A 68,598-nucleotide genomic window follows, 5' to 3' on the forward strand; every position below is an offset into this window, starting at 1 on the left:
TTAGTTTAAATAGAAAACCTATATTCAACTTTTTCTTTTTGTTCCAGCATAATAAACTAGATTAATTTGGTAAATCGTTGCACTAAGTCCCTGAGATCGACACCCGACTTACTCATTGTTCTATTGAACTTGGGAATAGTTAGGTTTATAAATTTTATCTTTGGTAGTTAAGGAACCAAGCCTTGGCGAGCCTACCACACACTCATTTTGGACCTTGTATGCATGACTTGGATGCCTAAGTGCTTTAATCCACAAAGTTTTCTAGGTTAGCTTCTAAGCACATAATTCTCAATCAAGCATGCGTTTTTGGCTACTGTCAACTTCAACACGTCTAGCTAAATGTCACGGATGTGTTGAGACTAACCCTACTCAGTTTGGACCTTGTACACCCGACTCGGACACCTGAGTGCTTAAATCCACTAAGTTTTCTAAGTTTGGTTTTATTCTAACTTCGCTTCTAAGTGTGCAAAAAGCTCTCAAGGGGGAGTTTTTGGGCATCGTCAACTCCGACACGTCCACCTCAATGTCACGGATGTTTCAGGCTTGACCCCATTCAGTTTGTACCTTGTATTCCCTACTTGGATACCCGAGTTCTTAAATCTAGTAAGTTTGCTAAGTTTATTTGTATTCAAACTTTGCTTCTAAGTGCGTAAAAAAGCTCCTGAGGAGGTGTTTTTGGGTATCATCTACTCCAACACATCTTGCTCAATGTCTTGAATGTGTCTTAATAGATCCCACTTGGTTTGAATCTTGTATGCCTGACTTGGACACCTAAGTGCTTAAATCCACTAAGTTTTCTAAGTTTGTTTGTATCCTAACTTTGCTTCTAAGTGCACAAAAAGCTCCCAACAAAGCATTTTTTGGCACCGTCAAATTCGACGTGTCTAGCTCAATGTGATGGACGTGTTGGGACTAACCCTACTTGGCTTGAACCTCATATGTTCGAATTGGACACCTGAGTGCTTAAATCTACTAAGTTTACCAAGTTTGTTTGTATTCTAACATTGCTTCTAAGTGTGCAAAAAGCTCCCAATGAGGAGTTTTTGGGCACCATCATCTCCAACATATCTAGCTCAATGTCATGGATGTGTCAAGACTAACCCCACTTAAGTTGGACCTCGTATGCCCGACTTGGACACTTGAGTGGATTATGCCCGACTTGGACACTTGAGTGCTTAAATCCACTAAATTTGTTAAGTTTGTTTGTATTCTAACTTTACTTCTAAGTGCTTAAAAAGCACCTGTGGAGAAGTTTTTGGGCACCATCAGCTCCGGCACATCTAGCTCAATGTGACAGATGTGTGGGAACTAAGCCCACTCGGTTTGGACCTCATATGCCCGACTTGTACACCTAAGTGCTTAAATCTGCAAAGTTTTCTAGGTTAACTTCTAAGCAAATAATTTTCAATCAGGGAGACATTTTTGGGTACTGTCAGCTTTGACACGTCAAACTTAACGTCACAGATATGTCTGGACTAACCCCACTCCGTTTGGACCTCGAACGCCCGACTTGGACACTTTAGTGCCTAAATCCACTAAGTTTGCTAAGTTTGATTGTATTCTAACTTTACTTCTAAGTGCGCAAAAAGCTCCTAGGGAAGCATTTTTGGGGACTATCAAATCTGACACGTCCAGATCAATGTTTCGGACGTGTGGGGACTAGATTTGGACCTCGTATGTTTGACTTGGACATTTGAGTGCTTAAAGCCACTAAGTTTACCAAGTTTGCACTGCAAAAAACCTTATTTTTAGTGATAAAATTATTAGTGACGGTTTCAATTTCGTCACTAAAAGTGGTTTATTAGTGACAATTTTTGGAAATCGTCGCTACTAGTGTAAGTATTAGTGATGGTTTATAGAACTCTCACTAATAAGGAAGTATTAGTGACAAAATAGCAACCATCACTAATACTTTCATCACTAAAACCCAAATTTTCCCGTCGAACCATCGCGAGAAACCATTTTCGCGCGGAAACTAACTCGAAAAATATTAGCAACTTTTTTTGGACTATTAGTGATAAGATTAAAGCATCACTAAAAGCAACTTACTAGTGACAGTTATCTAACCGTCACTTTTAACCATTATTAGTGATGGTTTATAAAAACCGTCACTAATAGTCTATTATTAACGATAAATTTTTAAAAAAGACACTAATAGTCGGTTTTGCTTCCTCGCCAATATCAGCAACTATTCCTATCTTTCTGCTACTACGAAGATAGTCTCCTTTTGACCCATCTGAATTGTAAATATCATTGTCACGAGCAACCCACCCATGTATAGATATTTTAATTGAACCAATAGACTATTTCTTTCACGTGCATCCCTTTCTTTTTTAGTATTATGATAATGAACAGCTTCAAAAAGATCGTTGAAACTCTATGGAATTTAAAAAATTAGTTCATAATTGCATAACTTGACCACAACATCCTTGGTCTGTACACTGTAATCATTCCAAAGGAATCAACTTCAATATGCATGTTTAATTAAATTAATAGAATCATGGAAAAATACTTCGAAACTGATCTAGCTTATGATGGTCGGACCTCTCAAACTCGAAAGCAGAATGATCTATATTTGGCCAATTCGGAACTAGGATTGTTCTTAACATAGTGGAAAAAAAAAAAAAGATGGAAGAGTTGTCATTTATATAATAGTGAATATTGGTTGAAAATATTCTCCAAATTTAAACCTTTTGAATTAAAGTTATCATACCTTTTGGAGTGACCGTGTACAGACCAAGGAAGATTGATGTGGGGTGAAGTTCTACAATGATTGAACTAGTTTTTGAAATGCAATAGATTGAGTTTGAGAGATGGGATGCACGAAATTAAGAACAGTTTGCTGATATTGTCCAGTTTAATTAAGCAACTTGACACCACAAGCCAGAGCTATTACACATCATATTATATAGCTTTTCCTCTAGCGAAGTTCCACTTTCATCATCTGCAGAAGATTTTTCCAACTTATTTGAGATAGACTTTGTAGTATTAATATGCAAGACTTCATGAAGGCCTTACTCATTTTTAACTTCTTGAATGAATCGAGTTATGATGTTCTTTTCTCACTTTTCCTAATAGAAGCAACCTCTTTCAAATATGAATAAGGAAAGATTTATATGTCTGACCATAAACTGAGATTATTGTTCTCAACATATTGGACGAAAAATAATGGAAGAGTTGTCATTTATAGTGAATATTGGTTGAAAAGATTCTCTAAATTTAAACCTTTTTGAAGTTCATACATTTTGGAATGACCGTGTACAAACTAGGGAATTAAGGTGTGGTGAAGTGATACAATGATTGGACTGATTATTTAAATATGCAATAAAGCTAGTTTGAGAGAGATATTTTGACACTGTTCATCATGTACAATAATAAGGAATGGGATGCATGACATAGAAACAACGCACTTTCTTCAAATGTCTATATATGCCTCGGTGGGTTGCTCGTGGAATTAAGATGATTACAATTTAGAGCTTGTCCTAGGTTTATAGGACCATAGCCCTTACACATCATATTAATTATATAGCTTTTCCCCTAAGGAAGTTTCACTTTCACCATCTAAGGAAGATTTTTCCAACTTCTTTGAGACAGACTTTGTAGTATTATGCAAAGGTTTCACGTAAGCATTACTCATTTTTAGTTTTAGCTTCTTGATTAAATGAGCTAGTATGAGACTATCTTCGTAGCAGTGGACAGTTATAAATTTTTGCTAATATATATTGTCCAGGAAGAATCTCCATATGTAATATTCTTTATATTAGTGACAGTTTTCATCAACTGTCACTAATCATTCAACTTAGTTAAGCAGCTAATCTATTAATTTTAATAATAAAAAATTCATAAAATATAAATTAGCGACTAAATGGTTATCAAAACACTCGAGAGTAGCTTTAATTTATATTTAAATTTTTAATTAATTATTAATTTGGTTAACCGAATTAAAATATATATTAATCGAACCGATAGTCGATGAACCAAAAATTAGTAAAATCGTAATTAATGAATCGAACTGACCCTATTTATTGACTGAACTGAATTGATCAAAATTGGTCGCTTAATTTGGTGAGTTTGGGTTTCCCAAAACTATACATGCTCACCCCTAATTGGTACAAAATTTTTAATTTTAATTTAAAATGACAGACTATTAGTCACGGTTTAGGAAAATCGTCACTAATAACAGACTATTAGTGATGGTTTTAAAACCATCACTAATGACCTAGTTAAAATCCCCAATTTGCTGAGCTCTCCCTCTATTCTTTCCTTACCCTTCTTTCCCTCCCTTGGTTGCTCGTCGAACCTCCTTCCACCGCAACCACTGGTCAAAGCTCACCGCCGAAACTTGCCACCGAAGCTCATGGAATCTCACCACCATTGCCCGTTGAGGCTCCAAGTATGTACAGTTCTTCCTCATCTTCTTCTTCTTCTACTTCTTCTTCCTCGACTTCTTCTTTTCCTTTTTTTTCTTCTTCTTTTATGGGTTGACAGTGTGTGCATGCACGGTGCCTGCGTGTGTCCATGTGTGTGTCCATATGTGTGTGTGTGTGTGTGTGTGTGTGTGTGTGGGTGTGGGTGTGGGTGATTAAGTGTATGTGGGTGTGTCTACGTGGGTGTGTGTGTTAGATAGAGATAGAACATAGTAGGTGTTTGTGAAAATGCCTATGGGACATCAAAGCTCTCTATTCTAATAGTGTAAGTGTGTGTGTGTGTGTGGCTGTGAGTGTGTGTGGATGTGTCTACATGGGGGTGTGAGTATGTGTGTTGGTCTGATTGTGTGTGGGTCTAAGTACTCTATGTGTGTGTGTGTGTGTGTGTGTGTGTGTGTGTGTGCCTACAACAATCTGATTCCTAAACCCCCTAAACTGTTTGTTGACTCTACGAGTCCAATCCTATTTTGATAATGACAAATCACTTTGTATTTGATCTGTGCATTGAGTTTGTGAACAAGACTTACATTAAGCATGCACAGAAAGATAACGAGCCATGGAAGCCTTCAAGTAAAGCTTACAAATCTTGGAAAGCACCATGGAACTCAAAGATTACGAGAATCAAGATGCAAGCGGCAAAGTTCAAGAATATCTTGGGAATGGGTATTTAGAACTCATATACTTACATTTTCATATGATTTAATTTGAGGCTCAACATAACTTAGAATGATTTTAGGATTCATGCATTTCATGTACATCTTTAGGGAACTTCCATGGACTTAGAAATGTTTTTAAAATCATGGAAAATTTGTTTTATAAAAGAATCAAGAAAAGAAGCAAAGTAGAATTTTAAACTGGAAATGAATAATTGAGAAAAAGGGGACTTCGGTAGCCTAAACTCAACCTCAGTCGCTTGAAGAATTTCCTCGGTTGCCTAAAGATTAAGTTTGGTAGCCTAAAGAATTAAATGGGAGAACAGAACCTAGCAAAGGTACTTCAGCCGCCTGACGCTGGAACCTCAGGCGCCTGAAGTTGCCACTTTAGGAGCCTAAACCCCACTTCGGTTGTCTGAAGTCATGAGAAAGTCTAAAAATCATATTTTTATTAAAAGGACTCGCGAGCTATTTTATTGATCCAACGGCTGAAATCAATCCTAAGGGTAATATACTATATATTCTTAATATCTAAACCCTAGAACAAAAGTTAGACACAAGAAAGAGAAGAACACACATTGTTGTAAGAACGTTGAAAATCTACTCCTAGTGCTATACGATTGCCTACACTTCAATCTCTAATCTTCAAGCTTGGGCAAATCAACTCAGATTCTCAAAGGGAACTTGTTTACTCAACTGTACTTCAATCTAGTATTGAGGTTTGATCTTTCAAGTTATTATTCTTAAGAACATCTCATCTCATCTTATTACGTGCTCTTGACTATCATTAGAAAAGTTTTGATCTTGAGTGTGCATATTCCTATAAAAATTGAGTTTTGAAAAGATCATTACTTGAGAAAACTTATTTAACTTGGTTGATTGATTTTTTTGTTCAAATGGGTGTTTTCTAAATGATTATATTTTAGATATACTAAAGCTTGATTAAATATCCTTGGTACTTATAACTATACATTTAATTGAGGGATATTTTCTAAAAATTAATATACTCAGTTTGTGATTGAATAAATGAAATAAAACTTTGTGAGTTTGATTGGATTTGTATTCAAGACAAAATTTTTGTTAACTAGTTCACTTCAAACATACTTGTGCATTTTTGCAAAGTGAATCAAGAACCCTAGTTGACTCCAAAACATTTTAAATTTATCTTTACTTGGGAGTTTTGGTTAAATAGGGAGTTGCGTGTTGAAGCATATCATACATAAAACGATTGTATCATTTTTCATACATTCATGAGCTTCAAGTTATATCATATGTTAATGTATTAGGATTTTGAATTGTACTTACCAGTTTTTGTTAGAAGCATTGTTTTGAGTGTTAATTTTCAGATTCTATTGTATACACGGTTCGATGTGTAAGGAGAGAGTTGTATCTCTTGTAAGCAGCGGAGTAGGAGGAAGTTGTGCCTCTTGTAAGCAGCGAATTGTAAGGGAAGCTCTGTCCCACTTTAAGGAGCAAGGTTTTAGTGAATCCTTGAGTGATTGCTCAAGGCGAGGACGTAGGCCAAGTCGGCTGAACCTCATAAAACTGTGTTTGTCTTCTCTCTTCCCTTTACTATTTATTTTCAACATTGCATTTAAATTGTGTATATTGCATGCATAGGTTGCATAGTCTTGCACAAAAGTAATTGAGTAACAAGAATTTATTGGTAAATATATAAGAAGAGTTTAAGCAGTAAATTAGTGCCAAAGTTTTTTTTAATACCCAATTCACCCCCTCCCCTCTCTTGGGATTACACTTGATTCAACATTTGGTATCAGAGCAGGTTTACTTAGACTTGATAGTTAATTTGTAGAACAATCACATGGCAAACATTGGTGTAACTGCATTTGGTGAGGGACACTCATCCACTAGACCACCCATTTTCTGTGGTGTAAATTACACCTATTGGAAACGTAGGATGAGCATACATCTGAACGTAGATTGGAAAGTTTGGAAAATAGTGACTAAGGGAAATCACATTCCTATGAAAGTAATTGATAAGATTAATGTACCTAAAACTGAAGATGAATATACTGAAGAGGATTGGAAGTCAATTCAAATCAATGCCACTGCCATGAACTTACTTTTATGTGCATTAGATGTCAATGAATTTAACAGGGTAATGGCATATAACTCAGCTAAAGAAATTTGGGAAAAACTAGAAGTTACATATGAAGGCACTAAGGAAGTCAAGGATAGTAAGATAGACATGCTCACTAGTGAATATGAAGCGTTAAAAATGACGGTTGATGAATCCATACAATCCATGTACACTAGATTCACACACATCATTAACTCTATAAATGCTCTTGGAAAAACTTACCCTACTTATGAGTTGATCAGGAAAATACTCAGGGGATTACCTCCAATGTGAGAAGTGAAAGTTACGACAATAGCAGAAGGGAGAAATCTCAAGGAGATGTCAGTGGACGAACTCATTGGATCACTTATCACTTATGAGCTGGCAATAAAAGAGAGGAAAAATGAGCAAAGAAAAGCTAAGAAGGTCACTGCACTTAAGGCATCATCAAGCCATTCAAGTGAAGGAAGCGATTCCAGAACAGATGATGACATAGCCTTGCTAACAAAGAAGCTCGGGAAGTTCTTGAAGAAGAACAAAAAATTCAACAGAAAATTTCAGAACTCTAAATCGGAAAGAGGAGAGCAAAGCATGAAGAAAAAGAAGGAGGATCCACCAACATGCTACAACTACTGAGAAGTTGGACACATCAAGCCTGAGTGCCCCAAGCTCATAAAAGCTTCAAAGAAAAAGAAGAAGGCACTGAAATTCGACTAGGATACACAGCACTAGCAGTTCAGAATCTGAATCCAGCGATGACGAGGTTGCCAATCTATGTCTAATGGCACATGATGACCTTGAGGTAACATCATCTTCATACTATTCTAGTGAATTTGAAAATGAAAATGATATGATTTCATATGATGAATGAAACAAGAATACTTGTACACTATTAAAATGCTTGAGAAGAAAACAAAGAAAATTTCTGAGTTGAGAAGCAAAGTCAAAGAACTTTCAAATCTAGTTGAACACCAAAATGAATCCCATGCATTTTTCATAAAAGATAAAGATTTGAAAATTAAGGAGTTAGAAAAGGACTTGAAAGATAAATCTGAAATTATCTGTAAATTTAGTGAAGGACAAAACAATTTTGAAAAGCTCTCAGCATCTCAAAGAAATTCCTTAGAAAAGGAAGTGCTTGGTTTTAATGGTAAAGAAAATATAAAGAAAAGACATCTTTACATGGGGTATTTTACAAAAGAATCAAACTCATATGTTCCAACTAAGAATCATTATAGATATACTACATGCTTTAAATGTAGAAGGTTGGGTCATATACAATTCGACTGTCCTTTCAAAAATAAAGATGTAAAAATAAAGAAAGTATGGAAGGTCAAAGGTCAATCCAGCACTAACCCCCCTGGACCCAAGACAATCTGGGTACCAAAGCTAGTTATTTAATTGTGTCTTGCAAATTTGCTTAAGATCAGCATCCTCAAAAGACAAATGGTATATGGATAGCGGATGCTCACGTCACATGACCGGGGATAAAGCAAAATTCATATCTATCATACTCAAGGATGAAGGGTTTGTTACTTTTGGAGATAATGCTAAGGGAAGGATCATAGGTGTCAGTAAAGTCTGTAATGATTCCTCACTCATTATTGATGATGTTTTATTAGTTGAAGGTCTAAAGCACAATTTATTGAGCATAAGTCAACTATGTGATAAAGGCTACAAAGTATCATTTGAACATGACAAGTGCATAGTTGAACACAAAACTGATAATAAGACACAGTTCATTGCAAAGCATCATGAAAACGTATATACCACAAGCTTTGATAACTTAACTTCATAGAGTGTGACATGCTTATCTGCTATGAATGAAATAAGATGGATTTGGCATAGGAGACTAGGACACACAAACGTGGATTTAATCTCAAAACTAGTCAAGAAAGAATTAGTTAAGGGACTGCCTAAGACTAAATTTTTGAAAGATAAAATTTGTGATGCATGCCAACTAGGAAAACAAGCAAGAACAAGCTTTAAGAAGAAGAAAAAGATCTCCACTACTAGGCCACTTCAAATGCTACACTTAGACTTATTTGGACCAAACCAAATTCAAAGTTTAGGAGGAAAATCATACGCTTTTGTCATAGTTGATGACTTTTCAAGATACACATGGGTACTATTCTTAGGTCATAAAGATGAAGCATGTGAAAAATTTATAAACCTATGCAAGAAAGTACAAAATGAAAAGGGATACACAATTACCAAAATTCAAAGTGATACAGGTAGAGAATTTAAAAATCAAGGCATGGAAAACTATTGTAATTCACTAGGAATTGCCTATAATTTTTCAGCTCCTAGAACACCACAACAGAATGGCATAGTTGAGAGGAAGAATAGGTCTATACAAGAAATGGCCAGAACTATGCTTAACGAACATAAATTACCTAAATACTTCTCGGCCGAGGCAGTGAATACCGCATGCTATGTGCTAAATAAAGTTCTGATTAGACCATCACTTAATAAGACTCCTTATGAATTATGGAATGGCCATAGACCAAACATATCATATTTTCATGTCTTTGGCTGTAAGTGTTTTATGCTTAGAGACAATGAGCATCTAGGAATGTTTGATGTGAAATCAGATGAAGGTATCTTCCTAGGGTATGCTTTAGATAGTAAAGCCTATAGAGTGTATAACAAACGAACATTGACGGTCATAGAATCTATTCATGTAGTGTTTGATGAGTCAAATCCCTTCTCTAAAAGAACTGATGAAGATGAAATTGAATTAAATAAGGAATTTGAAGAACTATCAATTGAGAATGATTCAGAAAAGAAAAATGAACTTAAAGTACCATCCATTGAAATTGGTCAAACTAAAATGAAGTTAATGAACCACCTAGAGAATGGAAATACATAAAGAATCATCCCATAGATCAAATAATAGGTGAAACATTACGTGGAGTAGCCACTCGCTCCTCTTTTAGGAACATGGTTAGTCATTTTGCATTTCTATCTCAAGAAGAACCTAAGAATGTAAGTGAAGCTATAGAGGATGAATCTTGGGTGTTGTCCATGTAAGAAGAATTAAATCAATTTGAAAGAAACAAAGTATGGACTTTAGTTCCCAGACCAGAGGATAAGTCAATCATAGGGACCAAATGGATATATAAGAATAAGAAAGATGAACATGGAGTAGTTGTGAGAAATAAGGCTAAATTAGTAGCTCAGGGATATAATCAAGAAGAAGGTATAGATTTTGAAGAAACATTTGCCCCTGTAGCTAGGATGGAAGCCATATGAATGCTTTTAGCATATGCAGCTTTTAAGGATTTCAAGTTATATCAAATGGACGTGAAAAGCGCATTTTTAAATGGCTATATAAATGAAGAAGTGTATGTAGAACAACCCCCAGGTTTTAAAAACCATAAGAATCCAGATCACATGTATAGACTGACAAAAGCCTTGTACGATTTAAAGCAAGCTCCTAGAGCTTGGTATGAAAGGCTAAGCGACTTTCTATTAGAAAATGGATTTATAAGAGGAAAGATAGATACAACCCTATTCATAAAGTCTAAGAAAGATGATATTCTCCTAGTGCAACTATATGTAGATGACATCATATTTGGCGCTATAGATAAAAAATTGTGTAATGAATTTGCCAATACCATGCAAAATGAATTTGAGATAAGCATGATGGTTGAACTAAACTTCTTCCTAGGACTTCAGATCAAACAAGCAAATCATGGACTATTCATAAATCAATCAAAGTATATCAGAGACTTACTTCAAAAGTTCAATATGGAAGACAGAAAAATACTAGGTACACCTATGAGCGCTTCATTGAAATTAGATAAAGATGAACAAGGTATACCTGTAGACATCAAGCTATATTGTGGAATGATAGGTAGCTTGTTATACCTGATTGCTAGTAGACCAGATATAATGTTTAGCGTATGTTTGTGCGCAAGATTTCAATCTGCTCCCAAAGAGTCTCATTTGCTAGCTGTTAAACAGATATTTAGATATTTGATAGGAACCGTGGACATTGGGTTATGGTATCCTAAGTACACATCCTTTGAGATTCTTAGTTATTCAGATGTTGATTTTGCGGGATAGGAAGAGCACTAGTGATACTTGTCATTTCGTAGGTCACTCCTTGGTCTCTTGGTTTTCCAAGAAACAAAATTCAATTGCTCTTTCCACATCTGAGGCTGAATACATAGCAGCAGGTAGTTGTTGTGCTCAAACGCTTTACATGAAGCAACAACTGAAGGATTTTGGATTAAGTTATGAAACAATCCCTAAAAGATGCGATAATACGAGTGCAAAAAATATCTCAAAGAATCCAATATTACATTCACGAACTAAGCACATAGAAATACGACATCACTTTCTTCATGACCATGTACAAAAAGGGGATGTAACACTAGAGTTTGTATGTACAGATGAACAATGGGCAGATATATTCATGAAACCACTTTCGGGGGATAGTTTATCCAAATTAGGTGTGAATTAGGTCTCACGCATAGTTGATAGGTTGCTTAGAATCATGTTAGATGATATAATTCAAGGGAAGCAACATCACTTATGATATAATCACTTGATATTGCATTAATCAACAGTTGGACACATTTAAAACCTTGATATTTCTAAGGGGAGAAGAACATAAGGGTATGTTTACTCATGATTTATTTTTTTACACCTTTTTGTTGATGTCAAAAAGGTGAAAGTGGGAGAAAAATCAAGAGCAAAAATGATAACACACAAAAAAAAACAGAAGCAAAGAAAAATCGGGAGCAAAAAATGTTATTGAAGTTATGCAAAGGGTGAGATATACAAAGGGGGAGAAATCTAGCATATTATATTCATTATGAACATATTTCATATTTCATTTGGATTCAGCATAAACACTTTGTGTATGAACATGAGCATATTGTCATTCATTGAATATTTGATGCATTAATTGAGGAGGAACCTTGTTAGGCATAACCTATTATATATTTTTGCTCGTGTATTTGTCATCATCAAGAAGGGATAGATTGTTGACTCTACGAGTCCAATCCTATTTTGATAATGACAAATCACTTTGTATTTGATCTGTGCATTGAGTTTGTGAACAGGACTAACATTAAGCATCCACGGAAAGATAATGAGTCATGGAAGCCTTCAAGTAAAGCTTACAAATCTTGGAAAGCACCATGGAACTCAAAGAGTATGAGAATCAAGATGCAAGTGGTAAAGTTCAAGAATATCTTGGGAATTGGTATTTAGAACTCATGTACTTACATTTTCATATGATTTAATTTGAGGCTCAACATAACTTAGAATGATTTTAGGATTCATGCATTTCATGTACATCATTAGGGAACTTCCATGGACTTAGAAATGTTTTTAAAATCATGGAAATTTTGTTTTATAAAAGTCCTAAGAAAATAAGCAAAGCAGCATTTTAAACTAGAAATGAATAATTAAGAAAAAGGGGACTTCGGTAGCCTGAACTCAACCTCAGTTGCCTGAAGAATTTCTTCGATTGCCTGAAGATTAAGTTCGGTAACCTGAAGAATTAAATGGGAGAATAGAACCTGGTCGAGGTACTTCGGTCGCCTGACCCTGGAACCTCAGGCGCCTGAAGTTGCCACTTCAGGAGCCTGAACCCCACTTCGGTTGCCTGAACTCACGAGAAAATCTAAAAATCATATTTTTATTAAAAGGACTCGCGAGCTATTTTATTGATCCAACGATTGAGATCAATCCTAAGGGTAATATACTATATATTCTGAATATCTAAACCCTAGAACAGAAGTTAGACACACAAGAAAGAGAAGAACACACATTGTTGAAAGAACGTTGAAAATCTGCTCCTAGTGCTATACGATTGCCTACACTTCAATCTCTAATCTTCAAGCTTGGGCAAATCAACTCAAATTCTCAAAGGAAACTTTTTTACTCAACTGTACTTCAATCTAGTATTGAGGTTTGATCTTTCAAGTTATTATTCTTAAGAACATCTCATCTCATCTTATTACGTGCTCTTGACTATCATTAGAAAAGTTTTGATCTTGAGTGTGCATAATCATATAAAAATTGAGTTTTGAAAAGATCATTACTTGAGAAAACTTATTTAACTTGGTTGATTGATTTTTTGATTCAAGTGGGTGTTTTCTAAAGGATTTATATTTTAGATATATTAAAACTTGATTAAATATCCTTGGTACTTATAACTATACATTTGATTGAGGGATATTTCTGAAAATTAATATACTCGGTTTGTGATTGAATAAATAAAATAAAACTTTGTGAGTTTCACTGAGTTTGTATTCAAGACAAAGTTTTTGTTAACTAGTTAATTTCAAACATACTTGTGCATTTTTGCAAAGTGAACCAAGAACCCTAGTTGACTCCAAAACATTTTAAATTTATCTTTACTTGGGAGTTTTGGTTAAATAGGGAGTTGTGTGTTGAAGCATATCATACATAAAACGATTGAATCGTTTTTCACGCATTCATGAGCTTCAAGTTTTATCATATGTTAATGTATTAGGATTTTGAATTGTACTCACCAGCTTTTGTTAGAAGCATTGTTTTGAGTGTTAATTTTTAGATTCTGTTGTATACACGGTTCGATGTGTGAGGAGAGAGTTGTATCTCTTGTAAGCAGCAGAGTAGGAGGAAGTTGTGCCTCTTGTAAGCAGCGGATTGTAAGGGAAGCTCTGTCCCACTTTAAGGAGCAAGGTTTTAGTGAATCCTTGAGTGGTTGCTCAAGGCGAGGACGTAGGCCAAGTCGGTTGAACCTCGTAAAACTATGTTTGTCTTCTCTCTTCCTTTTACTATTTATTTTCAGCATTACATTTAAATTGTGTATATTGCATGCATAGGTTGGATAGTCTTGCACAAAAGTAATTGACTAACAAGAATTTATTGGTAAATATATAAGAAGAGTTTAAGCAGTAAATTAGTGCCAAAGTTTTTTTTTAATACCCAATTCACCCCCCCCCCCTCTTGGGATTACACCTGATTTAACATTGTTGCATATAATTTGTATGTTGTTTGAATGTGTTGTATAATTTTGTTAGAAGTTCAATATTGATGGATAGAATTAAATTAGTTATTTCGTAAGTAATTAAAATTTTAGTTTTATTTGATTCTTTTTATGTTGTATTTGTTTATGTAAATGTTTGATTTATTCGATTCTTGTTTTGGGTATTATTATATGTCATCATAATTGTATACTTTTATAGTTATTGTATATTCATTATTATTGTATTATTATTGTTTTTATTGTTTTTATATTTTAGATTATCGTTATTGTAAATTTCAATATTATTTAGTCCTTGTGAGTTTCGAAACAATTATAGTTGGTGAGAGGCAATTTTGTTTAAACAATGAAAATATATTTAAATATCATCTTTTTATCTCTAGTTTAGCTAATATATTAGAAAAGGTAAAATGGAACTAAATGAACCACATGTTCTTGTCCTCTTAATACATGCCTCCTTCCATATATAGGAAACAAGAACAAGGAAACCAAAACCCAACTAAAATTCAAAGGATTTCTTGAAGTGCTTTTAGAGCTAAAAATTTCAATATTTCTATGCTCTATGCATACTTGAAGTTATAAACAACTAAAGACTTAATTGCAAGTCACTTGTCACCTAGCCAATTGTTGACACCAAATCCAAATGGCCTGTTTATAACCAACAATTTTGATGACCATTTTGAGAAGAATAGTAAAGAATAGAAAATCGAATTATCGATTCTCTAACTCACTCTGTATTTTAAAAATGGAATCGCCACTATTTTATTTGTTTGAAAAGATGAAAATAATGGAAAACATTTTTAAAGAGCCCATTAATTCTTCAAATAATAAATTATTTGGAAAACATTCTATAATACCTGTTCTAAGAATGGTTATTGCGTTTACATTGTGTATGTGTCTCTCTTGAAAAAATATATATAATTTTCTAATGTTAGATTTTTGAAAAACTTATAAAAAGTGAGAAAAGGCAATGATCGGTTGATTGACTAGGATAGATGACTAGGTATTGCTTGCTGGTTGAGTTGACGGATTATTTATGTTGATGCAAAAATTGTGAAATTCATGCTACTTAGTTGACTAAGATGTTGCATGCTGGTTAATTGAACAAATTAAGAACTGCATTTCATGTGTTCATTGAAGCATAGACCCATTAAAGAATGGTTACTATATATTCATGCATCATCGTACATGTAAGACAAATCAATTAATGAAATTCAATTGATTATTAGTCATACTATGTAGACTAATAATCAATTGACCTTGTTCATTATTTGTTTCATATATGATTAGTGATGTTTGTATTTCAATCATTCTTGAACTATCTAATGTGGACAATTTAGGAAGTTGTATTTACATTGTTGTCATCGTTCACGCTTTGTTCATTGTCATTATATATTTCGATCACATCTCTACTTGTGTTATCTGGGTACATAGTGGGGTGTTGTGACAATTTGTTAATGATGGAACACTAGCAACATTTTCACTTCCCCCATCTCATGTACTTGGAGAGCTATGGAGAGATGCTGCCGAAATTTAGAATGACTATGACGAAGGAATTTGATCGATTGACTACAATACAAATGCAACATTTCTGAATGGAATAGGATTTGTACCCTTTAAACGGAAGGTGGTTGATTTTAGGATTCACGATGCATGGGACATAAACATTATTTCTAAAATGTAATCAACACCATTTACTTGAACATGTTATATGGTAGTTAATGAACATGGATAAGAGTTGGATGAACACTCGGGGTAGGTTTTTGGACGAATATGTGAAAGGGGTTCATGATTTTATAAAGTTTGCGCGCTCTCGTGCATATAAAGCTAGTAGAATACGGTATCCTTGCAAGAAATTCCAAAACATAACATTCAAACACATTGATTTGGTTTCGTAGACATCTAATATGCTTCGGAATGGAGAAAAGCTACACAACATAGGTGTTCCACAGTGAAGATTATGGAGTTTAGAGCGATGATGATGATGAAGCTAAGGGGGCAAATATAGTAGGTGGTGATACACGTTCGAAAGGGTTGATTGAAATGTTAGGTGACTTGCAAAGGGGGATTGCAGTGGACACGGACGACATCAGTGTATCGCATAATGGTGATGAATCTACTTTAGTAGGTACCATACCTTGTGATCCTAGTACGTTAAATTGACTAGGGAAACCATTTGCTAATCTCGTGAGGGATGCACGGGTGCCCCTATATCCAAACTGAACAAAGTTCTCAAAATTGGAGTTCCTTATTAAGTTGCTTCATGCAAGGACAATGCATGGATTATCTTAAAGTGCATTCAACATGCATTTAAACCTCATTAAGGTGGCATTTCCTGATGGTGAAACACTTCCGAAATCCTTTTATGAAGAGAAGACATAAATGCATCAATTGGGTCTCGGTTACACTCCAATACCTACTTGTAAGTATGATTGTACACTCTTTTATGGTGAACTTGAAATTGCGAAAGAGTGCCTAGAATGTGGTGAACCGAGATATAACACTAATTAGAAGAAGGGTAAAAAGATCCCCCAAAAAGTTTTGTGATATTGTCCGTTAATGTCGTGGCTGCAACGGTTGTACATGTGTAGAAATACTGCTACGGATATGAGATGGCATAAAGAGAAAAAAGGAAAACACCCTTAGCCATCTAGCAAACTTGGAAGCTTGGGCTGAGTTTGATAAAATGCATCCGTGGTTTGCTAGTGATCCTCGCAAGATTAGACTTGGCCTTGCTTTAGATGGTTTCAATCCTTTCAATAACATGAACAACCCGTATAGCATGTGGCCAGTTATGATGATGTCATACAATATGTCACCATGGCAATGTATGAAAAAAACCCTTCATTTATATGTCTCTGCTTATTCCCTGACCGAGGGCACCTGGTAATGATATTGATGTTTACTTAAGGTCGTTAATTGATGAGTTGAAAGAACTATAGGAAAAAAGAGTGGAGGCATTCGATGTGGAAACCGAGACAACATTTCGGATGCATGCTGCCTTATTGTGGAGAATTAATGATTTCCCTGCCTACGGAAATCTATCAGGCTGGAGTACAAAATGTTACTTAGCATGCTCGATGTGTAATAACGGTGTTGGGTCCTTACTCTTGAAGCTTAGATGCAAGTTACGCTTTATGTGTCATCGTTGTTTTCTACGACCTGGACATCCTTGGAGGACTCGTGGTGTTAGAAGGTTTAATGGAAAACCTGAACGAAGGTTGTTATTAATGTAGAAGATGAAGAACTGAGGAGCTCTATATTTCAAGTAAATGTTCGACTGTTTAGTGCACGGGTTTACGATTTCATTGATATGGACGACCTACGAAAGACCCATTTTTACGTCCTCAGTAATTGTGATGAAATTGTTCCATATATCGAGTACGTCGTTCCAAACTCCTCACTTTTATATATATGTATCCAACCCAATCCACCCATCCTACTTGTCGCAACACTTCGTGGGTTGGCACACAGAGTGCATTATCTGATCAGGCTAGCTAGCTACGATATCGTGCTCATAACATACGTAAACCATCTATTACTATATAATACACTTCACATAATATTTCTGTAAATAAATATCATTTTCTGATCTCTGAGTAAAATCTAACATATACTTATTTCTATGTAGAAACTTGTCATTTCATAATTCTTGAATATATCGTCATATTAAAACTGATCACGGCATCTGTGCTAGTTGAATTATCATAGCATCTGCGTCGATTGAATTATCATAATATACTGAAAATATTTTAATTTCTATACTGATTATCACATTTCTAAAACTATTGTCAAATCATACTTGTTCGATGAGAACGTAAAATATTTTGTCATGATATAAGTCTGCAATAAAATTATCTATACTCACGCCACACAAGTGAGTACTACTATATTATATTATCTCGCCTGGAAAAACATATTTTGCTGACAAAATAATATTAACTCTGAAATCAAGGTTTCCTCAGTTCAACATCAATATTCCCAAAAACTATACTAATCACATAAATAAATTTTTGAATTAAATACTATATATTCAATTATAAATTTTCTAAAATATCTAACTTAGCCTATCTCCTTACCTAATTCCTGTGAAACTTGCTAAAACCCTATACCACGCCCACAACGTTCAGAACTCCAAATCCTGAAATCGCATTAACCCTAGTTCAATCAACTCAAACCCTAGTATATTTAACATCTAACACATTTTCGGGGTCCACATATTTAGTGATTCAAAAATAATAATAAAATAAATAAAAATTAATTAATTAAAATAAATAATAAATAAATAAATATTATTAATTAAATAATATAATATAATATAATATAATATATTATAAATTATAATATATATATATATATATATATATATGTATGTATATATATAAGTTTAGGTTATCCTGAAGGATCTTTGATCCTTCAGGAAACAGAAGCATTTTTTTTTCTTTCTCATTCTGCACAAAAGCTCTGCGTCACAATGCTCTCCTCGTCTCCTCTTTCCCACTCTTCTCAATTTCGTCTCTAATATTCAACCAATCGAAAATCCGAAGATACCGTTGGGTTCCTATCACCGCCACTAACAATCCTACTAGAGCGAATTTGTCGTAGGAACGACGTAGACATATCTCCTACGGTAAGGTCAATTTTTACTCTTACCTCAGTTTTTCTTAAACCATAAGCCCAATTAATGAACGGAAATTGACAGGGGACTCGAGGGGAGATTCTCTACAATCTAGTTGGAGCAGGTTTTCGAATTGAAGTTCCGAGACACCAACCTTAAATCGAGGGTAAGTTTAATAATTTAGGCTTTATTAGGCTATTTAGGGTATTCAGAACTTAAGGGAATTTTAGGAAAAGTTTCTCTAGGGATTGTGATGAATAATGTGATTAAGTTTGAATTTTAGGGTTTCAAGGGTTTTTAAACATCTGGGGCGTAGGCTAGGGTGTTATTGGGCTTTTCAAGAATTAGGTAAAGGGATTAAGTTAAGTCAGGAATTTTATTTAATTTGAACCGATGAAATTAATATATATACATATATATATTTATTTATTTATTTATTTAAGAATTTGAAGGTTATTTCAAAAACTAACCATTCGAAATGGATTTTATAAATCTAGGATATATGGTATGGTATTTTGAATAGAAACGAATGGTGGAAAGCTTGGTTGTTTATATAGTTATGTTGAAATTTCAAAATCGTGTGGCCGATGATTATTTGGCAGGATTTATTGTTTAACTGGATTTGAAATTGTTTGCGAAATACTGGAATTGTTGTGAAAAATACTGGAACTTCTTGTGAATAATGCAGGAATTTGGTATAACGTCCGAGGGCCGAGTTTTAATTGACGGTGATACGCTAGGTTGCATTTTGTGGCCGGGAGCCAGGCTTTTGGAATAATAGAAAATATATGTAAATTGATGTTTTAAATGGTATTTTCTATTATCTAAATTGCAAGATATGCTTTAGGAACCCTAGGGACCGGTGTATTGTGAGTACGGTACTGTTGCTAAGGATTTATTATGTGGTTGTGTACGCCCACACATGTGCTGAGAGGTGTAGGGTGGTCCTGTTCAATTTGCCTACATGAGGTGAATGTACCCCCCTGGGTGAGGGCAATCAAACCAGCAGTTGGAGCTGCATAGACCCGCAAAGTATTTTAGTGAAGAATATAGATGACTATTGTCTAGGTGGATCCCCCAGGACAATAGTCCAGCCTTCAGGCCACACAACCCGTGCCATGGGGAAGTAAATGGTGTGTTTGTCATAGGGAGTGTCTTATTTACATGTCTATTAATTTATGTGAATACGAATAATTAATAAGATAATTTTGAGGGCTTGCTGAGAAAGGCGAGTGCCCTAATAGCAGTAATGGTATTAGAGCAGAGGGAAGTTACTTATATGGGCAGGTAATTTTTCCTATCCTTGTCTTATTGTGCGCGAGAGTGTCAAATAAGAAAATTTTCATAAATGTGTTTATTTACTTAGTGAACTGGTATTTCTCTGTACACTAAACGCATGCTGGTCACACACTAACATTAACTTAGTCTTTCCCTTACTGAGTTGTGCCTCACCCCTACTTTACAAACTATCTTTTCAGGAAATCCCAGAGATCAGATCTTATAGGCTAACAGAGCCGGGCTAGCAGTGTAAATTTATGTAGGTAGTGTATATGGACAGAGCGGTTTTTTTTTTGGAATTTTATGGGTTGTAATTATGTGAAAATAAATATATTTGGGTATAAAGATAGTTAGAGCTCTAGTAATGTAATTTGAGAATTTTATATTTTATTTCCGCTGCGTATATGTGTTTTATATTTGATGAATAAGATATCAAGTACATAGACGTCACTAAAGTAGCACCCCGAGCCCACGTGGTGGGTCGGGATCGTTACTAGTGGTATCAGAGCAATTACCCAGCCAGAAATGTGATAAGATTCACATCACCTGGGTTTGGAAATGTGGGTTTGCAATGAGGACGTTGCATTCTATAAGTGGGGGAGAATGTGATACCCCATGGAAGAAAGGCTTAAAAAGGATTTGATGTTACTACCCATATCAACAAGGTGCGCCTTTCTTTTTAGGAGCCTTCCCATAAAAATTCCACAATTAAGTGTGCCTAGTTTTGAGTAATCTTGGGATGGGTGACCTTCTAGAAATTTTTTTAGGAAGTGTGTAAGGACAAAACACACTGAAAAGGACACATGTTGGTCTATGGGGCCAGTCATTAGTCCGATAAAGCCTGCCCCCTAATTGTCTGGTCCAGGTGGAGGACGAGAAACGCAGTGCTCCTTGGCAGACCCAGGTTTGGACATTACAAAATGGTATCAAAGCCTAGGTTTTCTAGGTTTTGCAGACTTTGAGGATTGATAATTGCTAGAGTATAGGTTGAGATAAGATAAGGATAGGAGTGGGAAAATTAGGATGGGTTCTGGTCTGGAAGCTTGGAGGCAAAAATCTGTTAATGAACTTCTGTGATTTTCTGAATTAGTCGCGAGTTTTAGAAAACCACGATAAATCCATCAATGGTTTCGTTTCTTGGTTGAGGGACTAGAACTCAGAAAATTTAGGTTGGAATGTTAGGATGAGTGGGTATGTGTGTGAAGTTAATGTTAGGATGGAGATTTTTACCTCAATGGTTTTGTGATAGAATTGGAATATGAATTATTAAATTAGAACCTGTATATTATATTAATTCCATTGTTCCATAGTTGCATTAATTATGTTAAATGTGAAATTTCTAAGTTGATTTATATCCTATTTACAGGATGGATTCCAGGGGAAAAGGTGTTGTAATTGGAGGAGATGCCTCTAGCGAAGATCATGCTGATGCTTCAGCAGTGCTACAAAATGTAGCGTGGCAGGCTAGAAAGGATGACAGGAGGGACTCTAGAGAGTAGGATCAGCCAGTGGTTGATAGAGTTGCACATTTCATCAGTTCACACAGGCGAACCCACCGGCGTTTGCAGGTGGACCGAACCCAATCATAACCAAAGATTGGATTTAGGAAATAGAGGAACTGCTGGGGGTGTTGGAGTGTACTAAAGAGCAAAAGGTGAAGTATGCCACTTACAAAGTAGTGGGGGAAGCAAAAAGATGGTGGCGATCAGCGAAAATGGTGGAGGAGCAGTGCCCAGGGCTGGCGGCTATCACTTGGAGCCGGTTTGGGGAGGTTTTCTTAAACAGGTATTTTCCCACTGTCACCCGCGCAACTAAGGTAGAGGAATTCCTACAGCTGAATCGGAGGCCCAAGACTGTGCGGCAATATGCAGCCAAGTTTGTGGAGTTATCTCGTTTCGCTCCACACATCGTTCCAAATGAGCCACTGAAGGCATGAATGTTTTAGAGGGGATTGAGACAAAGCATACACGCATAGGTGGTGGCATTGTTGACTGCTTTTCTAAGTTGGTGGATTGGGCCGTGGCAGTTGAGGCCAACATTCAAGAGGTAGAGAGAGTGGTGAACCAAAAGAAAAGGCCCTTGCCTCAAGGGTTTCAGACCAGCACTAGCTAAGGCTTATGGAAGCGGCCTGGTAATTTTTTAGGCCAGCGACAATAGATGGGGTACCGAGGCCATCATGGGGTCCCCAACATCCTATCTATTCCAGATGCCATTAGAGGCATTGGGGCGAGTGCAGGGGAGGATCAGTTTTCTGCTACCGATATGGAGAGGCAGGACATCGGATGTGAGATTGTCGCGCGGTATTGAACTATGCACAGCCATAGCCACAGTATCGAGGAGGTAACTAGGCACCTGAGGTGGTCACCAGCAGGGTATGGCTCAGGCGCAAGTATACTCCCTTACGTCAGGTGATGCGGAAAATGTCGGCGATATGGTGACAGATATTATTTCCATACTGTCAGATAGTGCCATTGTATTATTTGATTCAAGTGCAACCCACTCGTTTATGTCTCAAGGATTTGTTAAACTATGTGGGTTAGGGGCTCAACTATTAGAGACAAAGTTAGTAGTGGGCACACCAATAGGGTCAGTGTTAGTATATAGCAAGGTGATCAGGGATTATCCAGTAAAGATTCAGGGGAGAGTGTTGCTTGCTAGTTTGATAGTCTTTGATATACATGTAGGGGTGGCAAAACGAGTGGGCGGGCCTAGTCCAGGCGGGTCACCAACGAGCCGGGTCATAAACGGGTTGATGTTAAAAAGGTCACACACATGCCAACCCTAACCCACCCGTCTAATAAACGAGCGGGTAACGGGTCACCTGTTTAAAAAATATAATTTATTTATTTTAAAATTTTTCAAAAAAATCCATATAAAATGACTTTTTAAAAAAAAATAAATACTGCATTATATTTATTAATGCAGGACTGTGGAGGTTGGAGGTGTGGACTGTGGAGGCTAGAGGTGTGGACTGTGGAGGCTGGAGGTGTGGCTTGATCCGGGACCGTGAGTGGATCGTTCGCAGCACCGGAACCGCAGCACGTAGCAGCGCACCAAAGGAGAGCCAGGGAGGAGACGGTTGAAAGAGTGAGAGCTGAGAGGAGAGCCAAAGAGGAGAGGATTGAGAGAGTGAGAGCTGAGAGGAGAGTCGTGGGCCGCAGCGTAGCAGCGCTCTAGAGATCTAGAGGAGAGGAGAGGAGAGGATTGAGAGGGTGAGAGCTGATAGGAGAATCAAAGAGGAGAGGATTGAGAGAGTGAGAGCTGAGAGGAGAGTCATGGGCTGCAACGTAGCAGCGCACTAGAGGTCTAGAGGAGGGGAGAGGATTAAGAGGGTGAGAGCTAAGAGCCTGAGAGGAGAGTCGCGGCCGGCGGCGCGGGTTAGGGACTTAAGTCACTTAGGGTTTTTTTTTATGTGGCTATCTGGGTGGAGAGTTGAGACTGGAATCGCCGAGAGTCTTCTGAAGAGTGAAGAGTGAAGGTTGAACTAAAAATATATATATATATATATATAAAGGATCCAAATTAACGGGTCACCTGGCGGGTGACCCGCCCGAACCCAATTGAACTTGTTTATAAACGGGTCAACCCGTGACCCGCCCAATTATTAAACGAGTTGACTTCTTTAAACCCGAACCTATTTTAAACGGGTGGGTCTGATAACCCAACAAGTCATGACTCATTTTTCCAGGCCTATATACATGGTTTTGACATTATTTTGGGCATGGATTGGATAGCATAACTACACGACCATTGACTGTCGCAAGAAGGAGGTGGTATTCAGACCTCCTAAGGAGCAAGAGTTTGTATTTTTTTGGGTCGTGTATATGTCCGGCACCACGGATCTTTTTGGCTATCGAAGCGAAAAGGTTACTTTTGGGGGGATGTCGGGGTTACCTTGCAATGGTGAAGGAAGCACCAAAAGAGGAACTCAAGTTGGAAGATATCCCAGTGATAAGGGAGTTCTCTGATGTTTTCCAATAGGATTTACCGGGGTTGCCTCCTGACTGGGAGGTGGAATTTGCAATTGCTTTGATCCCAATGACAGCACTAATCTCCAAAGCCCCATACAAAATGGCTCCAGTTGAATTAAAAGAGTTAAAGGAGCAACTACTGGAGCTTCTAGACAGGGGGTTTATCAAACCAAGTGTATCACCCTAGGGTGCACCGGTGTTGTTTGTGTAGAAGAAGGACGGGTCGATGAGGATGTCCATCAACTACCGGGAGATTAATAAAGTAACAGTGAAGAATAAGTATCCATTATCCCGAATTGATGACCTGTTTAATCAACTTCAGGGTACATAGATTTACTCCAAAATTGATCTGCGATCTGGATATCATTAGGTAAAGGTTAGATTAGATGATGTATCAAAGACTGCTTTTTGGACTCGGTACATCCATTACGAGTTCTTGGTTATGCCGTTCAGGTTGATGAATGCTCTAGTGGTATTTATGGATTCAATGAATAGGGTATTCCATGAGTACTTAGACTAGTTTATTATTGTGTTCATAGATGATATTTTGGTCTATTCAAGGAGCCCTGAGGAGCATGAAGCTCATCTGAGACTAGTTCTTCAAGTGCTCAGGGAAAAGAAGTTATTTTCCAAACTTAAGAAATGTGAATTCTAGCTAAAGCAGGTTGCATTTCTAGATCATATGGTATCCAAGGAGGGTATTTTAGTGGACCCAAGAAAAATAAAGGCTGCAGTTGATTAGGCAAGACCGAAGAACGTGCAGGAAGTTAGAAGTTTCCTAGGTATTGCCGGATACTATCATCATTTTTTCAAGGGGTTCTTTAGATAATCAGGATCTTTCAGATGACTCACAAGGAAGAATATGAAGTTTGACTGGACCGACGAGTGCGAGCACAATTTCCAGGGGTTGAAGCAGCATCTAGCCACTGCCCTACTGTTGACCCTTCCATCAGGTGAGGGTGGATTTGTAATCTATAGCAATGCATCGCAGAAGGGACTTGGTTGTGTTCTAATGTAGTAGGGGAAAGTCATTGCGTATGCGTCTCCCCAGTTGAAAGAGTACGAAAAGAACTATCCTACGCATGACTTGGAGCTAGCAGCAGTTGTGTTTGCGTTGAAGATCTAGTGACACTACCTTTATGGGGTAAGGTTGCGAGATAGTATCAAGTACTTCTTCACCCAGAAGGAGTTGAATATGACATAGCGCAGATGGCTTGAGTTGATGAAGGATTACGACTGCATCATTAGCTATCACCCAGGAAAGGCGAACGTGGTAGCCGATGCATTAAGCCAAAAATCTGGGGGTACGTTAGCCTCAGTAGTTACGGTTTTGCACCAGATCATGATGGACCTGGAGAGGTTGGGTGTAGAATTGGTAGAAGGGAATCATCAAGCGTTCATTTCTAGTCTAGTGGTTCAACCGAATTTATGGAAGAGAATCAAAACAGCTCAGTTGAAAGATGCGTAGTTGATGAAGATTGTAGAGAAGATACAGGATGAGCAGCACACAGACTTTAATATTGCTGAGGATGGGATTCTCAGATTTCACACTCGATTGTGTGTGTCAGATGACACAGAGATAAAAAGGACGATTCTAGGGGAAGCTCACTGCTCTCTCTATACTGTTCACCCGGGTAGCACAAAGATGTATAGAGACTTGCAAAAATCATTCTGGTGGAATAACATGAAGAGGGAAATTGATAAATTTTTGGGTCAGTGCTTGATATGTCAACAGGTGAAGGCAAAACACTAGAGGCTAGCGGGACCACTTCAACTACTGGACATCCAAATGTGGAAGTGGGAGCATATCTCGATGGACTTTGTATCGGGATTGCCTTCAACGTTGCATGGGCAGAATGCCGTATGGGTAGTTGTTGACAGATTGACGAAGACTACCCATTTCATTCTGGTTAGAACCAATTACTCCATGGATAAGCTGGCAAAACTCTATGTTCAAGAGATAGTCAGAATACATGGCGTGCCTATGTCCATCATTTCATATCAGGACCCGTGGTTCACTTCCCGGTTCTAAAAGAGTTTGCAAGGAGCGTTGGGTTCTCAACTCACTTTCAGTACTGTATTTCACCCTAAGATGGATGGACAGTCCGAACGAACTATTCAAATTCTTGAGGATATGCTATGAGCATGTGTGTTAGATTTTGGGGGCAGTTGGATCTGATATCTGCTATTGGTTGAGTTTGCATACAATAACAGTCACCAGACCAGCATTGGAATGGCACCATATGAGGCTTTGAATGGTCGCCGATGCTGATCTCCATTGTACTAGAATGAAGTAGGCGAGCAGTAGATTTTGGGGCTAGAACTTTTTCAGCAGGCCTCTACAAAGGTTAAGCTTATCAGGGAAATGATCAAGGCAACCCAGAGTCGGCAAAAGAGTTATGCAGATACTTGCCGACGGGAGTTAGAATTCGAAATAGGCGATATGATATTCTTGAGGATTGCTCCGATGAAGGGGATGATGAGGTATGGAAAAAAGGGCAAGATGACCCCTAGATACATTGGGTTATTCAAGATTTTGGAGAGGATTGTTTCACCAGCGTACAGGATAGCATTACCCCCAACGCTATCTAGGATACACGATGTGTTCCACATGTCCATGTTAAGGAGGTACGTTCTAGACCCCTCATGTAATGACCTACTTAATTTTCACACATTTTTTTTATTTCATAATAAAACCCATATAATATATCCAGCAGATCATAATCCACCTGGACCCGTGTGTACTAGCGATACATCAGAAAATAGCACGGAAGCCTAAGTAGCAGGAAACATAAAATCATAAACATCTCATAATATCATACACATAATACCATCCATCTCATTACCAAAGTTACTACATCCATCGTATTTATAAGTACGCATTCCAAAAGAGTCCTAGGGTCACTTCTCACAAAACCCATCTGACCCTTACAAAATACTTACCCTTCAGAGATGGTAGGTCAACTGTATCTATCTCAGCGGAGCTTTATCCGCTCTCATATCTGGGGCTCCTGAAATGTTTATAAAATTTAGGGGTGAGACACCTCTCAGTAAGGGAAATAAACTAATACTAGTGTGTGGCAACATGAGTATTTTCATTTTCTATATATGTAATCATACATAAACATATCAGTATAACTGTCTGTATCATATATAGGAAACATATATTCTCATATCATGGCAGAACATACAGAATTTTCATAAACATAATTCATCTTATATAATAATAATACGAAAACAACCCTGGTAGGTTAGCTGGCAATTATTGTGTACTACCCCAACATGACTAGGTTGTGTGGCCCGAAGGTGGGACCTGACAATGATTGGTCGACCACTGCCAAGTCAAAAGTACAGTCTGTAAGTCCGATGGGTCTGCCAAACCTGGTCCATACACTAGGGGTGCTCACACTTCTTAAAACCACATTGACCATCTAAGCTCATGCAACTCCATACGACAGCGTTAACACAAATATCATGATGAATCATGAACACTTAGCAACAGTATCGTACAAGTGTTAGCCTAAACCAAGCCAACTAGGTTCTGATAACATATAGCATATAATGAAACTGTCATACATGAATATTTCATACCATTAATTACCAAATCATTATCATTCTATCATTTTTCATATATACGTATATCATGAAAATCATCGGCCCATACGCCGGTATTGCATATTTTACCATAACTCGGCACGTACGTTGGCAAATCATATCCATAGCTCGGCTCGTACGTCGGCAAACATATCCATAGCTTGGCCCGTACGCTGACAAATCATATCCATAGCTCAGCCCGTACACTGGCACACATATCCATAGCTCAGCCTGTACGCCGGTAAACATATCCATAGCTCGGCCCATACGCCGAAAATCATATTTATAGCTCGGCCTATACGCTGGCAAATCATATAAAATTCTCAGCCTGTACGCCGATTTTTCATTATAAAAATCCATATCTTTATCATATTCCCAGATAATTTCTACTCATGCCATACGAAATAGGTTTCATGTATATTTACTCATATCATGCTTTTACAGCAGTATTTCCCAAAAATAAAGCTTATATAAATATATTTATTTTCCTGAAATCAGATGCTATAATAACATACATAAATTTTCATAAAATAACTAACTTAGTTTATCCCCTTACCTAATTCCTTAAGAGCCCCTAAGAAAACAATCATGCACCCGTAGGGTTCCCCATTAAACACCCTAAAAATGACATTTTCCGGAACTAAAGTTTAGTATTTCTACCCGTACTACGCTTTCTATAATTATCAAAAAGTCAAATATTGAGTAGAAAGCCTTACCCTAAATTTGGGATGGATTCTGAACTAGCCCCACCAACAATCTACTCTAACAGATATGCAAAGAACTTCTCCAAGAATGTCGTGGTGGTTTCGGATCGTCAATCCGACAAAGAACAGACCTAGAAAACCAGAGAGAAGGTTGGGAAACCAAAATAGGAGAGAGAGGAAGATTTTATGCCAGAAATTCTGCTGAAAATGGAGTTTAACACTATTTATACACTGGCCCTCATCGACGAGCCACGACACCTCATCGACGAGGTCATAAAGACAACTCGTCAACAAACTCTCTTCTCGTCGATGAAATCCAGAATCACCAAAACCCATCTCAGTATTTTCTCGTCGACGAAGACCTGCTGTGCCCCCCTTTTATTTCCTTTTCTCCCTCTTTAAATACTATAATTTCTCTGGGTCGCTACACCTCACATGTGATCAATTATGAGCCATTGGAGATCGGGGATACTCTGGCATACGAGGAGGTACTAGTTCAGATTCTAGATCGAAAAATGCAAGAACTGCGTACTAAGGATATACCGTTAATGAAGGTGCTGTGGAGAAATCATGCAGTTGAGGAGACTTATCAGGAGTTAGGAATGGAAATACGCCAGAAGTACCTACAGCTATTCAGCGAGGGCTAGTGCTAGACGGGTAAAGGTATGGATGTATATGGATGGATTAGAGTAGGTTGTGTAGTTAGTTGTTTGTAGTTTAATTATGGATAGTCTTTGAGAAAATTTTTTATGGTTATTGTAATTTCCCAAAGCCAGCATTATAAACACGGTATTCCTCCGCCATAAGTGAGGATAGTCAATAAACTTGGGATAGGACTACTATGTGGGTGGCTACCGACTCTTTTGTAGATAGGGATCGTGAGTTAGGGATGTGATCGGTAATAGTTAACAAATTTTGAGGATAAAATTTCTATGAGGGGAGAATGTAGTGATTCAAAAAAATAAAAATTAAAAAAATAAATTAAAAAAATAATTAATTAATTAATTAAAATAATTAAAATATAAAATTAAATAAATAAATACTATTAATTAACTAATAAAATATAATATAATATAATAATAATATATTATATTATATTATAAATTATAATATATATATAAGTTTAGGTTATCATTTTTTTTTCTTTCTCATTTTGCGCAGAAGCTCTACATCTCAACGCTCTCCTCGTCTCCTCTCTCCCACTCTCCTCAATTTCGTCTCCAATATTCGGTCAATCTGAAATCTAAAGATACCATTGGGTTCCTAACACCGTCACCGACTATCCTACTGGAGCAAATTTGTTGTAGCAGCGGCATAGGCATATCTCCTGGGGTAAGGCCAATTTTTACTCTTACCTCAAGTTTTCTTAAATCATAAGCTCAATTAATGAACTAAAATTGTCAAGAGACTAGTGGGGAGATTTTCTATAATCTAGCCGAAACGGGTTTTCGAATTGGAGCTCCGGGGCACCAACCTTAAATCGGAGGTAAGTTTAATAATTTAGGCTTTATTAGGCTATTTAGGGTATTCATAACCTAGGAGAATTTTAGGGAAAGTTACTCTAGGTATTGTGATGAATAATGTGGTTAAGTTTGAATTTCAGGGTTTCAGGGATTTTTGAACGCCTGGGGCGTAGGCTGGGGTATTATCAGGCTTTTCAGAAATTAGGTAAGGTGATTAGGTTAAATCAGGAATTTTATTTAATTTGAACTAATTAAATTAATAGATATATATATTATTTATTTATTTATTTAAGAATTTAAAGGTTATTTTTAGAAAACCAATCGTTCGAAATGGATTTTACAAACCTAGGATATATGGTATGGTATGTTGAATAGAAACGAACGGTGGAAAGCTTGGTTGTTTATATGGTTATGTTTAAATGTTGAAATCGTGTGGTCGATGATTATTTGGTATGATTTAATGTTTAACTGGATTTTAGATTGTTTGCGAAATACTGGAATTGTTTGTGAAATACTAGAATTGTTACGAAAAATATTGGAACTGCTTGTGAATAATCCGAGTTTTAATTGACGACTATATGTCGGGTTGTATTTTGTGGCTGGGGGTCAGGTTTTTAGAATAACAGGAAATATATATGAATTGATGTTTTAAATGGTATTTTATATTATCTAAATTGCATGATATGCTTTAGGAACCCTGGGGACCAGTGTATTGTGAGCACGGTACCGTTGTTAGGGATTTATTGGTTGTGTGCGCCCACACCTATGCTGAGAGGTGTAGGGTGGCCTTGTCCGATTTGCCTACGTAAGGTGAATGTACCCACCTAGGTGAGGGCAATCGAACCAGCAGGTGGAGCTACGTAGACCCGCGGAGTATGTTAACGAAGAGTACAAATGACTATTGTCTAAGTGAATCCCCCAAGACGATAGTCCAGCCTTCAGGCCGCACAACCCATGCCATGGGGGAAGTAAATTGCATGTTTGTCATAGGGAGTGTCTTATATATATATATCTGTTAATTTATGTGAATATGAATAGTTAATAAGATAATTTTAAGGGCTTGCTGAGAAAGTTAGAGCAAAGGGAAGCTACTTGTATGGGCGGGTAATCTTCCCTATCCTTGTCTAATTGTGTGCGTGACTGTAAAATACGAATGATTTCATAAATGTGTTTATTTACTTAGTGAACTAGTATTTTTTTTTTTTTTTTGTACACAAAATGCATGCTGGCCACACACTGACATTAACTTAGTCTCTCCCTTACTGAACTGTGCCTCACCCCTACTTTACAAACTATCGTTTCAGGAAATCCCAGAGATTGGGTCTAGCAAGCTAGAGGCGCCAGGCTTATGTAGGTAGTGAGTATGCATAAAGAGTTTATTTTTGTGGAATTTTATAGGTTCTAATTATGTGAAAATAGATATATTTGGGTATAAAGATAGTTAGAACTCCGGTAATATAATTTGAGGATTTTATATTTTATTTTCGCTACGTGTATATGTTTTATATCTAATGAATAAGGTTAATGTATACAAACGTCACTAAAGTAGCACCCCGGGCCCACATGGCGAGTCAAGGTCGTTACAACATATACCAAATAATCATATAAACCCTAAAATAACTCACTTATCTTGATTTTGGGATAGTACCCAAGAATCCCAAATCAACAATCCACTCGAGCTATCTTGCAAAGAATCACCCCGAGATCATTGTGGTAACTTCTAATTGTCGAAACGGGGTAAAATAGAGCTTGATTTGAAAAGAGAAGATCAAGAAATAGAAGGCTAGAGAGAGAAAATGAAAAAGAAGAAATTTTTCTCGCTGAAATCCGTTTTAGGTATATATATAGGCTACTTGCCATGTGGCTTCATCGACGAACTGCAGAAAGGTGTTGGCTTATGTAGGTAGTGAGTTCTTCGATGAACCCTTAATGGCTTGACTTTCTTGCTCTCAGTATCTTCTCGTCGATGTGACACGTGTACTCATCAACGATACCATGAAGGACATTTGTCAACAAAAACTATGAGTTCGTTGATGAACCCCTGCTGATGCCTCTATAAATTTATTTCCCCTTCTTTTCTTCATCATTTTCATTTATTATTTTTTCGGGTCTCTAAATCTTCCCCTCCTTATAATAATTTCATCCTTGAAATTTGCTATTTATCTCATTATCAATCTCTGAGGAAAGCCCACTGTAATTTTATTAATTACCCTCACTTATGGCGAAGGAATATCGTGGTTACATCTACGGTTTTGGGAGATTACAATAACCAAACAAAACTCTCCCAAAACCATGAAAGCTAAAACCTATAACATACAACTGATTAATATGTACAAAAATTTATTTACTTACATGATTTCTTACCTAAACATTTCCTTCCTCTAACTGATGCTGAATCCCACTAAAATAGATGTGGCTACCTCTGATGCATTTCCTCCTCTAACTCTCATGAAGCTTCCTCAACTGCGTGATTTCTCCAAAGCACTTTCACTAATGGGATTTTCTTGGTGCACAAATCCTGCTCTTTATAATCTAAGACCTGAACTGGTATCTCTTCATACGATAAAGTCTCACCAATCTCCAGTGCTTCATAACTTATTATGTGAAATGGATCTGGGATGTATTTCTTCAACATAGACACGTGGAATACATCGTGAATTTTGGATAGAGCTAGAGGTAACGCTAATCTGTAGGCAACTGGGCCAACTCTTTCTAATATCTCAAATAGCCCAATGTACCTAAGGTCAAGCTTACCCTTCTTCCCAAATCTCATTACTCCCTTCATCGACGCAACCTTTAAGAATACACTATCACCCATTTCAAATTCTAGAGCGCATCAACGGATATCTGCATATCTTTTCTATCGGCTCTTAGCAGTCTTAATCCTCTCCTAGATAAGCTTTATTTTCTCAGAAACCCGTTGTACCATTTTTGACCCCAATATTTGCTTCTCTCCCATTTCATCCCAATACAACGAATATCGACACCTTCGTCCATACAATGCCTCATACGGGGTCATCCCAATACTGATCTGGTAGCTGTTGTTGTAAGCAAATTCCACTAATGGCAGGTATTGAATCTAGCTGCCCCTAAAATCTAGCATATATGCGCGCAACATATCCTTCAATATCATAATAGTCCTCTCAGTCTGTCCATCGGTTTGAGGATGAAAGGTCGTGCTAAAAGCCAACTGGGACCCCAAAGCTCTCTATAAACTTTTCCAGAACTATGACGTGAAATGTGGATCCCGGTCAAAAATGATAGACACTGGCACTCCATGCAGTTTGACTATCTCCTATATGTACAATTCTGCCAATCTACTCATGAAGTAATTAACTCGGTGGGGAGAAAATGGGCGGTCTTCGTCAGTCTATCAATGACCACCCAAATGGCATCCTATCCATGTTGTGCTAGTAGTAACCCCGATACAAATTTCATAGCAATATGTTCTCACTTCCATTCAGGAATGTGAAGTGGTTGCAAACTCCCTGCCGGTTTCTGATGCTCAGCCTTCACCTGCTGACATGTCAAACACTGCCCCACACACTCTGCAATCTCTCTTTTCATATTACTCCACCAGAAAGATAACCTCAAATCTATGTACATATTCGTACTCCCTGAATGTACTGTATATAGGGAATGGTGCGCCTCTTCTAGAATGGTTCTTTTAATTTCAGTATCTATAGGCACGCTAAGTCTAGTACGGAACCTCAAGGCTCCGTCATCTAAAATATTGATTTTTTCTTCCTAACCGCTCTGTAATTTATCCATAATCTTCATTAACTCCATATCTTTCACCTGAGCAGCTTTAATTTCATCCAGCAATGTGAGTTGTACCACCAGATTGACGATAAATGCCTGATGATTACCCTCTACAAGCTCTACCCCGAGTCTTTCCAAATCCATTTTGATCTGATATGCAATTACTATTGTTGATACAAATATGCTCCCTGATTTATGACTCAATACATCAGCTACCACATTCGCCTTCCCTGGATGGTAACTGATGGTGCAGTCATAGTATTTAATCAGCTTAAGCCACCTCCTCTATCTCATATTCAATTCCTTCTATATGAAGAAGTACTTTAAACTTTTTTTATCGGAAAATATTTTGCATCTCCCTCCATACAGATAATGTCTCCAAATTTTCAGTGCATAAACCACCGCTGCTAACTCCAGATCATAGGTAGGGTAATTATTTTCATATTCTTTCAACTGTCTGGAGGAATACGCAACAACTCTCCCCTGCTGCATTAAAACACATCTGAGTCCCTTCAAAGACGCGTTAATGTAGATCACAAAATCACCATCCATTAATGGAATGGTCAAAACTAGTGCAGTGAAAAGTCGTTCTTTCAACTCTTGGAAGTTCTGCTCACAATCATCATTCCATTCAAACTTGACATTCTTCCTAGTTAGGCGCATCAGATGCCTCACCTAATTCATCACTGCCTCTATCTTGCTAGGATCTACTGAAATTTCATCCCCGAATATGACATGCCCAAGGAATGCAACTTTCTCTAACCAAAATTCACACTTCTTAAATTTGGCATATAGTTTCCTTTCCCTGAGTATCTAAAGTACTAGCCTTAAATGTGTCTCATACTCCTCAAAAATCCTCGAATAAACTAGCATATCATCAATTAGAACCACTACGAACTGATCTAAGTACTAATGGAAAATTCTGTTCATCAAGTCCATGAATACAGTAGGAGCATTTGTCAATCTGAATGGCATGACAAAAAACTTATAGTGGCCATACCAAGTCTAGAACGCTGTTTGGGAGCTATCCTCTGCCTTAACCTTCACTTGATGGTACCTAGAGTGTAGATCAATCTTTGAATAAACTCGTGTACCCTGGAGCTGATCAAACAAGTTATTTATACGAGGAAGAGGATACTTATTCTTAACCGTTATTTTATTTATTTCTCTGTCATCTATACACATCCTCATTGTCCCGTCTTTCTTCTTCACAAAAAGAACTGGAGCTCCCCATGGTGACACACTTGGTCTGATAAAAACCTTTATATAATAAATCCTGTAAATGTTCTTTTAATTCTCTCAACTCTATTGGGGCCATTCTATAAAGAGCTTTAAAAATTGGTGTCCTCCCCAGAAGTAAATCAATGGCAAAATCAACCTCATGGTTGGGAGGTAATTTAGGTAGCTCCTCTGGAAAGACATCTAAAAATTCCTTTACCATAATTACACAAATTTGACGCATAATCACATATTCTCAGGGAAGCCTATTAGGCTTTTCTCACTTTTGCTTATCGTATTTGTTATGATCAAAAAGGGGGAGAATGACCCACCTTTAAGTATGCAAAACTGGGTAAATCACCATAATAACTATCAAAAATTTTAATTTGCATCATGATTTTTTTTTTTTTTTTGTGTCTTTCTTCCAAATATGCTTGAGTTTTATTATAAATTTTTATTATACATATTCTTAGGGGGAGCCTATTAGGATTTTCCCACTTTTGCTTATTGTATTTGTCATCATCAAAAAAGGGGAGAATGTTGACTCTATGAGTCCTTCCAATTTTGATTATGACAAATCCAATGGTTATTACCTGTGCACTGAGTTCTTTGAACAGGATCATCCTTTGTATGCACTAAGGGTAGGAACACAAGGAAACCATAAGGAACGCAAATACAATATCACATATGGCATTTAAAGAGCAAAGAGGTCGAGGAACCAAAAGAATGAAGACCATTTGTTTATTGTAATAGCATTTTATTTTGGGTCTGTAATATGATCTGTAATAATTAATGAATCGCATGCATGATAGATTGAAATAAGCTCAATGACCATAGATTGACCTTAGGACCCCATGCACATAATGAAAAAACCCTTAAAGCTAAAATGTCACATGTACATAAATAGAGATAAAACTTAGGGTCAAAATTATGTTTTTGAACAAACCCGATCGACTGAACCCTTCTGGTAATATCCAGCTTGGTCGACCGAACACTATATTGGCTAAAAGTCAAAATGCTGACTAAGCCTCAGTCGATTGAATCCCTAGCAGTATAAAAGTCGTAGTCGATCGAATCAAAAAGAAGTCAACATGTTGACTTCGCTCGGTTGACCATTCTGAATTGAACGTATCATCCTTGGTCGACCGAATCATAAAGTGTCTAACCCCATAACTGCTCGGTCGACCAAATGTGTAGTTCATTTTAGCTTGGGTCGACCGAACCTAGATGAGTAGTCGACCGTCCTTTGTCTTAGTCAATTGAACCCACGAAGGGTTCAAAATCGCCTTGATACAGTCGACCATATCTACAATTCAAAATTGCCATGGTTGACCAAACTTATTAAAGTGGTCGACCGAACCTCTTGGGTTGGTGAATTTTTTACCACTGTTAAATAGGGTTAAATTTCTTTAAACATAATTAAACATTTTCAAAAATACCATATGAGTCCCCAACGATCATATTTTGAGGAGTGTCTATATATACTCCCTCATTTGACTTCATTAGCACAAGATTAGCAAACATCATTAGCAAAAAACTACTTAAGTTTTTAATACTCATTTTTTCCATACAAGATTAAAAATCCTACTCCTACACATTCATCTTGCAAAATCTCTTTGGTAGAGTATCTTGAAATCATTACTCTTTGATTGATATTGATTTTTATTGAGAGTAAGCTTGAGTTTTCCCTTGCGATTTTATTCATAAGTTTCTTTAGGAAAACTCTCTAGGGCTTGTGAGTCTTGCATTCTTGTTGCAAAATTCAAGAGCTTGTCTTGTGCTTTTAGCAAAATATTTTTGACAAGCTAGAAATCTAAATATCTCTTATACTTAATAATTGATAAATTATTTTTAAGATATTTGATTGTGTTCTTAAAAATCTTTGAAACGATATTTGTGATTGTTATATATATTGTTTCAAAGAATCTCTCATTACACACTCTCACATATTACTTGCTATTTGACATTATCTTGAGAGTTGTTATATTAGACTTCATTGAACTTATAATTCCTATCATATTGAAGTGCATTGATTATACTGATACATACTTGCTTATTGGAGAAGCATTGATATTGTACACAAAAATTTACATTGTTTATCTGTTGTATTCTAGGCATGGCCTAAGGGGGTGTTGATCTAGCCCATAAGGATTGTTTTGTAAAGGTTAGGATCAGCACTGTTATTCTGACCTAGTATTTTATCCGGTGTCACTCCACCTGCAAGTGAGTTTTAGTAAAATCCTTGGGCTTGTGAACTAGAGGCGGGGAAGTAGGCACATTTTCCAAACCTTGATAACACATCTAGTGTCATCTTTACTTTACTTGCTTTGCTATATTGTGCTTGCTGGTTTAAATTTATCTGGAGCAAATTAATTATAGTTGCATCTATCTGTTTATGTCATACATGCTCTAGATTGACTCTAGGTTTGTGAAATACTACTGCTAGTTAGTTGACTTAGGAAGAAATTTTTTTAAATATCCAATTCACTCCCCCCCCCCCCCCAAAAAAAAAAAATCTTGGGATTACATTAAAGTCAATAATTTTCCTTGTTGATCTGAAGGTTCGTGTTAGCTATTACATGAAAATCCAAAACCATATGTTTAATGAACATAAATGGGGGGGGGATCTATACTCCAAGCCCATGATTCCTGGTACAATGATTGATATGTTATATTATGTTTATGAGTTCCAAGGAATTTTGTAATTAAGGAATTGATTTCTGATGATATAATGACATATCAAAGAGTATAAAAGTGCTTTTTTGTATAGCATGATTCATATGAAAAGACAAACTTCGCTGTGGATTGTTTGTACGGTAGATGAATAATTGAAAAGATGTTGATATGGTAGATAACTAGTTTTAGCAATTGATTCAAGGATGAGTGTTATGTACAATTCATTGAAATATATTCAATCTCAATCTGTATAATTCATTAGTCATTGATTGATATAACTATTTATGTTACCTTGTCATGGTTTGAAACTTCAAATCCATTTGTATAATTGAAATCAATTTCGATTTGGGAAATCACTCTGCGTAGTTAGATTAGGAGCTTCCTATCACGCAATCTCACAATCTTCTCTCGGCTGGTATTCATCAATCTTCCTCTGGTAGGATCACTGCTCTCAGACAATGCTGAAGATGTGAAACAGAAGAATTCTGAGAAGAGAGTGATGGAGGAATCAGAAGTTCATGAAGGCATCCATCAAAATCAGCAAGCTGGGGAAGAAGCCAACCTTGTGGGGGAGCTTAAAAAAACAGGGCCGGCTACAAGTGATTGGAGAATAGAGAAGGAGGCAATATCTTCCATGGAAGAAGATGCTTAAAAATTTGAGGAGGACTTGAGAGACATTGGATTGAGAGTGTCTCAGTCATGGACCGTACTAGGGGAATGGAAAGACATCCATTGCACAGAAGCTGTTGTGATGCTTTGATGTGTAATTGCACTAAAAACCCACTTGAGTTTTAGTAGTGTAAAAGAGTATGCATGAGCTTTTCAAAAAAAACAAAAATGATTGATGATAAATGTAAAAGCTACTTGTTCTTGAGCCATTTCTTTTGGGATTCTGAAGAGAGTCAGGAGAATAACTGCATATCTTCTTCTAGAGAGCTAGGAGACCACGAAGAACAAAATAGAAAGGCATTCACCAATGAACAATCATAGATGATCATGGCTAGCTTAGCTCGTTTCTTAAACAAAAGATAAATTAATGTGCCTCGAAACAGGGATATCCAAATACTATTGAAATCCCCCCACCCCCCCAAAAAATCAGATCAAACTCAAAAAAAAATTACATTTGGTTTGTTTTTCGATTTCAATTTTTGATTTTACAAAAATGATCTTTTATATATTTATATTTATATGTTTTTTTTGTTCATTATTCATATTTTAAATTTTTTATTTTGTTATATTATTATCCTGTCAATTGTTTATTTCTCAACAAGCACTTCTATTTTACTCAATAAAAAAGCTATTAAAAAAGGAGTAAAATTCAGCAATACTTCTGAAACTTTTTAAATATGATGCTTCATCCTTAAGCTTTAACGACTGATAAAAAAATTTACAAAATAAACTTTGTCGTAAAATGAGCAAATATATGAAGCACAGCAGAATAAGTAAAATGCAACAAGCAATCAAACACAACCAGTATATGAGAAACAACAAGAACAACAACACGAGAATTTACGTGGTTCAGAAATGCCTACATCCATGGAAGCAATTGTGTAACGACCTACTTAATTTCCATGTTTTTTTTTTTTTTATATACTATAACATTCTACATGCTTAGTTAAACCCAATTATCAACATAAGCAGCGAGAAGCAAAAATCACATAGACAACCATATGTAAATGTATATACAATACTAGAGTACGAACATGTTCCTCAAAATATATACATATATCTGCTTCCCAAAATACCCTCAACTATGCTGAGATATACAAAAATCCTCTACAAACATACTCACTATCTACTGACAGGGCAGTACTGAAGCCCCTCTATCTACGAGCCTGATTAGCTCGCCTACCTGGATCACCTGAAAAATGAATCAACACAGGGATGAGCCAACGCTCAGTAAGACGAAATATGCTATTACTAGTGTGTGGCAAATGAGCTACAATATTATGAAAATTTGTTTCCATATAATCATGTATAACTGGATACGTAAGTACAGTACAAGTAATAAAATACACCACCCTTTCCATGTAACTTAACATAACAATATTGTAGGTCACTATTCAAAATACTTCTAGTGTACATAAGTATGTTCCCTGTTTCTGTAAAACTGTATATACGTAATAGTAACTAAAAATTTTCCCTGTGGATAACTTTGTGTCATGATTTAACCCCTCATGACAGGGTTGTGAGGCCCGTAGGCGGGATCTACACTGGCTGGCCGACTAGGGTAAATCACTATACTACATCGGTCTGATCTGCCCACCTCAACCCATACCTGATAGGGAGCCTATTTACGTCAAGGGCCTAGGTGATCGACCTACTACCACATATTATCTAAATAAGTGGTTGCACTTATAACTGAAATATCTGTAGCAACGGTACCGTGCTCTGTAACTATATAGTCCAACAGGGTCTAATACTATATAATATATTTCTATATATAGCTATCTAATTTACCATGATTCGAATATAAATGTAATAACCATGATACTGAATAAACTGTAACTGTAATCCATACATCATGGTACTAAGAACTGTATAATCATAACACTAAAAACTGCATAATCATAGTACTGAAATTCGTATAATCATAGTACTGAGATTCGTATAATCATGGTACTAGAATTCGTATAATTATGGTACTGAAATTCGTAAAACATATCTCCGTACTATATTCATATTCTCAAGCCACACCATACTTTAATACATAATATTCATAATTTAATAAACTGTATAATATTATAAAATTACATAGCATAGCATATTTCTCTTACCTGACTACTGGAAAACCCCTATGGTTTACTGGCCTAACACCCGCAGAGCCTCCTACACAACACCCTGGAAACAACATTTTCCAGAACAAAATAACGATACTTCTGCACCTATATCATTCCCTATAACTATCAGAAGGCCAAAAATGGACTAAAAGGCTTTATCCTGAATTTGGGATGAAATCCAACTTCGTTTCACCAATGATCCGCTCCGGCAAACTTTCAGAGAACTTTGCCAGGAGTATCATGGTGGCTTCGAATCATCGATTCGGCGCTGGCAGGGCCGAAATCGAAGAGAGAAGGGAGAGAGACTGTAGGAGGGAGAAAGGAGAGAGCGAGAGAGAGAGAGGGAGCACTAAAAATGTGATAAAAATCTGAGTTTTAACTATTTATAAGGCCAGATTCATCGACGAGACACGTCACCTCATCGACGAGTCCTTCAGTAAATTCGTCAACGAACCTTACCTTTCATCGATGAAATTCATAGCAGCCCAAATCATTCTCTCAGTATTTTCTTGTCGACGAGGTCCTAAAGACCTTCATCGATGAATCCTGGAAATTCCTTGAAATTATTATCTCCAAAATGCAATGTCGTCGACGAACGCGGAGCCTTTGTCGACGAAGCCTACTGCCTCCTTCTGCTTCTATTTCCACTTCTCTCCCTCATTATTATTTAAATACTATTATTCTTCGGTTCACTACAAATTGGCACAACAATTTCACTAAGAAATTATAGAATACACAATACACTTCTCAAAATGGTCTTTTTTGTCTCACAATACACTCATACAAGAATAAATAGACTTTCCTTTGGAGTTTTCCCCCCGAAAACCAACCAACTTAATGTTCAAATTCAAATTTTGAATTTCTATCTCGCAACCCATAAACAAAACCATCGACGGTTTTCTGAGATTTTTTGAAACTGTCGATGATTTGAGATACCGAGAGCATGTTTCTAAAAATGTATAAGATTTTTAGTGAAACCGTCGACGATTTCAGAAAAGCTACAGAAAATCATCGATGATTTTTCTCCCAGAATGCTGTACTATGTTCTTTTGCTTGTGTAAATTAGTCATTTAAAGAAATGAGCCACCATTCACAACAATCTCCACCTTGGCAAATTTCAATCCCTTAAGAGTAACACGAAAAAACATAGCCCGACCCTCCACCTTGATCTTAGAACGTTAAGTTGGGTTAGTCTCCCTTTTAACACTTAGAGACACGAAGTAAGTCCAAGCAATGCTTGAACTTTTCAGAATTAACTGATTTCATCAAAATATCCGCTGCATTTTTAGATATGTGAACCTTTTCCAACACGAGTTCACCTGAAGTAATCAATTCCCGAACTCTGTGAAACCTCACATCAATATGTTTAGTTTTAGCATGGTACACTTGATTCTTTGCCAAGTAAATGGCTCTCTGATTGTCACAATGTAGCACCACTCCATCTCGTTGTAACCCCAACTCTTTGACCAAACCGGTAAGCCATAAGACTTCCTTTGTAGTTTCGACAACTGTCATATATTCCGCCTCAGTCATGGACAATGCTACCACAAATTGAACCATGGATCTCCAACATATAGGTCCTCCTACAAAGGTAAAAACATAACCCGTTGTAGACCTTCTATCGTCCATATTCCCTGCATAATCATCCTCTATAAATCCCAAAACGGAAGGACAACCATGTTGCTTGCCAAACATGATGTCAAAACCCGATGTACCTCGTAAGTATCTGAATATCCATTTGACGGCTTCCCAATGTTGTCTTCCTAGATTAGAGAGAAACTTACTTACCACACTCACAGCATGTGCCAAATCTGGCCTCATACACACCATGGCATACATTAAACTCCCCACAACGCTAGCATAGGGGACCTTTGACATGTCCCAGATATCCTCATCCGTACTTGGGCAATCTGCAATAGACAACTTAAAATGACCTGCTAGAGGTGTACACACTGGTTTTGCATCAGTCATATTAAACCTCTCCAACACCTTATGCACAAAACCGCCTTGAGATAGCTATAATCTCCTTATAGTTCTATCTCGACAAATCTTCATCCCAAGTATTTTCTTGATTGAACCAAGATCCTTCATGTCAAACTCCTTATGCAACAGTTCCTTTAACTAATTTACCTCAGTTAAATCTTTTGCAGCTATCAACATGTCATTGACGCACAATAACAAGAAAATAAGAGAACCATCATCAAGTTTGTTCACATATACGCAGCAGTCATACTCACACCTTTTTATAGCCAATTTTGATCATGTAGGAATCAAATCTTTTACACCATTGTCTTGGAGACAGTTTCAACCCGTAAAGAGATTTTTTCAACTTGCAAACTAAATTTTCTTTCCCCAGTTCACTAAATTCCTCCGGTTGTACCATATAAATTTGTTCCTCCAAGTCACTGTAAAGAAATGTCGTCTTCACATCCATTTGTTCCAAATGAAGATCATAATGGGCTAATAACTCCAACACAATCCTGATAGAAGTATGTCGGATAATAGGTGAAAAGATATCATCATAATCTATTCCTTTCTTCTTTGAGTATCCTTTTGCCACCAACCGTGCCTTGAATTTCTCTCCTTCCTTTTCTAAAATTGCCTCCTTCTTCCTCTATACCCATTCGCAACATATCGGTCTCTTCCTATCTAAAAGGTCCACCAAATCCCAAGTTTGATTTTTATGTAGTGATTTCATCTCCTCAATCATTGCTCCCATCCACCTACCTTTCTCCTGGTTGTGCGCTACCTTTTGAAATGTAGTTGGATCATTGCAACTGGTAACGAAAGCATAAGACACTAACTCTTCAAAACCATACCTTAGTGGAGGTCTGATAGTATGTCTAGATCTCTGTATAGGAAGATTGTCGACTTACTAGTTTCCTAAGCTAAAGCTCCCTGCAACCATGGGACCATGATCATTGTCATTTCGTTGAGCTTCCAACTCCACCTGCACAATATATTCATCACTGCCCTAATTTTCTGGCTCCTATTTTTGTTTATCACAATCTTGAGTACACTTCACCACAACCTTTTCATCAAAGACTACATCCCTACCAATCACCACCTTGTTTGCCACTAGGTCCCACAGCTTGTACCCCTTCACACCCTCTAGATATCCCAAAAAGATGTAATGACGAGATTTTGGGTCAAGCCTAGACCTCTCCTCACTAGACTCGTGAACAAAGGCTGGACACCTGAATACTTTCAATCCGGAGTAGTCTACTACATTTTTTGTCCATGCCTCTTCTGCCACTTTACCCTCTAGTGACGCCCTTGTTGATCGATTTATCAGAAAAAAGTCATACTAACTACCTCGGCCTAGAAGTCCATTGGTAGTCCTACATTAAGTCTGAGACACCAAGCTCTTTCAGCTAGAGTCTGGTTCATCCTTTCTGCCACACCATTTTGTTGAGGTGTCTGGTGAATGGTAAAGTGTCTAATGCCTAGCTGTGCACAAAACTCCATAAACCAAGAATCAGTGTACTCGATCCCATTGTCCGACCTCAAGTATTTGATTTTTCTCCCCTACTAGTTTTCCACTTCGGCCTTCCAAATCTTGAACTTGGAAAACGTATCATACTTGTACCGCATGAAGTATACCCAAACTTTTCATGAGTAATCATCAATAAAACTCATATAATACACATTTTCACCCTTTGATGCAACTCTAACTAGGCCCCAAACATTAGAATGCACATAATCAAGAATACATTTTGTCCTGTGTATAGCTTATTTGAACTTTGCCCTGTTTTGTTTTCCAAGTACATAAATTTTTCAAAAATCAAGCTGACATGATTTCAAACCCTTCAAGAGTTTCCTCTTGTGTAATTCCTTCATATCATGTTCCTATATGTGCCCAAGACGCATATGCCATAAGACGGTCTCATCAAATTCAGCATCTATGGCTGCAGCTCCACCTACCACAGTTGTAACGACCTGCTTATCTTATCATATAATAAAACATATTTAATAATATAATCAACCCGAACCCGTGGGTAATGGAGACACATCTGACATTAACAGCTGAAACCTAAGCAGCAGTAAATATAAATCGACATTCATACAACCATAAAATGTATAATACCAGAGTCAACTACATTCCCAAGTACTGTGTTTATATACAATCTCAAAAAATACAAAAACATATACATATCTAGGAACCCATTACATAAGTTTCTTGTCCCTAGATCAAAAACTTACCCTCCTAGTGGGGTAGTAACAATCTATCTCAACGATGGCCTCGATCCGCCGGTCTTTCTGGGTTTCTTGAAAATCATTTAATGTTGGGGATGAGACACCTCTCAGTAAGGGAAAATAAACTCAATACAGTTGTGTGGTAACATGAATATTTAGTGCTATAATACATATACTATACATTTCATATGCTGGAAAACATTCTTCATAACATACTGAATAATCATATACTTTCATAATTTCTAATAATTTATGCTGATCATGAAATGTCTGATATAACTGATAATACTGTAATTTACCCAGGATGTATAACTAGCTGATGTCATGTATTACCCCCATTACAGGTTGTGCAGCCCGAAGGCAGGACTCGACAATGGCTGGCCAACCACTGCCGAGTCAAAAATGTCTGTAAGTACGATGGGCCCGCCATACCCTGGTCCGGACTGCCAGGTGGACGTCTACAACTCTACACTGAAAGTCACATCGACTATCCATCTCCCACCCCATCTACTGGCAAGGGCGGTTAGTACAAGTCTAAACATAATAATCTGATCTGTATAGCTACGGTACTGTGCTCCCGTAATTGAACTGAACTATCATCCGAGTTATGATAACATATAATACATGATAATATACTTGTGTAACATAAATAGATTGATAGTATTTTCTGAAATAACATACATACATACATGGCCTTGCGCCAGTTTCTTTCATATCTGCAGCCATGTGCCGAACATTCATAAATACAGCCTTGTGCCGAAATCATACGTAAAACACGGCCTTACGCTGACTATCAATCACGGCCTTGCACCGAACATTTCATACATATCATTCTGAATAAATAATTTATTTATCATGTATTTTAAAAACATAATGTACTGCATTATTTCTTACTCTCTAAAAAACATATTTTATTCATAAAATTGCCATATCATAATACTTTCCACGTAAAATAATATTCATGCCACACATTGCTGTATAAAACCATACATTCTATTCTAAAATCACAATTTATGGCATTTTATACTTATATATATATTTTAACATAATAGCAGTATTTTCCCAAATATGCATTTTCTCAATAATATACAAATATAATACATGTTTTCCTGAAAATTAATTTTCTGATAAATAATAATAATTTGCACGGAAAATAACTGCTTTACTTTATTCTCTTAGTTGATTTCTAAGAAGAAACCCCCTAAATTATACTCGTTTTGCACCCGCAAGGTTTCCCGTTCAACACCCTGAAAACAATAACTCCCAGAACTAAATTTTAGTATTTTCTGTGAATAAAATTTCCTATAACTATGGGAAGACCAAATTTTGAATAAAAGGCGTTACCTTAAACCAGGGATGAATTTCAAACTAAGTCCACCGAAGATCCACTCCAGCAGATATGTAGAGAACTTTTCCACGAGTGTCATGGTGGCTTCAGATCATCAAATCAGCGTAAATCCGGCCCAGAAACTTAGAAAGAATGGAGGGAAAATGAAGGGAGGAAAGAGAGAGACTCGTCGCGCCGATTTTCATCCAAAAAAATGAAGTTTGGCCTATTTATACACTGGCCTTCATTGACAAGTCACGTCACCTCGTCGACGAGGTCAAGAAGGCTACTCTTCGACAAACTCTCCCCCTTATCAACGAAATTCAGAGTCACCTAAATATCCTCCTAGTATCTTCTCATCGACGAAGCGTACCTTTGTCGACAAGCCCACAATGCCACGTCGTCGATTATGTTTTCATTTTTCACTCTCTTTATTATTTAAATACAATTACTCTTTGGGTCATTACAACAGTAGTTCCCTACAGTGTATAGATATTCCCATATAACTTTTGTCCTTTCATCACTCTCAGATTTCCTTTCCATACTTTCATAACTCCACCTTCAGACTTGTAATTGAAACCGTTACAATCCAAAGTGTCAAGTGATATCAAACTCTTCCTCAACTTCAGTATATGTCTTACATTACCCAAGGTTCTCACAGCATCATCAAACATTTTTATCTTAACACTTCCTATGCCAATGATCTTACAAGAAACACTATTACCCGTAAGAACTAAACCTGAATTCACTAACCTGTAAATGATGAACCACTCCTTGTTTGGAGTCATATGGTAAGAACATGTTGAGTCAAGTATCCAAGAGTCCCTAAGGTTATTTGTCCCTGATGAAACTAAATGAACATCACCATCGCTACAAATTGAACCTCCTTCTTGAACCACATTCACTAATTTTGAAAACCTTTCATGTTTTTCAACATTTCCCTTTTTCCAATCCGGACACTCCGATTTAACATGCCCCTTTTTACCGCATTTATAACACCGGATTTCCTTTTTCTTCTTAGATTGATTGCATGATTTTTGACTTTACCTACTTTTGAACTTTCCTTTGCCATGCTCACTATTACCTTTCACCACAAGTCCTTCCCCTTCATTACATATTTTCAGCCTTTGATGAAAATTCAGTAAGGCACTTGTTACCTCTTCTAGATCAAGAGTCTTTTTTCCCCACATAAGAGAGGTGACTAGATTTTCATAGGCATGAGTCGACGGTAAGGAATTTAGTAACATCAAAGTCTTATCATCTTCATCAAACTCAATATCAACTCTTATCAAACCACTTATGATTTGATTAAAGGCATTAATACGTTGATATAAGTTTGATCCTTCAACTATCATAAGCTAATAAAAACGCTACTTAAGAAAAAGTTTATTATTTAGTGATTTGGACATGTACTGTTGACTTTTTGAGTCATATCCCTATTTTGATGCTGACAAAGCACCAATGTCTTATCTGTGCATTGAGTGCTTGTATAGGTTTTTATTTTGGCACGGACATAAGACAAAGGAAAATGGATACCATAAGCATTTAAAGAGCACGTACTACTGATGCATTCCATGAAGACAGAAGCGCAAAGAGGAAAAGAACACATATATATTTCAATTGTATATGCATTTAATTTTCATATTTTGGTCTTATAAAAATGCATACATCTTGCATGATATGACTTAATGCTCAAATAGGACTTAGACTGACTGTAGGGAACCGAAGACCATAGACAGAACTTAAGACATTGAATTTTTCATTGAAACCTTTTTCATAAAAGTTAACATCACACAAAGGTTTTAAAATGTCCTTAGGATTTAAATTGGGGAAAAAACAGGACTTCAATCGAACAAAGGTCGACCGACGTTGGGTTTGTAGGCTTACTTAAAAGCCTCGGGTGACCAACCATTTTATGTGTTATAGCCCTCGGTCGACTAAACCCACTGTTGGCTAAAAAGTCAAATATGTTGACTAAGCCTCGGACGACCAAACGGAAAGGAATATATCTTCCGCGGTCGACCGAACCCTAGTCACTAACTTTTCCACTATTTTCGGCCGCCTGGACTTATAGTTCAATATCACCCTGAGCGACCGAATTGTGAGGTTTGATAGAATAAATCACTCACCGGGCGACCGAACCTCAATCATTTGGAAAATTGCCTTAGACCAGCCACTCGAACTTTTCCTCGGGCACCCAAGGTCAAAAAGTAAACTTTTCTATAAGTATATGTTTGGACAACCAGCCTTAAGGACTAGGCGACCAAAACTCTCGAGTTGCCAAGAATTAATTGTGGTAACTGGGATTAAATTTAATTAAACAAATCTAATAATACCCAGCGTATCCCAACAGTCATAATTTTTAGAAAAACTATAAATACCCTTTCATTATTCCAGATTAGCAACTTTGATTAACTTTAAAAATTCTCTCAAATATTTTGTAATCAAAGTCCCTCCACTTACACTTTCATTTCAAAAATCATTTTGGGGTTCAATTTTTTACTCTCCAACTCTCTTCATTACTCTTCGGAAAATCTTATGAAAAAAAGTATTTATTTTTTGTTTGGCCATTTGTTTTTAAATTGTGATTATTGCAAAAACATATTCTGAGCACAAATCCTAACTTCTCCAAACATCCTTTATTGCAAATCATATTTGTTTTACATTTAATCTTTGAAGCCTTTATTGCATGTTTCATATAATATCAAAGATCTTGTATATTAGTTTTTGCAAAAATATTTTTAGAGTAAAAACCCTAGGTTCTCTAGTTCGTATTTGAAAAATATTTTAGAATAATATTTTATTAGGGTTCAAATTTTGATACATTTTATCATATATATCTTTCATCAAACATTAGATTATTTGTTTTGAAAAACACCTTTTCATATATATCTTTCATCAAAGATTGGATTATTTGTTTTGAAAAACACCTTTTCTCTACTACGCATTATTGCCTATCATAAGAGAGTGCATGTATTGAGCCTAATGTTGTACATCTTTGCTTGCATTTAGAAGTATTTTATTATGTACAAAAATGTTTTTATTGAGACCGGTTGGGTTCATCCTATTAATTGAACTGGGGAGTCTCAATCCCGTAAGTAAGATCGATTGGGCTCAACCAGAAATTGAACTAGGGAATCTCAGCCCCGTAAGTGAGACAAGCTGGGCTCAGCCTTGTAATTGAGCTGGGGTTTACCTCATCTCGTAAGGAGAGTTTGTAACAGTTTCTACTCCACCCGTTTAAGTGAGCAGGGTTAGTGTAATCCTTGCGGGGTATGCCCAAGCTGGGGACGTAGGTTGGTTTGGCCGAACCTCAATAACAAATATTGTGTGTATGTGTGTGTGTGTGTGTGTATCTCTCTCTCTCTCTATCTCATTTAAAATTACGCACTTAAATTTCTATATGTGTATGCTTGTTTATTTACTGTTACAATTATTTGAATGCACACATTTAAATCAAATGAGATATATTGCACACGTGTATGCCTACACTCACAGTTTAATTATTTTACATACATGTTTGTATTGTGAATGGGATATGATATGTGGTGAATCAACATAAATGTTTAATTTAGTCAAAATATTTTAAAACCTAATTCACTCCACTCTTGGGATCACACCAATTCCAACAATTGGTATCAGAGCTTGGTTGCAATAAGGTTAACCGCTATTTGCATAAAGATTACAACTGCTCATAATTCTGTGTATCCCTGTTCTGAGGGTCAAGTCTTTGTAAATCCTTCCCTGGTTTTATTGTGTAGATTTTATAATTTGAAATTTGAAAACACTTTTTTAAAATCAAATGTTCGGAGGATTTGGAAAGTGTTTGTCAAAGTATTTCATATCCCATTGAAAATAATTTTTAATGCATAGTTCCCAAACATGAAAATGATTTGAAAGTACATGACTTGAACTTAATGCATATCATATGAGTGTCATGCATATTTCATATTGTGCCTTAATTACTAATGATTTTTATAAGATCATGTTTAGTACTAGTACTAAGGAGATTTGGGAACATTAAGAATTTTGGAAAAAACAAAAGAGAGAGGAATGCCACCCTGAGCTCTAACGATTGTGAAGGAGTAAACTGATATGGTATATCTTCCTTCTTCTACCTTGTAGCTAATTCATATATTGATTCATGTGTTATATCTTGTATCAATCTTATTTATAAATCATATGTTGAATCTAGCGTTGAATTTATGTCATGATTTGTATGATATATCTTGTGTTATTTTTGTATATATCATGATGTATTTTATCATACCATCTTATGAGGTGCACTTAGAAATAATTTTTTTTACCCATAAGATTTTTGGATATATATAGGGTTAAAATACTTTAAATGATTAAATGGTGTTTGGTGTTTAAGAGTTTAAAATTTTAGAAAACACTATTGTTATTTTGAGAACCCTAGGAGATTCTAGCCCATACGGGAGTCTTATTGATATATCTAATTTAAGCTTAAAATATACATATCATTATGATTGGATAACATATGATAATATTGGCTATCCCTTTTGAATGGACAAATTGAATTTATCATCATTATATTCTTAAATGCTATATATATATATATATATATATATATATATATATATATAATGTAAAAATCTTAAATACAGCAAAATTTGTCCATCACATTGTATTGAGTTTTTAGGAAATTTAACTTACAGTATATAATGTAAAATCCTAAACTTATCATTGAGCTTAAATAATAAATTATTTTCTAACAATAAAAATTAAAATTAAGGAATTCATAAGCTCATCCCCTTATTGGAAAATATCAGTTCAAATAATGCAAATTAAATATATGATTCTTTGGTTGCATAATTAAGGGGGAGCAAAAAATTTAAAATTTCATCCAATAAGCTCTTTATTGCAATATGCTTAATTTTGGAAATGTTTTATTGGATGATTTGTTTGCGCTAAATGTTAAATATTCATCTTTGCCTAATGTTTATATCATCGGATGAATGATTGAAATTTTAGCATGATCCATTGTTTGAACTAAATGCAACTGTCCATTGTTTGCAAAATGATTATATTATTTAATGGATATTCAATATTGATTGTCTACTGATTTGCAAGCTTGTACCAAATGCCACCTACATGACTAATGCAGTGATGTGAATGCATGCTGGTAGTGGATATAGGTTCTCGCATGCCTTTAACTAAATGGTATCTGCTTGATGCAGATTATTTTAAACTGCTTGCTTGAATCTATCATGTTTCGGATACATGAAAAAATGGGAAAAAATCCAATTTACATATGAAATGCTATAGAAATTTCGGTAGAATTTTTCCAAAAATGAACCATGTATCAAGAAAATTGGTTAATGCATGCTAAACGTTTTTGAAGGAATAAGTGAATGATAAATAAATATTTATTTTCATTCATAGTTAAAAACACATGCACAATTACTATATAAGAAAGTACATGTCAAATCCAAACCGTTATATAAATCAACATGTACACAATCTATCATCCTATGAGGGACTAGTTCATGGACACCATTTGATCCAATTCTTTGGACTACACGAAAACTCAAGACCCAAATGGTAAAGCATCATCTTTCTAATTGCACATACTATATTTTATGATGGTCTATAAACTTGGAAAATTGCATGACTTAGGGGAGGTTTTTCATTTTACACACACTCATCGTGTTTTGAGTTGTGTCGTCCTCTTTGAACCCCTATTGCATTACCCTTGAGTATAGCTTTGATTGGCTACTATGTATTTAAATTGAAATGCAATATGTCATGCTGTGTGCTTAATGTTCAATGTTTGTTACATACTGAAATCCTTTGAAATGATGAATGTTTGGTAATTGCTCTTAAATGACTATCATCCTTGAACTTTATTACAAGTATGCGTGCATACAAATATACAGGGAGAGCTTAAGCCTCACTCTTAAGAAAAATCAGTAAGAGCTTAATGCCTATTAGTTTCTTGCATACAAAGTTTTGTAAGAAAGTGCATGTATTGAGCATAATGTTGTACATTTTTATTTGTATTTAGAAGCATTTTATTATGTACAAAAATATTTTTATTGAAACCAATTAGGTTCATCCCATTAATTGAACTGAGAAGTCTCAGCCCCGTAAGTGAGATCAGTTGGATTCAGCCTGAAAATTGAACTAAATAATCTCAGCCCCATAAGTGAGACAAGTTGGGTTTAACCTTATAATTGAAATAGGGTTTACCTCACCCCATAAGGAGAAGTTGTAACGGCTTCTGCTCTGCCTGTTTGAATAAGCAAGTTTAGTGTAATCCTTTGGAAGTATGCCTAAGGCGGGGACGTAGGCTGATTTGGCCAAACCTCGATAACAAATATCGTGCGTCACTCTTTCTCTCTCTATTTCATTTAAATCCCGCACATATATTTCTATGTGTATGCTTGTTTATTTAGTATTACAATTATTTGAATACACATATTTAAATTAAATGAGATATACTGCACATACGTATGTATGCACTCACAGTTTAATTATTTTACATATACATTTGTATTATGAATGGAATATGATATGTGGTGAATCGACGTAAATGTTTAGTTTAGCCAAAATATTTAAAACTCAATTTACCTCCGCTCTTGAGATTACACCAATTCCAACATGCATCGGCTTTCTAACTTTCGCCATATAGCCACTGGAGAATCTTCCTCCACACGATAGAGCACTTCGTCGGTCAAATACAAGCATATTATAGAAGCAGCCTTTGCTTGTAATATTTCCCATGTTGCTTCATCCATTCCATCTAACTGAACGCCAAGTACAGCATTTCCCATTCCTTGTTGCACATGTATGTCCTTAAGTCTCCTCTACCATAAACTGAAATTTTCAATTCCATTGAATTTGACAATGTCAAATCTTACAAAAGATGATCTCAATGTCATGAAATCACTCTGGTACCAATTTGTTGTAAAATGATCAGATATAGGAAGTACAGCGGAATAAGTAAAATGCAACAAGCAATCAAACACAACCAGTGTATGAAAAACAAGAACAACACCAGAATTTATGTAAACAATGCTACATCCACGGAAGCAATATATCAAAAACAACAAGAACACGAGAATTTATGTGATTCAACAATGCCTATATCCACGAAAGCAATCGGCACAACAATTTCACTAAGAAATTGTATAATACATAATACACTTCTCAAAATGATCTCTTATCTCACAATACACTCAAACAAGAATAAATAGACTTTCCTTCAAAGGCTTCCTACCCAAAAACCAACTAACTTAACGTTCAAATTCAAATTTTGAATTTCTATCTCGTAGCCCAGAAACAAAACCGTCGACAATTTTCTGAGATTTCCTAAAACTGTCCACGATTTGAGATACCAAGAGCATGTTTCTGAAGATGTCTGAGATTTCGACAAAACCGTCGATGATTTCAGAAAAATATCAAAAAACATCGACAATTTTTCTCCCAAAATGCTACACTATGTTCTTCTCCCTGTGTAAATTAGTCATTTCAAAAAATGAGTGGTTCACAACAAACTTTCCATTGATTTACCCTTTTATTTAATTTTAATAAGATAAAATATGAAAATGACATTAATTTAACAAATTAAGTTGAAAAAATAGGTGAATTAAGTCCACTACTTAAAAATATTAATAATTCAAAAAAAAAGGCTTAGATAATTATATTGTTCTAAAATATTGGTTATATACATTTAAAGCAAATTAAATGATTAAATATATCTTTAAAAAATTTCATATAGTTTTAAAATCAGTCCAAATCAACTAGTTGGTCGAATTGTTCATTTTTTGTTTGAATATTATATTTAATAAAATAATAACTTAAATCAAATTAGGAAGAATTAATAAATTGTTTAAATTTAAGATTAACTAACTAATAGATATTTGAGTTTTCTTAATCCATTTAACATTCATAATATTCATATTTTACAAACAAAAAAGACACTCTTTCTCATAAAATTTGAAAAAAACACACATTCCCTAATATTCCAAAAATTCTGCGCAAAGGTTTATGAAAAATGATATAAACCTCCTCAAAAATTTCAAAAATATTGCAAATCCCACCTAAAATTTATCAAGAATAAACACAAATTTCTCATCAAAAAACTTGTCTTTGTGCATAATATAAGAAAAGGTTAATATCTTTTTGACAATCGCTCAAAAATTAGGCATCTTTGGCTCTATTACTTATGCCAAGCTCCTTAATTTAGTTTATCAAATTAATTTTATTTTTTTAATAATTATTTCATTTACGAATGGAGCATTTCATCACTTAGCTAAATGACAATGACAACGAAAACCCTTAAGGCCTCAATTAATTTTATCTTCTTTTAAACATTTTTTAATAATTACTTTGCCCTAGCTGATTTTCAATTTAATTTTATTACTTTTCAACACTTATCCTTAGTTATTATTTCCATAATTTGACGGTGACAACCCTTAAAGACTTCAATTAATTTTATTGAACAATTACTCTTTATCCTTGAAACAATAGTAACTAAAAATATTATATGAATAACACAACTTAAATAATACAATTTATAATTTTAACAAAATATTATTATAGAGAAAAAAACTAAAATTAAAATGATAATGAACATACCACAATCGAAGAAGTAAATAAGATGAATAAATTCATTAATAAGAAGTAATTTAAAAAAAGAAACGAAAAAAATCCCCTATCTAATGAGGGGTACCTTGCATGTTTCAGAATATGGACAAAAAAATTTAAAAAGAATTTGAACAAGCTCATTGATCCTCCCCGGCTGTGCGCAACATGGCAAGCTCTGCAACAGGCACAAACCCAAATGAAATAAAAGCATGAGATTTGGTACCAATATATACAATGAACAATGAAGAATCTATTCAATTCCAACAAGGGTAGCTTTTCACACTTCCTCTGCACCATCAACTCCAGCACTTCACCATTGTGCACGACTAATTTTTGTCAAGTCATAGCAAAATTGAATCAGAAATAAATACCCTTTTGGCTTATGATAGATTTGGCAGCAAAAAAATTTGATTCATAAACATAATATGGATGGTGGAGGCAACTCGGTCGAGTCACCTTGAATTTGAAATATTGCATAAGATGTAATACAAAATTATATAAAAACTTATTCAAATTAATACATATCTAAATCCAAAACGTCAAACCCATATTTCCAAGCAGAGAAATAAAGAAAAATAAAGTGCTTGAAGATACTTTGGAATATGGATATGGCCTAATACATCAACCAAAATTTACTAGGCTCGGCGCTTAAAGTTGCAATTTTATATAATAAACTTTAAAAATTTGATGCCATTAAATCGATAATGAATATATTTAAAAGAATTTAAAATATGATGGGATGATGGACAAATGTAAGCAGGATTAAAGTAACAGGAAGCCCATTAAAAAAATTGAGCAAGCTGTGTCGCAAGGCCTGTTCACACTTTCAATCTATGCCCTTAAAAACGAAACACCCATCCATAGAAAATAGCATGGGTGTCAGATACCATGGGCAAACAAGTTCAAATTCTAAACAGGAAAATAAAAGAGAGAATAAATTTATGTATATCTGCAAATCTCAGCCGAAAGATGGTGATATTGGTATAATAATCACTTTCAAATCAGGAGCAATGGATAATTTTCATCATAGATTGCAGAATCATACTACTGAGTATAAGACGTTGTGTTCCAAAAATTATAAATTGGAGAAAATGCATTAAACTAAAAATAAGGGATGGTTAGTATATGGATGTGCAATAGAGATCAGATGGTAGTGCATGTTAATATTCATCATTCAAATACAGAATCGATGGGTACGTATCATCACGCCTTTTTGCATATCCAAAGATCAAATTCTTGAGAAAAAAACTTCAAAAAAAAAAAAAACACAAATGCGGGTTAGTAATAATATTGAATAAAAAAATTTTCATCCATGAATGGAATCAGATATAATGTCAGTCACCATCTCGCATCAGTAAATGCGAATAAGACTGGGGCGACAAATACTATCATCATTTCCCTTGTGAATCCAGCAAGACCGTCAAAAATGCAGCATTCAACATGAGGAACTATGAAAATGAAGGAGAATAATCAGTAGCATTATCAATTACACCTTAATAGAGGCCTTACGATCAAACTGGGGCCACTTCTTTATGATGTTTATCGACAGCAAAGACACGGCTATGACTTCGATTGTTCACAGATTTACATAGAACTTCATATCAGCTCAGAATCGAAGCGAAAATAAGCAGACGTACATAAAACAGCAGAAAAATCAAAATCATATTCTAAAAAACAAAACAAAACAAGAAATTGTCAAAGTCCGGATGACAAATCTTCCCTAATGCAAAAGATGAATCGAAAATTAAACATCTACAACAAAATACGAACAATATCCCACCTAAATAAAGAACAAAATTGTTCATCAAGCAAGAGCGGAGAAGAAGCAGACAGAGGGGAGAAGACAGAGAGATGAAATGTTAGGGCTTGTCTCGCCGCCTGGTGCGGTTCTAAGGCTTAGGCTTTTCATTATATAGGCACCAGAACCAGACGCTTTAGGGTTTTCCATTAGGGCTTTGTGCTGCATCCACGCCACTGCCTTTGCATCATTAAATAAAATCTTTTAATTTATGCGAAATTTTATTAATAGAAAAAAAATGGAATACAATAAAAATTTGTAGAACTAATAGTGAAAAAAAATGTGTTTTGAGTTATTTTATAATAGTATTCTTTTTGTTCTTTTCCATATCATTAATGAGTAAAAAATATTTATATTATTATTTACTTTACAATGGCATTACGTTTTCTTTTGTAAATTATCATATTTGTATGTCATTATTTTTATTATTATTATTATTAGAAATTTAAAATAACATAAGAATCTTCTCAAATGTAAGTATTTTTAAAAATATTTTTAAAATGTAGTAAATGTGAAATTTATTAGTTAATATTTTTAAATATCTACTTGTATTTTTAATTAAAAATTGTTGTGTATTTTTTTAGTGAGATTTAAAAGCACTTATTCATAGGGCTACGAACAGGTTAGCAGTTTGCGAGCTACTTGATACTTGACTCAATAATAGCTCGTTTGAATTTGTTCATTAAAATATATGAGTCAACTTAAAGTTTAGATTTTGAGTTTGAAAACTAAACGAGTAAAGTTTGAACTAGACAATACTTTACTTGTTAAGCTCGCTAACGAGCTCATTCAATGGCTTGCAACTTAAATTGTTTAAAAAACTCAAATATTTGGATTGTTTAATAGGCTTAAGACTTAATCAATGAAGTAAATTTTATAATGGTATTTTTTTTATTCTATATCATTAATCTGTATAAATTTTATAAAATTATTTACTTTAAGATGGCATTACATTTTCTTTTATAAACTATCAAAATTTTATGTCATTATTGTTTTATTATCAATAATAAAAATTAAAAATAATATAATTATCTTCTAATTTGTAATTTTTTTAAAATATTAAAAGTATAATTTATTGGTTAACATTTTTAAATATTTACTTGTATTTTTAATAACAAATTTTTGTGTGTGTTTTGGTGAGTTTTAATAGCATTTGCTGCTAAGACTACAAATGAGTTGGTCATTCTTAAGTTGTTTAGTGTTTGACTCTATTGGTCTCATAAAATTTAAAATCTTATTTTAATGATAACAAATCAAGCGGATTTAACATATTTGGTTAAGTGAAATTTTAGGACTAGAGTGTGTTAATAAAAGATCGAGATCAAATGCTTAAAAAGTCTATTTAAAGCTTGTACTTAAAGTTAAAAGAACTTGATGAAGTATGTACTAAGTCAATGAACTATGAAGGAAGTTAAAGCAAATACATAAAGACATTGAAAGTAAAACAAATACATGAAGACTTAGTGATTAGAAAGTCATAATCCTTAAAAAGTCTCATGTAAGTACTTCAGACAATTCAATATTGATGCATAAAATTCTTAAGAATTAATTCTGACTTAGAGACTTATGTTTGAAAATCTCGGAAATATTTTCAAAAGTCTCAAATCAATATGACAAGTATAAAATCTAAAAAGAGTTTTTGAAACAAAGTTTTTAAAGGCATATGTTTTACACGATCAGGCGACTGACACTTTATGCTGATGAAAATTAAACAGACCGAATAGAATCAGGCGACTGACCTCTCAGGATCAGGCGACTAACCTCATTCTGTGTTTGAAAATAAGTTGTACTTAAAAGGCACAGGTGACTAACCCCAATATTTCAGTAGACTAACTTTCGTGATTCTAAATTTATAACAAAAAGGGAAAGTTTCCAAATTTGATTGTTTGACCCCCAAACTTTCAAAAAAATTGGGAAATACTCCAAGTAACTTGGGCAACACAAAAAATTATCTTATTACTTTATAAATACATGTTATTCACATGAATTAATCACAACTAGCAAGCACATACGAATTAAAAATCTAGAATATTACTACCGAAATTCTATTGAAGCATTGTTGTGCTATTGCTTACAAAGCCACGATTTTTCTGATTGTTTTCTACTGAGAAATTCAAAATTAAATCATAATTCTAATAACAATCGTCTGAGCTACATCTTTCTATATTGATTGTTGATTGAATATATTGTTCTTAAATTGTACTAATCTGCTTTTGTAGAGAGTTTTACTTGCATGCAAGTTGTTTCTTGTTTCTCTTATTGTTTGACGATTCAGGATTGTTGAATCGTTGCCTAACGAGATGGGGTATTCTTGTTAGAGAGAGATTTGTTTTTATTTGACGATTTAGGGTTGTTGAATCGTTGGCTAACAAGAAGGGAAATTCTTGTTAGAGAGGGATCTCCACTTGATAAGGAGAGGTTGTAACTTTGCCTGGTAAGAAAGTTAGGAAGGAAAATCCTCACAACGGTTTGCTTGGGGCAAGGACATAAGCCGCGGGTTGAACCTTATGAAAAATATAGTCTTCAGCTCTTTTTCATACTCTCTTTAATTTACTGCAAGCATATAAGCTGCGTGTATGATTATTTAACACTTGCTAAACATTGGGAGTCACCAAATTTTTTTATCCATATTTGATATCAACAAAACTATTTTGTTTGGTTGTTGATTGGATATTGAGAGCTTACCAAAATCCTAATCTTAATTGGTATTTGAATCAAGGAATTAATTTATTGGTAATATTTTGAATATTGAAGTTCTTGAAATATAACTGAGACATATCTTAAGAATTTGAATATCTCATTGAAGTTATATTACATGGGAATTGAGATCAATCTTTGTTTAATACATATCTGATAGAAATCTTATGTGATTACTTCATCTATTTTACAAAACACTTCAGATTGGTTTATTGGGACTATGCATTGAACTTATTATTATTGTTGAGAAGAAAAATTGACTATGAAATTTGGTTATGTATTGAAGTATTGGATTTAAATATTAAATTACTGAGTATCATAACTAAGTTTAATCTTGTGAAATAAACTATTCTATTAAAACAAAATTGCAAAGTTCTTAAAATAAAATTTTGAAACTAATATTGTCTATATATTAAAAGGAAAATCTGATCTGAAATTGTTATCTATTGAAGCACTAAATGTTGTATAAGTAACATCATCTTTTGTTTATTACTATAAATAAATTGGTTGATAAGAATTCAGTTGTTGATTTGAAAGTGTGATTGTAGTTAACTTAAGCTGAAAAAGGGTTATACTTAAAGAGTTTATAAAGAAATTTTAAAAATCCAATTCATCCTCCCTCTTGGGAGTACACCATACTTTTCAAACTCAATAATAACTCATTCATTATGATAAAATAATTAAACTCAAGTTTAGATTTTGAACTTGAAAACTAAATGAGTCAAGTTCGAGTTAGACATTACTTGACTTGCTAAATTCGCGAGCCAGCTTGTTTGACTTACTATTTAAATTGTTTGAAAAACTCAAATTATAGGATTGTTTAAGAGGTTTAGGAGTTAACTAATGAAGTAAATTCATTAGCTTTTTAGAATGTATGAAAAAAAATATATTTCTTCATTTGGTTATTAAGAGACTCATTAGCTTATATATTTGATTTGGAATTTATTTTAAACTTACATTATTTTACACAAACACACACACATACATAAGTAAAAATAATTTCGCTTTAATCATCACTACTCACATTATTTTTTATCTTTTAAAAATAATTATTAACATAAGATAGTAAAACACAAATTAAAATATTAATTTTATATCTCAATAAGCAATTTTAGATTTAGTTTTAAAATTCATTAATATATAATTACAATTTTAATTAAATTAGTATTGACTCGTTTAGGCTTGTTTTAAACTCAACGAATAAATGAGTCAAACATGAATAAGACTAAGCTCGAGTCATTTAGTTAATGAGTCTCACTCGGGCTCAATTTTCAAGACTTGTTTATTAGATGAGTCAAGCCTGAATATGCTGAAGTTTGGCTCGACTTGATTTGATTGCAACACTATTTGCTTCTACCTCAGTTGTGGAATAGGTTCCAATTCTCATGGACTTTATAACTTAAGGCTTCTCTTATGTATGATTTTGTATCAAATCTATACCTTGTAGGTTATAGTTTATGTAAATAACATAGAATATTAAGGGCCGAGGAATCTCCAAACTCTAAGATAATGTTTGGAAGCATGAATTTTAGGCCTTAAATTTGAACTTGAATGGATTTAGACAAATTTCAATACAATTTTTATACATTATCATATCTAAATCTAATACAACTCCAAATCCAAGGTGTCTTCAAACATAGGATAAATCGTTATTTGTGAATTTTTATAATTTTAATTTTTTAGTTAAATTTAATTGGTTGTTTAGGCATATTTATTTTTTAAATAATACTTTTAATTTATAAAAATTTAATTTTCAAACTTTACTAAATTTTGATTCATTTAAAAGTTTTAAGCATCTAAATCTTATTACTTGCCTCGATAAAACCTAATTTCTCCTCCTAACTTTTCAACTTATTGCATGATTTCTAGTGTATGGAAACTCTTCTACATTGTGTTGAAGGAGAGATTTATTTGATTTCCCTCTTATATAAAGGATGTTTTGCATGTGTGATTGATCCATTCAGATATCTTGGTCAACAACCAAGTGGAATCCATATTTAAGTAAAAGTAGAAGACATTTATGTTTGCATAGTCCACTTAGGTGTCAAGAAAGGATTAATTTATTAAATAGTTTGTTGTGATTTGCTTGAATGATCACATTTGAAGAAATTAAAGTAAACAAATTAAGAAAATTATTGTTGAAAGATAGTGCATTTTTCGTGCATCCTTGAAGGCAGCCAAAAGAGAGTGAAGGAGAAAAGATAACTTGCTGAAAGATATGTATATGCAATCAAATTGATCTTTGTAATAAGATGGTGATTTCTCATCTAATTAAGTTGAAATTTTGACATTTTGACCATGACACATCCTTCTTCAATCTGGCTGATTTGATTATCATTTAGAACTCATTTGCCTTGATTTCATGTCTTGGACAACAACATTTATTTATTTATTTATTTATTATTTTATGTCTCTTCATTTCCTTGAAGTAGTAGTTCTACCTTTGTTGGTGATGACACATGTTGATTTGTATGTCAAGAATTTGTTGTTCTTAATAAATTAAGTTGATGCATACGTCTAGTCTCAATTACAGAAGATCTATAGTAATCTACTATGTTGACATGGTGGAAGATTAGAAGCTTTAGTCTCATGGTTTTTCCATTTACACCAAAGGATTTTTCATGTAAATTTGGTGTTCTCTTTGGATTTTGTGGCTAGTTTGTGTATTTTTTTGTTTGCTGGTTCGTTTTTTTTATTGAATACATAATGATTTTACTTGGTATTAGTTGGACTAGAAAAAAAAGATTATCTTGGGATACTATTGTTGACCTTATAAGTCATATTCCGTTTTGATTATGACAAATACTCTGTTATTTAATGTCTACCCAGTTTGTGTGCAGGATAAATTGGCAATATCATACGACACACGGTGACTTGAAGAATATAAAGGCCTAAAAGATTCAATTGTTGTATTTTAAATTCATTCATTCAGGGTCTATAGTATTAACTATCTATCGGTCTATAATAATCTACATATCATGCATGATAGAATCTTATAAGCTCAAGACCGTAGAATGGCCTTAGGGATCACCCTTCGGTCGATCGACGTTGGATTTTTTCGGTGTCCTCAAAATATCTTAGAATGACCTTATGTCCCTACACAAATGCACAAAACAGTCCCTATACTCACTTATAATATCAAGGGAATAAATTGAAGTGTAAATGGACTTAATAGGGAAAAATATGAGAGGTTGGGCGACTGGACCCGTGGTGTTCAAATCACCTCAAGCGCCCGAATCGTGGACCAGTCAACAAGTTGACATGTGTTCGAAATATCGAACTAAAATGTACACATCGCCCACAGGCGACCGAACCACTGATCTGACATTTCCCCACCAACTCGGCCGCCCGAACTTCACGTTCAACATGGCCTCGGACGACCGAACACATGAGTTCGATTAACCAAACTTTAGATTGGGCACCCGAATCTTGGAATGTGTGGAAATCGCCTTGGTTTAGCAAACTGAACCCATGCTCAAGCGACTGAACTTCAAAAACACCTTTTTGCACTGTGTTTGTTCGGGCACCTGAACCTTGGATTGGGCACCCGAAACTCTTGGGTTGTTTTACTTTTTTATCGAGGTAAAATAGGTTAAACAGGGTTAATTTTTATAAACACTTTTAAAATAATTTTAAGAATTACCTCGGTGTCCCCAAAGGTCATAATTTTATCATTCTCTATATATAGGGGTTCATTTACTCATATTAAGGAGAGATTAGCAATTTGATTAGTGGAAAAATTTTCTGAATTTTGAGAGATTCTTTTGTTCTTTCAAGCCAAAAATTCTCTTCCATTTAGCATTCCTTTGAAAGATAATCTCGTGTGAGAGTGTCCTACTTTATCCTACATTGATTCTACTTGCCTAAACTCTCATTTGTTTAATTGATTGAATAATTTTTATTTGAGAGTTTTAGCACAAGTTATCCCCTGATTTAAATCAATAAATATTTTGTGTGGGAAAATTGAAAGCTTGTGGGTCTTAGCATCTTGATTGCAAAACACCTTAGCTTATAATTTTTGTGTGCACAAAAATCTTTTTACAAGCTAAGTTTTGAATATCTCTTGTGCTTGAATATTGAGTAAATATTTGTTGAGATATTTTGATTTATCTTAGTGAAATTTTTTGAACCCTAGGTTGTGATTGAGATACACTTTCATATATATATATATATATATATATATATATATTTTCAAAGATTAGCTTATTCATACACTCTTATGCTTGATTGAGTATAGACATTATCTTGAGTGTTGATTGCACATACTTAGCACCGAGCTTATAGATCCTATATTATTTATGTGCATTGATTAGTGCTTGTGCTTAATCGATACATAGTCTGCTTAGTTAAGAAGCATTTATTTGTACGCCAAATTATATACATTTGTTGTATTCTAGGCGTGGGTCTGAAGAGGGAGACTAGTCCTATTGAATAGTCCCGGATTGACTTAGACCCGGTTAGGAAACTTAGGTGCACCATCCTGATAAGGTGCGGTTGTAGGTTGAGGTTAGTCCCGTGAATTGACTTGATTATAATTTGTGTCGCTCCACCCATTAAGTGAGCAATAGTGGTAATCCTTAGGCTTGTGAACTGAGGCGGGGATGTAGGCACTTTGGCCGAACCCTAATAACATTTATTATGTGTACTTTTAATTTTCACATTTTAAATTCCAGCACATTAATGTTTGTATTTTACTATTGTGAATGATTGAGTTTATAATTGCATAGACAAACCCTAGGTTGAGTAATACTGTTACTTGATTAATTGAACCTAGGAGGGAAATTTTAAATACCCAATTCACCCCCCTCTTGGGAATACACCAAAACTAACATTTGGTATTAGAGTTTCGTAGCATTGACTTAATCGTTTTTGCTAAAGATCGGGATGGCTCACATTGGTGTATCCCCATTTGGAGAGGGACAGTCACCTTCCAGTCCTCCTTTGTTTTTTAGTGTAAATTACACCCATGAAAAATTCGAATGAGCACATTTGTGAAATCTATGAATTGGAGGTTCTAGTAGATAATTGATAAAGGAATTTGTATGCTTGGTAATGAAAATCATATAAATTTATTGCATGCAAATTCATATGCCATGGAATTATTATATTGTGCTTTAGATTCTGATATTCTTCGTGAGATTATGGCATGTAGTAGTGCACAAGAGATATAGGTTGAGCTTGAAAAGAGATATGGAGAGACCTAGGAAAAGGAGATTGCCACTCTAGAAGCTCCAAGATCAGATGATCTGGTAAAGGCGAATCATGAGCTAGTAATCAACGAGGAGGTATATGATTCACCTCCTGTTTCAGTTTGTTATAAAATTGATGATTATTATGTTGATTGTTGCAAAATATCATATGGAGAATCATCTGTTGATCTTTTTGAAAATACTATTGTTGTTGCATGCAATGATTCATGTGAAAATTATTGTGTTAATTTGTTTGATGAATCATCTGATATTCCTTGTGATAATCCTATTGACAAAGCATGCAATGATTGTTGTAATAATTATGATATATCTTATATTGAATCATGTATTGAATTTACTATTGAAAGCATGTCTTCCTCCGTAGAATTAGAAAAGACCTTATTTAAAATGCACAAATTTCTAGTTAGGGTGTCTAATCAAAAGACATTCTTGAAAAAGGAAAACAAAGGTTGGCTAAACAACTAGAAGATCTAAAAGAATATCATGTCATCCTAGAAAAGAGAAAAATTAGGAAGGTCCTAAAAATCACTTGCATAGAAGGAAAAATGGAAAATGATTTTGAATCAACATCCAAGGTTGCAAGTGAGAAGATTAGTTCAATTAAACCCTTAGGAGTCAAAAGAAATAAATCTTTTAAAAAATGGGTCATATTATAGGTCTCACTGTCATTGTCTTGCCTCATCAAGCAAAAAGAATTTAAATAAGCGTGATTTTTCACGTATATACAAAACGAGCCTACTTTGTAAAAGGAACCGGCACATCCAATCCAAATGTAAATCTAGAAGTGCCAGAGGCTTAAATAAAGAAATGGAGTGGGTTGTTATGAAAGCAAACCCTGTAGGTCTTACGGAAAAATGGATTTAAATTAATATTACTTAATTATTTAATGTGTCCTTATATCCTAGGCTTAGGTTTAGGAGGTTGTGATGACTGTAGGTTTGGGAAGTGGTTGTTGCTTAAAATGAAAATCTTAGTATACGCACTCACCTATCTTGTTATACTAAGAATCTTTATCCATTTCCAAATGGATATGACATCTATGCCTGGTATTTAATTCAAAATGCCTAACCCATGCTAACATGAAAATCACAAGTTTAAGCATACTTTTGTCCATTGCACATAATTAAGCTTTAGGGAATTCGTCTTGCCTTATATAATTTTACCCTAATCTCATTAGTCAAAACATGGTCATCACTCTAGGTATAAGCACTGATTATAAGTTCTTATTCTACTAGTGTTTATTTAAAGACATGTTTCATAATCAAATTAGAGGCATCCACTAGAGGATTGTTTCCTTTGAGTTCAAATTGTAACTCCTCTAATTTTGGCTCACCATCCCATCCATAGGACTCCTTACCAAACCACAATCATATTCGGTAAGGTTTCACCCATTCCTTGGTTCGTATCCTTGCTCAAAATTATAATTATATCTAAAGGATACATACCACTATCCAAAGAGTTATATTCAAATTTCATACTCTCCTAGACGCTCTTTACCCATACCTGGACATGATTACTAAGCACAAAAATATTTTGAAAAATGTCCACTCATAATGAATACTCTTTTGAACCTGATAGAAATTTAAATTGATGAGAGTATTTATCCAAATTCACTTTACAATTGAGAAACATATACATGAATGTTAAGAAAGAAAAGCCATTGGAACTTGAACATCTCACGCATATTGAAATTCATAATAAAAGAGGCAGACATAAGCTTATCACACTTAAATGAATATACATTGTGACTTTTTGGTCCAATAAGCCAAAAACATTCACGCCAATATTAATCTTATAACTTTGGCTAAAGAAATTAGAAAATGAAAAAGGCATTAAATGAGTTGAGTGCATAACTCAAGGGGAGCTTTTATTCTTCATATGTGTAAATTAAAATGTTCTCATATCCTTATATCGTTTATGCCTTATGCTTATATATGTGTGCAACATTGCTACACTATCCATGATTCAATAAATGATTAAAATTTCTTTGATGGATAGTTTATGTCTTTTCCTAGCATGAACTTGTATTGAGCTATATTGAATATCTTGAGTTGATTATACTACTGGATTGCATGTTTGTATTGAAAGTCTCTTGTATGGCAGATGTAGTGATGTGTATTACATGCTGGTAATGGATATAGGTTCTTGTGTGCCTTAAACTAAATTTTAAATTGCTTGTTTGAACCTATCAGGTACAGGTTTTATGGGAAAATGTCCGATTACAGACGGCATGCTGCCAAATTTTTTATAGGAATTTTCCCAAAATAAAATTTTATGCTAAAGATGATTATGATAAAATTAATGTTAAAATATTTTTGAAAGGATAAGTGAAACCTAATTGAATAAGTAAACTTCATCATGGCATAATCATTTGACATTTAGAGGAACTCAGCTCCATCCCTATAGGAAGCGCATAAATGACCCATATGCATCACTTTCGTCCATTGAAATATTGAGGTTCTTCTGAAATTCCTAGACATTATATCCTGCGCTTAAAGCTTTATGGTTTGATATGGAATGTTCTTGGGTCATGAACATTATTGTATGCCTTAATATATATTCTTTGATGCATCTATGGTCTATAGTGACAATTATACTGATCAAGTGACAAATGTAATTGACAAATACTCAGTATAGTTGATTTTAAAGATTTAGGTTGATGGCTTATACTACTAGGCATAATGAAATAATTCTCTATTTAGTATAAGCAGCCTATTGTATCTAAGCATGAATTCAAATCGATAGGGGAAGCATCCAAAATTAAATCTCATTTTGTTATGTTCTCTAACATCTTCAGCTTAGATCTGGCTTGAACTTTTTGTGGCATGCACTTAATTGTTAGGATTTTATTGAATATTTTAAAATAAAAATATATTGATTTGTCACAAGTTGTTTGTGTTTGCCAGTGATCTTGAATTTAAATTTTTTGAAAGTTTTAGGATCTATATGGTTGTCATATTCTAGTTATCTTATGAAATTATGCTTAAATGCTAAACTAGAACATTGTTGTTTGCTTGCTTTCAGTTAATTTTTTTTTTTTGGGAAAGCAATCCCCTGTACTTTTTGCAAACATCCTAAGGGGGATATATATTTATTATATACATATATTTTTAAATATCATAACCGGTTCGATAACTTCACATGTAAATACATGCAAACTTGTTAAACTATGTTTGTGCTCAAACTAACTATTTGTTATCATATGTCATGTGCTTTAAACTCAAATCTTCCACGAGTCTTATGATATAATTCAATTGTAATGGTTTGTGTATATTTATGGTCTAACTTTGTTTTCATGTCAATTAAATCATTTAAATGACTAGTTATATTATTTGTGTGCATAATTGCTATATTTCATACTTTGTCATTCATTGTGCATTGTATGATTATATTATCTTTTTGGATGCTGAAAGTAATAAGTATTGATCATACTGAACTGTTTGAGTTGGTAGTTGTGGATATATTGTAAATTTAAAACTCAATCAGGTCATTTCTATATAGGTATTTTTGGAAAAATGCTATATTTTCAAACGACATGCTGCCAAAATTTCTAAAAACTTTCCCAAACATATTTTTTATTCAAATGATTCATACTCAATGCCTATGCTTATATACTTCATGTTTATTATAGCCTTTCTTACTGTTACCAAAAGGGGAAGAAGATGCAAAATTGGTTACCTTGGGAAAATGTTTGAACTTTTAAACTCTTTACATTTCCCTTATGCATAGTTTCAAAGGGAGCCTTTCTTGGTTGTACCCACTTTTGCATAAGGTATTTGTCATCATTAAAAATGGGGAGATTGTTGACTTTATAGGTCATATCCCGTTTTAATCATGACAAATACTCTACTATTTAATGTCTACCGAGTTGGTGTGCAAGATAAATTGGCAATATCATACGGCACACAGTGACTTGAAGAATATAAAGGTCTAGAAGATTTAATTGTTGTATTTTATATTCATTCATTCAGCGTCCGTAATATTAACTATCTATCGGTTTGTAATAATCTACATATCATGCATAATAGGATCTTATAAGCTCAAAACCGTAGAATGGCCTTAGGAATCACCCTTCGGTCGACCGACGTCAAATTTTTTCGGTGTCCTCAAAAGACCTTAGAATAACCTTAGGTCCCTACACAAATGCACAAAATAGTCCCCATAATCACTTATAATATTAGGGGAATAAATTGAAGTGTAAATGGACTTAATAGGAAAAAATATGAGAGGTTGGGCGACCGGACCCGTGGTGTTCAAATCACCTCGGGTGTTCGAATCGTGGACCGATCAACAAGTTAACCTGTGTTTGGAAGACTGAACCAAAATGTACACACCGTCCATAGGCGACCGAACCGCTGATCTGACATTTCTCCACCAACTCGGCCGCTTGAACTTCACGTTCAACATGGCCTTGGGCGACCGAACACATGAGTTCGGTTAACTAAACTTCAGACTGGGCACCCGAATCTCAGACAGTGTGGAAATCGCCTTGGTTCAACAAACCGAACCCATGCTTAGGCGACCGAACTTCAAAAACACCT

At 35.0% G+C, this 68,598-nt stretch overlaps 1 long non-coding RNA gene and 4 other non-coding genes across 5 annotated transcripts; all 5 read right to left on the reverse strand.

The window, feature by feature from the left end:
* Positions 1-54,357: 54,357 nt before the first annotated feature.
* On the reverse strand, positions 54,358-56,334 carry LOC131144399 (uncharacterized). Its single transcript, XR_009133803.1, has 2 exons — positions 56,133-56,334; positions 54,358-56,019 (listed from the first exon to the last, which is right to left on the reverse strand). It is a non-coding gene; the product is annotated as an uncharacterized LOC131144399 (long non-coding RNA).
* LOC131145313 (small nucleolar RNA F1/F2/snoR5a) lies at positions 55,101-55,250 on the reverse strand. The gene has a single exon (XR_009134096.1). It is a non-coding gene; the product is annotated as a small nucleolar RNA F1/F2/snoR5a (small nucleolar RNA).
* On the reverse strand, positions 55,303-55,388 carry LOC131145305 (small nucleolar RNA Z196/R39/R59 family). Its single transcript, XR_009134088.1, has one exon. It is a non-coding gene; the product is annotated as a small nucleolar RNA Z196/R39/R59 family (small nucleolar RNA).
* Positions 55,490-55,566, reverse strand: LOC131145303 (small nucleolar RNA Z195/SNORD33/SNORD32 family). The gene has a single exon (XR_009134086.1). It is a non-coding gene; the product is annotated as a small nucleolar RNA Z195/SNORD33/SNORD32 family (small nucleolar RNA).
* Positions 55,672-55,751, reverse strand: LOC131145317 (small nucleolar RNA U31b). Its single transcript, XR_009134100.1, has one exon. It is a non-coding gene; the product is annotated as a small nucleolar RNA U31b (small nucleolar RNA).
* Positions 56,335-68,598: the final 12,264 nt, after the last annotated feature.

The sequence above is a fragment of the Malania oleifera genome, chromosome 12 (assembly GCF_029873635.1).
Source record: "Malania oleifera isolate guangnan ecotype guangnan chromosome 12, ASM2987363v1, whole genome shotgun sequence".
NCBI lineage: Eukaryota > Viridiplantae > Streptophyta > Magnoliopsida > Santalales > Ximeniaceae > Malania > Malania oleifera.